Genomic DNA, 72,089 nt, shown 5'->3' on the forward strand with positions numbered 1-72,089 from the left:
GTAGTGTTTCACTCGCACCTTTTCCGAGCAGAGATACGCACCAGGACCCACGACTCGGCAGCCTTTCAGTGTGGCCAGACTCCGCTCCCCCAGCTCCCCCGTGGGGGGTGCGTGCTGGGTCCGCGCCGTGCTGGTGGGGGCCGGTCTCCTCGCTCAGCACTTGACTTTTTGGTGGGGAGATGGTGGGGGGGCGGGGGTGGTCACAATGCCGGGCAGTCGGGGTAGCGGACCCACCACAGTGCCAATCGCGATGAACTTTAACAGTGGCCCTGGCGTGGGTGGTACCGGCAGAGTGAGGCGACGGGGCAGATCTATGCTGTTTTGCTCCCCTTTACCAAACAGCGGAGCTGCACCGGAGACACCAGGACCAGGAGAACCCCAGTGGGTCTGGCTGTCTGTGAAAATGGAGGGGAGGCCTGTTTTATCAGCTCCCCCCCCCCCAGTCCCACCCTCGCAAGCCAGCCGCACACATTCGCACAGCAGAGGCGATGACTTAACTCTCGCTGTAGGTGTCTTCATCCGTCACCTGACTGCTAAGTACTGCACCACCTGCAGTACTTTTCCCCTCAGATTTAAATATGTTCTTCGCCCGGGTTGACAGCTGTGCTTCTCAATTGAATTTAAACTATAAGTAAGAATTTTACGCTGGCTTTTTCATAATCGTATTAATGTAGGCAGTCGCGGGCGTGACGGAATTGCAGAGGATGTGTTTCGAGATGTCGGGCGCTTCGCGTGTGCAACATTACGACAAACGCATACATCATACATAACAGCGGTGTTATTAGTGTTCCCGCAATGCTGACACCCAAAGTCAGAGATATTCATTTAGAGAGTGTGGCTTTGCAGAGCTCGTAATAGCCTGAAAATGAAGCCTTATTTATACAACGGTCACAACTTTCGTGGCCCGAAACACATGAGGTGTATTGCAGACCCTCACCTGGCCCTCGATTATGGGGCAGGCCCTTGGTTACAGAGCAGGCTCTTAGCTACAGGGCAGGCCCTTGGTTACAGTGGAGGCCCTTGGTTACGGCACAGGCCCTAGGTTGCAGTGCAGGCCCTTGGTTACAATGCAGGCCCTCGGTTACGGTGCAGGCCCTTGGTTACAGTGCAGGCCATCAGTTACGGCGCAGGCCCTTGGTTACAGTGCAGGCCCTTGGCTACGCCACAGGCCCTAGGTTACAGTGCAGGCCCTAGGTTACAGTGCAGGCCCTTGGTTACAGTGCAGGCCATCAGTTACGACGCAGGCCCTTGGTTACAGTGCAGGGCCTTGGCTACGGCACAGACCCTAGGTTACAGTGCAGGCCCTTGGTTACAGTGCAGGCCCTTGGTTACAGCGCAGGCCCTTGGTTACAGCGCAGGCCCTCGGTTACAGTGCAGGCCCTTGGTTACAGTGCAGGCCCTCAGTTACAACGCAGGCCATTGGTAACAGTGCAGGCCCTTGGCTACGGCGCAGGCCCTAGGTTACAGTGCAGGCCCTTGGTTACAGTGCAGGCCCTCAGTTAGAGCGCAGGCCCTTGGTAACAGTGCAGGCCCTTGGCTACGGCGCAGGCCCTAGGTTACAGTGCAGGCCCTTGGTTACAGTGCAGGCCCTCAGTTACAGCACAGGCCCTTGGTAACAGTGCAGGCCCTCGGTTACAGTGCAGGCCCTTGGTTACAGTGCAGACCCTCAGTTACAGCGCAGGCCCTTGGTAACAGTGCAGGCCCTCGGTTACGGTGCAGGCCCTTGGTTACAGCGTAGGCCCTTGGTAACAGTGCAGGCCCTTGGCTACGGTGCAGGCCCTAGGTTACAGTGCAGGCCCTCAGTTACAGAGCAGGCCCTTGGTAACAGTGCAGGCCCTAGGTTACAGTGCAGGCCCTCAGTTACAGAGCAGGCCCTTGGTAACAGTGCAGGCCCTTGGTTACAGTGCAGGCCCTTGGTTACAGTGCAGGCCCTCAGTTACAGCGCAGGGTTTTGGTTACAGTGCGGTGCTGCATTCGGTTATGGCGCTGCCTTCAGTTACGGTGCTGCCTTCGGTTACAGCGCTCAGCTCGGTTACGGTACTGCCTTCGGTTATGGCTTAGTCCTTGGTTAGGGCATAGCCCTGTAGTTACAGTGCAGCCTTCGGTGACAGCATGGCCCCTGGTTACAGTCTGGCTCCTTATTAATCTCACAGCAGCCTCCGTCTCTGATAGCTGCCCGCTCATCCCCCATGTTCTGCCGCATGCTGCCCCACTCGTGTTGCAGAAGCGGGGGCTGCATTTCCAGCAGATCGCTGCCCCCTGAAGTCGGCTGGACGGCATGCAGGTCATTAGGAAGAATCATGCTGCCATCTTTTACATAAGATCACAGATCCGACCCTGACAGCAGACAGAAGCGGTTCCACATGCAAGGTCCTCTACACTTGCTGAACCATCACCCTCTGGACCAAGGGGCTTCTGGAAGTGAAAGACGGAGACAGCAGGTGGCAGCTCCATCACAACTGCGGGTAACCCTTAGTGACATTGACAGCCTTTTATTCACTGCTGCATTAACAGTACTGTGTAGCATATATGGCCCTGGACGTCTGCCCGGGAAGTCCCCTCTGATCCCGAAAGAGCCCCCCCCCCCCCCAGCTATTCTCCCCTGCAACCCTCATTAAATTATGGAGGTGCCACCCTGTCCAGGAGTCACTGATCTGGCCACTGTGCTCAGGCAGCAATTTGCGCTTGAATCATAAGGTTGACTCTTTTAGATATAAAGCTTGCCATAGACCACAAGCGGTCTTCCTGTGATACTAATGAGATCTGAGCAAAGTGGGAGCCCAGTGCAGCCCTAGAGATCTTTCAGTGGTCAACAAAACACCAACCAGATGCGGCTATTCAGTCACGTTGACAAAGGAACACAGCTGGAGGGCGACTGCTGTACCATCCAGCCTCTCCACGCAAGAATGCAATCTCCGTGCGGGCTCTCCAAGCAGCAACTTAAGGGTCGTATTCATTGAACACTGAAGAAAGATCATGGCATGTAGACCTAGTAGTGACTGCTCATTGTTGCTGGTGATCTGGCACGTTCAGACATTCCAGCATTCATCCATCTCCCAGTACAGGATGAGGTCGCTGGCACCCATCCCAGGCAGGGCACACACACACACACACACACACACACACGCACATGTAGGGTAAACATATCCTTATGGGGACCGCTCATTCATTTCAATGGGAAAAAAGCTAACGCTAACTATGACAACCTTAACCCCCACCGTGCCCTAACCATAACCATAAGTAACCAAACAAAATACAAGAGTTTTTGCATTTTTAGTTTTTTCATAGCAGTCACCGATTTTTATAAAATAGAGTTTTCCCTTATGGGGACCAGGAAACCGGTCCCCATAAGGGAAAAAAAACGGATATTTATCACATTATGGGGACATTGTGTTCCCATAAGGATAGGTAAACCCGCTCGCGCACACACACACACACACACACACACACACACACACATATACACACACACAATGGGCAATTTAGAGATGCCAATTCACCGTGGGAGGAAACTCCTCACAGAGAGATTCAACTGCTGCATTAACAGCAGATTCAAACCCCCAGCCATGCAGCCACACCTCCACCCACCAAAGCACAGCGCCACCTGCTGACGGGAGGCAGTAATGTTTTTCCATTGGTGCCGTATTAATGCGCAGTATATCTTATAGGGTAACACTAGGTGCAGCAGAAAGCAGTGCTGTCGCAGCGTTGTATAAAGTATCATTATCCCGGCAGATGCGAGCATTTTCTGAGTGTCAGGAGGTAGCTGTGTGCTGAGGGAGTGCGAATTATACGCCCGTTTTCCCTCTGCGCCTCATAAGGCTGCTTCGCGCCGTGAGCAAGGTGCCAAGGATCACTCCCTGGGGACTGAATTAAGCAGCGACCTTGACGTAACAATTTATTATCCTTTAAGTGCAATGCAGCCCATTGCGGTATAATTGACTTGACCTATAAATGTCAAATTAAAGCCACTTTCAGAAGCAGTAGGATCCGCTGGGTTTTTCCCGCGGCACGCGGGTCAGCCGTGCGCCGCTCCGGACGCTGACGGGGACATCTGCGTGTCATACGACGGCGCTTGTGCGGGGCGAGGCCGAAGAGGAGCCCCCACCGCTGGCGACGAATTACCGCGCGACTTCCAGCGTTCGCCCGTCAGCGGGCGGACGGCCTGCTGTGCGGAGCCAGGTGCCGCAGGAAGACGGCGACACGAGCGGGACGAGCAGACAGAGAGAGAGAAAGGCGGCCTCAATAGGCAGCTGATTTAAGATGAGCCGTCCTCTCGAAAGGCGCGGAGAGTCTGGCACCGGCCGAGAGTCACCTGCTCACAGCTCAAATTGGCCCTTGTGGTGCCTATTCACTACCTCCCACCCCCCCTCCCCCCAGCCCCGCATTCGGGGGGCTGAATACGGCACTTAGAGGGGCACTTTAGCCTGGTTTCCGTGCAGCTTTGATTATTCACCTCATTAAGTCCCAGAGATGTGTGGACTTTGAGAGGTTTGTGTTAAACCCCCCCCCCCCCCCCAATATAAGCAACATTCTCTCCAGCAAGGCTGCTCCTTTTCAGCTGTTTTCTGTGGAGATGTTCCTCAGTGTTTCTCCTCCTCACGCTAAAACTGCACATCTCCTGAACAGCGGCCTCTGTTATTGCTGGTCTGCATGGCCTGTTTGTCATTAACTACACACGGCTGGCTTAGTGACACAGGTGCCTGTCACACTCTCTCTTCTCCAACCTGGAAAACTCTGCCATTACTTTATTCGAAAGTGGCCTAGATATGGTTTCTATTCCAGTTTCTATTAGCAAACCTCCCATATATCTTTGATACTTCCACTACGCCGCATAACCGTGCACTAAACTGAGCACGAAATATACCTCGATCCATGGCAAAACTCAGAATGATATTTCAAAATAGCCAGAAATAGATAAAAACCTGATCATTTTCAATACAGTACTCCATGCTACGCTACTAGATTCTCAGGGTAATGAATATGGGTTACCGTGTTTAGTTAACGTGGAGTTTCTGCTCCTGCATGCGCTGAGCACATCCTAAGCATACTTTAAATCACGCTCAGATTGCTTCCCCGACCTGCAAGCACTGTGTTTGCCACCAAACGGCGATTCAAACTTATTCTCCTTCAGTTTTCAACCTCACCAATGTTGCAGTCGCCTTACCAAGATGATAGAATTCTTATAAGGTGACAAAACTAAGAAATTAAGAGGTAGGGAGATATCTATTTGCCATGTGAAGTCGAATCAGATCCAGATACATTTCAACATCAATCACTGCCACCCTGAACTATTTAGTCAACAATCTCAAAAGCATTTGAATGACGGATTAGTTTGACCAACAAAGCCACTGTTATTTTTACAATTCCTGAAACTGGGATAGTGCAATAGGAAAAGAGTGGGAATTCACTTGTCACACCACATATGTGACAGAGACGAAGGGAAATGCTTCTGTAGTAGCGCTGCAGATTGTGCTGAGGAACCGTTCCTCTGCAGAACGTTCCGCTCCGGGGGCAACAGCTTTCATCTGGACCAGGACAACTTATCGTACTTCATCTGATCTACTTCACCGGGCTGGGATACCTGTATCATTTTCGCAGGTCAGAGAGCAGGAGGTCGCTCTGCGGGGATTTCATCCTACAGACTGCCGCCGCTAAGCCCCGTACCAGAAACGTGCGGCAGCAAAACAAGCTGCGGCATGCGAACAGCCGTCACCTGTGGTCCCCCCCCCCGTGGTCCCCCCCCCCCCTACCCCCAAACGCTATTTAAGCCATTCGAGAGAGACGCTGGGGGAGGAAAAGGCCAGGTGTGTATGCACTAATGCTCTTGGGTTTGTCTTCTCAAAGTTGCGAGCTTGTGAGTCGGCCACGCCCCAGACGCGGATCTTGTGCGTGCTGTGGACAGCCGCTTGTTTTCCCCACTTTGGGACTGGCAGACGAGCGATCCTGACCCCTCCCGGCTCGCCGGTGGACTGGGTCCTTCGGTCAGACCCCTTGCTGAAAGCTCACCTTATTTCTACACTGTAAAATACCAGCTCAAATGCATTTCTGTTTCATTTTTACTACAACCCATGTGCCCACACAGAAACAATAACATGAATAATAAAGATGTTTAATATCATAAATATATATCTAAAAGGTTGTTTATTAGTTTATTACAGTTTTAAAAAAAGACTAGTTATGGCCTCCCAGCAGGGTCCAGATCAGGTTTGGATTGTCCAGTGTACAGTCTGGCATTTATCTTTTCTTTGTCTTAGAATAAAAGAGCCGGTCATTTTCATCACAACGCAGGCATTTTAGGGTCCAGATATGATGTCATCGCCTGGACCCCTAGAAGGCCATGCACAAGCTGTACCCCGAATTCCCCCAAAAGCCCCCATGTGACAGCTAAGCCTGATTAGCAATCCAGAAGAATTTAAAAAAGGCATTATTACGAGGAGTAAATAGTGTCTGAAATGGCCACTGGGAACCAAGCTGATATCTAAAATCACAGATTATCCCTCCTTTTGCGAAAACGTGCCTGCAGGTGGCTTTACTGTGCACGCATTCTAGGAGTTCCTGTCATGCATCCGCAAATTACATGGTACACCCTACCGGCCAAACAAAGGGGCTGTAGACACAAGAGACATTTCGCACGAATCGAATTTGCTGCAGCTATTGAGAAAACCATGAAGATCACGTGCAATTATCAGTGACTGGACTGTATGGAGACGACCGGACGCCCTGCAGAAGAGGCCCTACAAGCCTTCTTTGTCCCAGAAGACAGTGATGAATGAGATCCCACTTAATATAAAGGCTCACGTCACAGAAAGTAATTTCCCACTTCTGTCGTTATAATTTAGTTCCAGAAAAATTGGTCTTTAACAGTAACCGGAGTACATAGAGGCAAAGGTATATTTGTATTTAATTTTCAAAACTACATCAACAAGACATTGCTGTTTATTTAACATCTTAAATGCATAGAACAAGAGCGTTACATTATAGAATATGAAAGCTTACCAATTCTGTTGTAAGTAAAGTGCAACAGAGAAGCAGGCACAAATCACTAAAGACATCATGCAGACTCAACTGACATTTTACTCAGTTAATCAGCAGCTTTTAATAGTTTAAGTTTACCAATATCAATCTGCGACTGCTACCATGATGCTTAGCTTACACCCCAAGGGATTTTTACAGACATAAAACTATGTAATGAATTAATTAACCATTATAAAAACATTTTGATTGTCTCTGGGAAATATTCTGTAGAACGTTTTGTATAAAAGCTCTTGAAATTGGCCCAGAATAGTCACTAAAGAAAAAACGCCTCACTATGCCTGTGTACAGTAAAAGGAAATACACAGTATTGATGTTGCAGTGCTTGAAAGAATTATGGCAATATAAATAAATATAAATAAATACACTATATCAACAAAAGTTTTGAGACATCTGGCCATTACACCTACAGGAACTTATATATGGAGTTGGTCCCCTCATTGCAGCTGTAACAGCCGCTGCTCTTCTGGGGAGGCTTCCCACAAGCTTTTGGAGTGTGTCTGTGGGAATTTTTGCCCATTCATCCAGAAGAGCATTAGTGAGGTCAGGCACTGATGTTGGACATGAAGGCCTGGCTCACAGTCTCAATTCTAGTTCATCCCGAAGGTGTTCAGCAAGGTTGAGGTCAGGGATCTGTGTTAGCCAATCAAGTTCTTCCCCACCAAACCCACCCAACCATGTCTGGGCCTTCCCTGTTACCACAAAGTTGGAAGCATAAAAATGTCTTGCTATGCTGATGCATTAAGAGATCCATTCACTGGAACTAAGGCGCCTAGCCCAACCCCTGAAAAACAACCCCATACCATTATCCCTCCTCCACCAAACGTTACAGTTGGCACAATGCAGTCAGGCAGGTAACGTTCTCCGGGCATCTGCCAAACCCAGACTCATCTATCAGATTGCCAAACAAAGAAGCATGATTTATCTCTACACAGAACATGTTTCCACTGCTCCAGAGTCCAGTGGCAGCGTGCTTTACACCACTCCATCCAACGCTTGGCATTGCGCTTGCCGATGTGAGGCTTGCATGCAGCTGCTTGGCCATGGAAGCCCATTCCATGAAGCTCCCGGTGCACAGATTTAGTGCTGGGATTAATGCCAGAGGAAGTTTGGAACTCTGCATTTACTCAACAGAGCTTTGGCAACTTTTACGCACTATGCACCTCAGCACTCGGCGACCCCGCTCTGTTAGTTTACATGGTCAGTGAGCCTAACCCTAACCCAAACCCTAACCCTGAGTTTCTGTTGTTCCTAAACACTTCCACTTTGCAGTAATATCACTTACAGTTTACCATGGAATATCTAGTAGGGAAGAAATTTCACAAACTGACTTATTGCAAAGGCAGCATCCTATGACAGTACCATGCTTGAATTCATTGACCCGTTCTTTCATAAATGCATGACTGCATGTCTAGGTGCTTGATTCTGGTACCTCCAGCTTGATTGATATTACCTGTGGCAATAGGTCTGAATGAAGTACATGAATTCAGTGGTTAAGAGGTGAGTCCCAGTGCTTTTCTCCATATAGTGCAAGTGAATTTAGGTGAAGTGTCACACGCCTTCTTGAGTTTGAGCATAAAATAATAAATTGCAGATTGCAAAATGAATATTAAGATGGACACCGAAACAAATTGCCAAGGTTCTTCAAGGATCAAGGATTTTCCAAATGGAGCACACAGATACAACAAAACTTAGCAGCTGCTTCTGTAATGACATAAGTACCATAAATAACAAGCATATACTGTATATGTACAGTACAGTACAAACAATCAACTTAGTATTAAATACATACTATACATAAGACATAGGAATAAATCAGTGGTCTACATTCCTTTGCAATGCTGTTAAACATGTTGGATGCAGTTCTTAAATCATCACATCACTTTGGCAGTGCTTTGTGTACTGACTTCTTACTGACTCTGTGCCATAGCGTGCTGTCAAACAGCACTGATGTTACAAGCTGCCGTACAGCTATCATTTTAATTAGCTTCTGTTCACCATTTGCAAAAGCAATTAGTGGTGCTGTTTGTTTGCCTGAGGTACTTGTATAGGCACTTATACTCACCAACTGGGTTTCCCTGGGCCTAACATCTGGGTCTGGGATTCTTTCTGTGCCCACCCCCCTGTTCCTGACAGCTCCACCCCCCCAGTCCCTGTCAACCCCACCCGCAATCCCTGTCAGGCCCACCTCCAACTCCAGCGAGCTTCACCCCCATCTTTGTCAGTCTCACCTCTTGTTCTTGTCAGCCCCGCCCCCCGGTCCCTGTCAGCCCCGCCCCTTGGTCCCTTGGTCCCTGTCAGCTCCACCGCCCCAGTCCCTGTCAACCCCACCCCCAACCCCTGTCAGCCCCACCCCCCGGTCCCTGTCAGCCCCGCCCCTTGGTCCCTGTCAGCTCCACCCCCCTAGTCCCTGTCAACCCCACCCCCCGGTCCCTGTCAGCCCCGCCCCTTGGTCCCTGTCAGCTCCACCTACCCCAGTCCCTGTCAGCTCCACCCCCCAGTCCCTGTCAGCTCCACCCCCCAGTCCCTGTCAGCTCCACCCTCTACCTCATTCCTGCTATTTATAGCTTCTTTGCTTCTCTTCATCCATCAGTCTTTTTGACATGAAACCTGTTTAATAGTAGGAAAAAATATCAGGGAATCCAAGTACAAGGTGAATTAAACACATTATACATTAGCAGCTGTGCTTATGGAGAATAAGCTTGTCTTATCTGAAAGAATTTAAATATTCTCATTTATGTTATGAATATTAAAAACATTGACATTTGCATAACTATACAATTCTAGATGCTTCAAATTACAGGCAGATACGGCACTATAAATAGATTTTTGATCTTCCTGACCTAAAATTTTACAATAAATGCTGTCCAATAATTATCTTCAAACAAATACACTTTTGCTTTAATCCCTATGCTATGGTATACAGTACATATCACAAGAATGTATATTGATATTACACACCATACTTACATATAGGTGTTATGTCATATCTATTTTTCATGATGACATATTATTATTTGATATAGTATCCTTGAATGCATATGCATTACACAGTAATGCAAAATTTACAGTACTGACCCCAGTTAATGTTTCAAGAGGAATGTGTTGAATTTGTGGAGTAGCAAGAGATTACTTAGAATAGCCTCCAAGGATAGCCTGATATGGCTTCCAATGATAGCCTGAGATAGCCTACTGGGATAGCATGAGATAGGGATAGCCTGTGATAGCCTACTGGGATAGCATGAGATAGGGATAGCCTGTGATAGCCTAATGGGATAGCATGAGATAGGGATAGCCTGTGATAGCCTCCAGTGATAGCCTGAGATAGCCTCCAACGATAGCCTGAGATAGCCTCCAATAAGAGCCTGAGATAGCCTCCAAGTACAGCCTAATCTAAAGATGCATGAACATGCAATTCACCCCTAATAAAATCAACGTGTGGCCTAAATGACCGTCACTCCATAAAACAGCCGCCACTTCCTGGTTTTACACGGATCGTGAGCACAATGGACCTTGTATCGTTTTTATGTGAAAGAACAGTACATCGATTATACTGGGATTGCATACAAACAGACAGACAATGTGGGAGGGGTTGTGTTTCCTCTGATCGATTCTAGACCCCTGTGGGTTAGGGACACGTTCCATGTCTGAGCTATTAGTCACTGAGGGAATAGAAGAGACTGATCTAGGTAATATTTCTCTAAAGGTATGCTAAAAATAAAAGGCCACGTAATGAATGATTGTTTTACTTAATGCTTTAAAAGCATAGCATGTACCCCAAGAATCACTAACAGGTCCTTGAGCCGGTGATTTTTTTATAGCTGTTTAAGAAGCTCAGAAGCTGTTTTTCAACAGTGTGAATGCTTTTTTTGTTATTTATGTTATTGTTATTTACTGTTATTTATTGTTTTATTGTTAATTGTCTTATTTAAACAGGCTACCATGTTCCCCAAAACCTAAGCTGTTACTGCCACTGATCAACTTCACAGACACTGCGCTTCCTATATGCAGTGCTACCGTCAAACATACTCACACAATCCCTCCAGTGACTCCAAAACAAATAGAAATACTCCTGTATGTATATGACACCCATATAAATATTCAGGAAGAAATGAAACACAAACCTGCACAGTTTACTGCACATAACTGCTGGGTAGCCCCCACCTCAGTTTAACAAACACCCGGAAATCCACCACTGCCTTGTGACTTGCTTAACTAAACTACATCCATCCATTTTCAGTAACCACCTGTCCTATTCAGGGCCGCAGGGGGTTCTGCAGCTTATCCCAGAGGCTACGGGTGCAAGAGCAACTTAGGATGTGGCACCAAGCCATCACAGGGCACACTCACACACCATTCACTCACACCTACAGGCGATTTGGCAATGCCAATTAATTTTGGCATGTTTATTGACTGTGGGGGGAATCCGGAGTACCCAGAGGAAACCCCACGATGACATAGGAAGAACTTAATATTTATATCTTCAAAATGTGTAACTTTCTATAACCTAGTGGTTACAGTCGATGGTATATAACACACTTGGTTGTATAACAGTTTCACAAAGGATGCAATGCTTAGATAGGTTGGAAATATCACCAGGATCACTCATTATGATATGCTAGTTGAGTTTAGCACTTTAGCACTGCATGGTGAACTGCATCAGAGTGTTAGCATGTTGATGTGACTTTGCGTCTGTATATCAATATAACAATATCATTTTTAAGTATACTGCAGTTGTGTCGTGAAGTAAGAACAGTAGTTGGAGTATGGAATAGTCTTCCTGTTAGCGTAGCGCAAGCTAAAAACCTGGGTTCCTTTAAATCAGAGCTAGATAAGATTTTAACAACTCTGAGCTATTAGTGAAGTTCTCCCCAAACGAGCTTGATGGGCCGAATGGCCTCCTCTTGTTTGTAAATTTCTTTTGTTCTTATGTTCTAACAGTAAGGCGTGTCTTGAGACATTCAGTGTGGTCTGTGATACCAGGCAATTCAACCTTCTTTCATTATACTGCAGGCCTGCTGGTTTTACTTGACCTACTGTCAAAGGATCAATTGTGTTGCATAATTAAATCAAGTATTTTTGGAATACATCATATATTGTGAAAAATAATAATATGATTATATATTATATATAGTTTATAGAACATATCTATAAAAAGGATATCAGTGAAATAGGTACATATTGAAATAATGTGATATCAATGTGATGTGTGTTTTGTAATCTAAGTACTTCAATATGATGGATACTGCATAGGTATTAAATATAAATGATTATATTAAGAAATGTAGATGCATTGTGGACATCGATTGCTTTTATGGAAAAAGAATGGAGATTTGCGTATGTGTGTGGGTTACCTGTGATTACACGCACACACGCTGCATGACGTCACCCCTCGGCACGGTGCATGACGTCACCCCTCGGCACGCTGCATGACGTCACCCCTCGGCACGGTGCATGACGTCACCCCTCGGCTCATAGAGGACTCAGCGGCGCCTCTCTTCTTTTTGACAGTAGCGCCTGCGAGTAAGCAGTGGAGTACAAAGGCTGCTGCCTCTTTCAGACTCAGCTCAGTCCAGGCGATCGCGCCCATAGCAGGACGTTCAATAAGCTGAAATATGTGCTGTCAATCTCCGCACTGCTGGATCACCCCAACTCCAGTTGACTGACTGTGTTCTACTGATGCTTTACTGGATGTGTTGACGTGTTGGGTGCATTGTTGTCTCTGGGAGAGAGAGAACAAGAGACACCCCCATAATCCTTGCCGGTAAGGCTTTAACCCATATTCCAATTCCGGGGCTAGAACATCTGCCGTTCAAACAGGCTATACGTGACAAATACAGCTACTTTCTCAAAGGAAAATAATTCACAGTCTATGTGAATAACAACCCCCAAAAGGCCAAAGCTGTACTCATATAGGCAGACTTACCAGTGTTTGTTTGGGAACATGGGCTGTAGGAAGGTGGCACGATGTCGTGGGTCATTCGCGGTCACCTGGGAGATGGAGAAAGCAAAGGAAGCATTTAAGGTGCAGAAAATGCTGAAATGGTGGGACAAGCATAAGATATTGGACGGTGTGCCCAATACAAGTGCTTACGCACCCGCCGACTGGGAAAATACGCCGTCATTATATTGTCGCTGCTTCAAAAAGGTTTGCAGGGACTACCCGATCAGGCAGTGCACCAGGGACAGCGTGGAACTTCATCCTTGGCAAGACAGATTCTTTTAAGTTGACATGGCGTTTGATAGTAAAGAGGGTCTTCAGACTGGCAAGCGCTGTGTTGCAAGCAAAACTCCCGAACCTGAAGTTCAAGTCCGTTGAGAATATTAGGACTATGAGGATTAGTGTGTATGGATTTGTAGTCGGTGGAATATATGAAAGGAAGGGCATGGATATCTCCGTAATCACAGACTATATCACCAAGATGACGCATGCTTTCCTGTGCCGCAGTCAATCAGCAATGCAGGTTGACCACTGACATAAACATAGGTATTTTTGCATCAACAGCTTCCCCAAGAAGATTTACTCGGATCAGGGCGCCAGTTTCAAGAGTCAGTCCTCGAGGACCTCTGCACACCATACTTTGGGCAACGACACTGCCAAATGCTTCAGTGGAACAGTGGGAGGTATGGCAGATGCTCTACTACCAGGAGTACTACAGAAGTGACCTCATGTGTCACAGATTTTGCATGTAATATGAGTTAACAGGTTACGCTGCAACAAGTCTAATGTACAGGAGAGCTCCTCACCTCCCAGATGATATGATGTTTCGCAAAGTAGGAAGGGACAGTAATACTGGTGACTATGATAAAATGCACATGACAGCTGAGGGACGATCTAAGTGAGGCGTAGTGTCAGCTCAACTCAATGGCATCTCCGGCTAACAATGTTAGCCTGAATTTCATAACAAGAGGTCCAAGGGATGCAAAATTATGGAAGGAGACCAGGTTTTACTGGATAATAAGGGTGAATGATGATGTGGGAAGGTGGCAGGCAAGTGGGAGTCTGTTCCGAATGTGGTGGCTGCAGGAGACTTGAAATGTCACAATTACCACTCCATAAACACCAGTGATGGACGTGAGAGACTTGTGCAGCATAACCTCCCTTTTGCTGGCTGACTGCAGATTCTGAAGTGTCCTTTGATGAATCACCAGAACTATGACCTGAGCTGATCGACATATCAGAAGGAGGGGTTGAGGATGTTGAGACGGACATGGTAGGTCACACAGACTAATTGGGCATTAAGTACTTCTGTACCTTGTGAACCTTCAGAATGTCACATGGCTGAGGTCTTGGTATGTGAGAATACAGAAGGAGATGAAAATTTTGGTGACAGAAGACCTGAAGTGCATGAAGAACAGGTTGACAGCAGGGTTGGGGCCATTCTGGAATGTATTCATCAATTCCAGTCCAAATCAAGAAATTGAACAGGAGCGCTATGGGGAGCAGAACTGGAATTGAATTTTAATTTCAGGGAGATTTAAATTCCAACTCCAGTTCCATTTCCTGATTTGGATTGGAATTGATGAATGCATTCCGGAATGGCCCCAAATCTGGTTGAGTCCAAGATCAATAGACCTGACAGATGGGTTAGGTAACCCATGCATTGCAGTTAGTTCATGCAAGAACAGCAAAAATGACCCAGATTTGGGCTAGAACAGGTAGGTAAGTTAAACCTCGGAATAGATTAATCCATAAAATGACACAACTGACCACATAATCCTAAAAGCCATCAATTATTGATTTTGCAAAATCATTACATTTGTAATACTGATGTCTTGAGTTAAATATGAATAATAGTTGAGTTACAGTTGTGGTATTAACGTAAAATGAATAGATGGATCCCGATGTCCCATTTGCTCTCTTTGAATTAACTTTAAACGGATTCACGTGCCATTGATTTTGGGCACCCTGTTGGCAAGCAGACTCTAGGAAGGATGTACGAGATTCTTAGTCACTTTCTGACTGTGTTGGGTAATGGCTAATTGCATAGGTGCAAGCGTGGGAGAATCATTCACTTGGGATTCAGGGAGTGTGTAGTCAGGGGTATTGGGGCATGGTTATTGTATGTAAGCATTTTGTGTTGCTATTTTATTTATGTAATCTTCCGCAAAATGAATACCATTTCTGTGTGTATAGTTGGCTTATGACATACACTATATGGATAGAAATACTGGGACACCTGGCCATTACACCCATAGGGACTTTTATGACGCTCCATTCCAAATCCATAGGCATCATTATTGAGTTGGTTCCCCCCTTTGCAGTTGTAACAGTTACAACTCTTCTGGGAAGGCTTTCCACAAGACTTTGCAATTCAAGACATTTTGGATAATTCTAAGCTTCCAACTTTGTGGGAAGAGTTTGGGAAAGGCCCTTTTCTGTTGCAGAATGACTGTGCCCCAGTGCATAGAGCAAAGTCCATAAAGACATGGTCGGGTGAGTTTGGTGTGGAAGATCTTGATTGGCCTGCAAAGGGCCCTGACCTCAACCGGACTGAACACCTTTGGGACGAACTAGAATGGAGATTGCGAGCCAGGCCTTCAAGTCCGACCTCAGTGCCTGACCTCACAAATGCTCTTCTGGATGAATGGGCAAAAATTCCCAAAGACACACTCTGAAATCCTGTGGAAAGCCTTCCCAGAAGAGCAGCGGCTGTTATAGCTGCAAAGAGGGGGGCAGCTCCATATTGATGCATATGGATTTAGAATGGGATGTCATGCAAGTTCCAGTAGGTGTGATGGCCAGGAGTCCCAGTACGTTTATCCATATACTGAATCTGTATTTTTGTTGCATCGCGGGTCCTCGTTTTGCATCCGAGGTTCCAGGTGGCATCACATTCTCATCAGCTCTTCGATGCATTGTGGACACTAATGGAACACTGATTTAATAATGCAGTGTGTTACAATATTCGGTTTCTGATGATGATTGCTCGTTATGATATGTTAGAGTCCCTTAGCACTGCATGGCAAACCAGGCCAGTACTACATTCTCATCAGAGCGCTAGCATGCTAATGTGGCTTTGTGTCCCGAAATGGCAATATAATTTTTAAGGACACTGCATTTGTGTGTCGAAGTAAGAATGGCTGAAATGTTAATCCGTGATGCATTGTACTTACTGGCATGTTACAAGACCATGTGGTCTGTGATACAAGGCATTTCATCCATTTTGTTAGATCCTTTTTATAACCTTTTTTCGTGATACTATAGGCCTTATTTGGTGTATGGTCAAAGGATCAATTGTATTGCATAATTTAATAAAGTATTATTGGAATACATCATATATTATGAAAAAGAAGAATAATGTGATTACATATTATGTATAGATTACAGAACATATCTATAAAAAGTTTAGCAGTGAAATAGTCACATTGTAAATGATGTGATATCACTGTGATACATGGTTTGTAATGTAAGAACTCATATATGCTGGATACTGCGTGACTATTAAATATAGATGATTATAAAGAACTTGAGATGCATTGTGGGAGTTGATGGGGCAGGGGGGGAGATATTCAGGGGTGTTTCTGTGACGCCCATATGTTCTGTTATGTGGGGGGGGGGACCAAAAGCCCCCACCCTGCCCCCCTTTGTCGTCACTGACACAGCGTGGAGGATGACCACTAGGGGCTGCATGCCACGTTACGTCATGTCTGCAGATGCCTGCCAATGGCGGTCACTGCTGTAGCATATACGGTGACTATATCTGTGCATTTGTGAAACCAAAACATCAAGAAATTGGCAGAGTATGTGCTTTAAATGATTAGGGTCCTAGTTTTAGCCCACAACTTACTTTGTGCATCTCAGGCTGACCTGTTTAACTCATGTAACACAACTCATTAAACATAATTTTACATACAAACTCAACGTTACGTGATTTACGCAAATCATGTAACTTACATCATTTGCATAATTTCCCTAAGTATCATTACATAATTTGCATAACTTATGCAATTAGTGTAATGCGGTTATTTATGCTATCAGATTTAATTTATACTGTCAGACAAGAATGAGTGACATTATATTGAATTAACACAGAAAACCCAGAGTCACTTAACTTTCTGTGTGATCCCCCCCCCCCCCCCCCAAACACACATACCCAATGGGCTGTTAGACTGAAAATAGGCCAGGAAACTGTATAATACAACTAAAAATATATCTACAGAAATATATTAATATGAATACAGAGCACAGTCTGTTGGATATGCTGAACAATTATGCAAAGAAGTTAAATGAAAGACATTCTGCATTGCATATCAGTTAGTGTGCGTTTCTTTAACTCTGAACTTGCCTACACTGGAGGGTGCATGAAACTGAGAGCATACAGAAGGGGAGCTGTTGACCAGACCCCTGATAGATAGTGCAGAGCACTTGGCACATCGCCAGGGCCAGACCTCCGAGCATCACATGATTATTTTTTATTATTAGTATTACGTCGCACACATTTAAATTGAATGAAGCTACATTGCATGTAGAAAAAAAATCGAACACAGGACACTGTGAAGGCGAGTTTCACCAGGATATATAAACAAACTATATAAAAAGAACAGCCGATTCCCAAACTGCCAAATATGTCTAGCTATCCAACACGCTATAAACAAGAAATCGGTAACTCTTTGACGAACAGAAAAATTCTTGTTACTTTTTATTGTGCTGCTGTTAATTTGGATAAATATTAATGTTAAATTGTATTTTTTTCTAAGCAAATACAATCTACTACCCAGACAAACAGCATTTTCTTTGACGGCCTGGGACTTTTGCACAGTATTGTGCATTTTTCTACATGATTTAGTGTTTGTCTGTTTCATGCATTACGTCCATGTGATCGTTACATCTGCACATGTGGGGTCCCAGGACTCACACCCACACTGGGTTCATTCTGTTTTATTGTCGGTGGCAACCAGCCTGAACAATAAACATAAGAATTCCAAACTGCATAAATCATATTCAGCTGAAAATGAGCTGATTCACTGTGACGTTATTCATTGTCCTATGGAAAACAATCGCCATTATCAGCAGATTCTTAATCGTTCTTTATCCAGCCTAAACAGCAAAGGTATTGTGTTTGTAAAAGTCAATTGATTTGAGGATTAATTAGAGCAACCAGGTACTAGAGACATTTGTTTTGAATCCGTTACTCACCTCAGAGCTGTAGTGGGTGTAATGAGTAGAGTAAATAAAAAGAATTTTTTTTTTTAAAAGAATATATTACACGAATATTGCACCCAGCTTTACAAACAAATTTACGAACTAAAGTCTGGTATAATACTAACTGCTCAACAGACTTTTCAACTCACTTTAAATACTAAGGGCAATCCTGGGATTTAGACTAATTTAGAATAAAGTTTAGCAGAACAATAAATAACATCAGACATTTTCAGCAAAACTTCATTAGTCTAATGAGAATTTTAATAAGTTGCTAGGATGTCATAAATGTTTATATGTCTAGATGCATGCTTTAATATTTTTTTAAATGAGTAAAAAGTCATGTACCAGGCCTTGGCACAGAATCCCAGATGAGAAATTAGTTTAGCTTAGCTTGCTGGACACAGTATTTACCGGAAAAGATAGATTGTGATGCTATAATATCACATTCCACACAATGCAGTGTAAAGAAACAGTCAGACACAAGGCAGAAGGCAGTCACATTACAATATTCTTCATTCTAGCCTTTTAGCTTTCAATATACAACCTTTCAAAGGTGAAAGTGCTCTAATGGGTGCATATCTTTTCTGTACACAATCAATTAAGTGCTAAACGTCTAAGGAGGTTTACGATTAAATACTTGCTCTCCATTTGGATGTTAGACAACACAGTATAGCAATTGTTTACCAGGGTAAAGTGAAAAACATGGAAATAAATTGAAGCTTTCGATTACACGTCTTTATACGTTTTGTCCTGTAGAATAATGGGCAACCCTTCAGTTAAGGGGGCACAAATAATGAAGTAGTACACCCTTACTTAATGTATTAATTAACCCAGAGTCAAAGTGTTAGTTACATGCTAATCCCATGATTGTTTATCATTTATCAATCATAACAGTTTATGTACTTAATGCTGTCACTGTACTTGTTCATGATTTGTACTTGAATTGTAACTGAGTTACTAAGTTACACGTGCACCTTCGAGTAAAGTGTTACCGAAAAATGAATGCGGACGACATGGTGCCGAGCTGCCTCTGACATACACGCTCTGACACCCTTCAGCAGCACAATGAGAAATGCATAAGTTTTAACAGTCTCATCTTATCGATTATCACCCCAGGATATTGTGAAATGGAGGACAGACACATCTCTTATGTTATATTCTCCTCTCATGCACTGCTTCACGAAAATATTACTAATTTCTCATGATACAGAGTGAGAGGCTACAGGGCAATATTTATTGTATCATAAACACTTAACCGAATAAGGGAATTCCTATTATAATAGAAAACAGCAACAGCAGGGTTTTGCGAGTAGAATCAGCAGCGGCGAGGTGGGAATGTGCAAAGCCAGCCCGACCACCCCCCCCCCCCCACCGGGCATGAGTGGACAGCACTGTTTAGGGAGGTCGAACGATCGCCGGTGACCTGCTAAGTAAGGAAATTAGCCTAGACAGATTTATGTTTAACTAAGTCTGAATTAAAGGTCCTTATCATTGTTACATGCACGGAGAAGCAGTAGGTGATATTTAGCGTTTATTCCGGTCATGGTCTCAGTAGGGCGTGTGTGCTGTGCTGTGCTGTGTGTGTGTGTGTGTGTGTGTGTGGGGGGGGGCGGTCAGGCTGTATAGGGCACAAGGTAAAGGTACACCCTGGGCAGGATGCCAGTCCATCGCGCAGATAATCAATATTTGCAAACATATCTTAGGATAGTGATTGTGCTCTTTTTGTAGCTGATTTGAAATCTTGACTTAATGCCACATTCCTTTTTCCATAATCATAAGAAACACGCAGAAACTAAAACGAGTAAATGAAACGAGTAAATAAGAGCGAAAATGTCAAGCAAAAAAAGAGCCCGACCTCTTCTAACACGGCTGATTAATTAGGAGGGAGAATAGAAAGAGAGCTGCTTCTATACAGCAGATCATGCAGCGTTTGGAGGCTGGAAATGAGGCCTGCAGCAGCTGCCGGAGGGATAAACCCACACGCTGGAAGGGGAGGCTTTTCAGCTTGATTTTCTCTGCATTAGTTGCTGACTTTTGCCGCCTGGCTTCTGCAAGCTTTATTCTTCCTCCTTGGTTAGTCACATGCTCGCTCTGCGACTGACAGCTAGATATAACGCAGCACTGACCAGAGGATGCAGCGTAGCAGTGACTGGTGGATGCAGCACAGAACTGACTGGGGAATGCAGTGCCGCACTCACAGGAGGATGCAGCATGGCACTGACTGGGGAATGCAGTGCTGTACTGACCAGAGGACTCTGCGTAGCACTGACTGGTGAATGCAGCGCGGCACTGAACGGAAGATGCAGCACAGCACTGACTGGAGAATGCAATGCAGAACTGACTTGAGAATGCGATGCTACACTGACCAGAGGATGCAACATAGCACCAACTAGAGGATGTGGCACAGCACTCATTTAAGCCATGACCTGATTGTATGAATCAGCGCATAGGGCTCTGTGACTTACAGACAGGAACCATGTTGAATCTCATGACCTGAATCCTCAGTAAGTGTTTGCTTCTAACAACTGAAATGCCTTTTTCATCACAAAGGCTCCTTCTCTGTCTGTTGCCCAAACTCCAAAACAAAGGGCCCTTCCCAGCTTCCCCAGTGGCCCCACCCAGCTGCAGCACTGCTTTCGTGCGAGGCAGTGCGAGCCAGTGGATTTATTTTTCCCATTTAAGCAACAATGTGGTTGTGAGAGAACTGAAGAGATACAAACTGAAGGGTGAAATATTAATAAGGATTAACTGTGCGGTAATGTGAGTATGAAACACAGCGGAGAACAGCACGAACCTCTGGGACATTTTAATGCAGAGAATATAGTTTTGTGCATCTACTTGCTGCTTTCTTGCCCAGTGGTTCGACACCTTGTCCCCTTGAATGTTTGGACCCATAAATCCAGCTCCAGTGTTACCCTGGAGAACCTGGACCACATTCCTGTAATCATGTCCCTTCCCCTCAGTGGGGACCAACCCTCCTCTCTTTTCCTTTCCAAGAAGGAATTATCCATAAGCATGCGAGTCGCTGTGGACGGCAAACCGTCAGCCATATGCAGCGATCGCTGAGGGAACGTATCGCCAGGTGGCTTCATCTCCAGTCCACTTACTTCAGGGGGATGAGCTACTCTTTTAGAAACGCCTTTGTCAGCTCCCATCTTTCCACACAGATGAAAACCAGATGCTTCCACAAGTAATTATTTCCTGTGCTGAAACTCCACGCTGACGAGCCGAATGTGTGTCAGTCTAGATTGTATCTCCTCCAACCCCTGGCCCGGCCCAGACGGAACAGTGCGCTGAGGTGTGGTTGTGGGTCTGACTGGGTAACAAGCTAAGCTGGACATGGGCTGGGGGCCCCTTTTCCAGGTCCGAATCGGCCACATAGCCTCTTTTACTGTCTATGGAGGGTGGACTTGCCAGTCCACCATGTTTCAATGTCTAGGGAATCAACTGACTAATATATTGGCGTTTTCATGGTAACGTATAAAAGCTAATTACCTTGACCAATATGATTATATAATGAACAATCATACGAGAAAGATCTGTACTGTCACATATAAAAAAAAAGAAAAAAAACTTGTGAAAATATAAATTGCTGAAATGGTCAAATATGTTGCAGATTCGGCCTCATTAAATATGACTTCTAATCAGTAAACAAAACAATGTTTCAGCTGAAATAGCAGCGATAGGCATCGAGACACCTTGCTGTTAATTAAAAGTGCAGGTTTTGAAACGCAGAACGTCTGTTCATCACAGCAAATAATCAACGTCAAGTTCGTTAATATACAATTTCTTTATGGTAGCCATATCTATACATACAGTTGATGGCTCTGAAGAAGAGGGCTCTTGAGAGCAGAAATAGCTGATTTAACAAATGGTGCCTAGCTCAGGTCCTGTCTATTACCCGGAAACTTCCTTCACTCCCTGTCCAGGAAAAACTGTCCACTAACCCTGACAATGTCTTGCCAAAATCACAGTATGTTGTGCTGATCCTGCTGCTTGAGGGTCCAGTAGCGTCTAGAGTGGTATCTAGAGACAGAAAATATGACAAACCACAGAAGAGCTTTGAAAATTAGAGCTGAGTTAGGAAATCACCTCATTCGCATTTAGAGTTTCACGAGATTTTGCAGATACATATTTAAATTCATTGACTAGTGAAAACACACCAAAATTACTAGCGAGAGAGAGACACTGTAATTTTTGAATCAGTGGCCATTTTATTAAGTACATCTACACAGAAACAGACAGAAGCCTCCAGAAGTTCAAGGTTAGATGAGCTGCGTGATCAGTCTCCTGGCTGCACACACTGTTGTACTGAGCTGTTATTTTTGCACTTGTGACCTTCCGGTTAGCTTTAACGAGTCTGACCATTCTCCTCTGACCTCTCTCGCTAACAAGGTATTTTCACCAATAGAACTACCACTGACTGAGTGTTTTTTGTTCATCACACCATTCTCTGTAAACTCTAGACACTGTAGCGTGTGAAAATCCCAGGGGGGTGGCTGTTTCTGAAAAGCCTGAACCAGCAAGTGTGGCACCAACAATCACACCACAATAAAAAAAAATCACTTACATCAGGTGTCACAGCTAAAGCTATGCGGCTGTGTGACTGTGTAGCCTATAGGCCTATCAGAGTAATCTGTTTAGAGGATCAGGCGGTTTGCAATGAGCAGGTGTAAAAAATAAACTTGCCACTGAGTTATAATTGAATTTATAATTAAAATAGGTCCAGGCAAGTTTAATTTTGCAAGAAAAATTAATACCTGCTGGTTCGGTAATGGGTAGTGAAGGTTAATTCAAATCATGTTTACCGGGAAGAGTTTAGGCTCTCTACGTAAATTTGCTCAGGCTCGTTATATGCATTTATTGTTTGTAAAATCTGACTAATGTATTCTAATTATGGAATTCAATCATTTGTTTTAACAGTAGCAGAACGGTGAGTGTAACTTCATGAATTACCTGAGACTCTTTAGGATATAGCTGGGAACTAACGCTGCTCTTTAATCGGTAACCGGCGATCGGTGCTTATAATTATTGCGGGGCCGGTCGGCGAGATTCACATGTTCAATCGCTGCTTATTAAAAGGCCGATTGAGCTACTAAACAGAGATACGCTAGAGCCGAAATTAACCTGTGAAACAGAAATAAATATGGAAGCGGGTCCAACGGAAGTAGAAAAATGGTGAAATCTAAGAAACATTTAAGGAAGATGCATAAAATATCGTAGAAATCCTGAGCGCCGGTGTTTCTACGTAAGACGGACACCTAGATGTCCACTCGGTGGGTCCTTCATATTATTTACATCTCGTTTTATTACAAAAAAAAAAGATTAAAAAACACAGAGTATAGCTACCCACAGATGTGGCCGCTTTAGATGCTGTCGGGTTTCAGACCCGGCAGCGTTCATGTCTCACGCAAAATGCGTTATTGTGCTCGATATAATTTGAATTGCTTTAAATCATGCCAGGAAAAATGTTTAACTTTAAATTTCTATCTGATGAATGAAAGCATACGTTTTGTACTTCGTTCGCCAGCGTGTAAAATCCTTGTGAATGGCAATCGTGGAAGTGTGACCAGATATACACCAGATGTTACGGAAAAGGCAAGCCGCCTCTCTTTATAATATAATATAATATAAACGCACAGTTCTGGGACCAGGGGTGGAGTCTGCCATAGTTCCATGTGTGTGGAACTTTCTTGCAGTCTCCCAGCTTCTCCTGCTGGAAATGAACCTTTCATTACCTCCCCCTTTTCTTCCTGGAATCGTCCATGTTAATTAACCTAATGAAGCTCTCTCTCCTGCATCCAGTCTCTGGGCTCCGGTATCCGAGGACATAAACAGCGGCAACTCGGCAGGTACTGCACCAATTTTAAGTTAACCTCATTCCCTACCACAAACAAATTGCTGATTTCAGATATGTTTATAATTTATATTTCGCTTATAATTCAAGTTCGTGTATAATTTATTTTTACACAAAGGTACAAAACGTTAAAGCATAAGTGAGATCGGGATGTTGAGGTAGTGGAAGCTCAATTTTCAAAAAACATAGACTCCTTTTTATGCCGTTGCCTGCGCACGCAAAGTGCTTCGAAGTAACAACAAAGTATCGTTTGTTTTGGTAATGGAAGCGTAACCTAATTAACTGCGACATAATAAGTGCAGAAATGAGAATTCACTGGGGCTAGAAACTAGACTCCAATAAGTGAAAAGTTGCGTTATATCAGCCTGCAAATTTGCTTAGGCTGACAGCCCTGACGTGCGGATCGCAATGTGTAAACGTGTTACTTAGAGAGAGTAAGTAATGAGGATCTAATGACTCCCTGTCATGGAGCTCAGCAAGTGGAAAATAACGGCACAGAAGCAACCGTTGTCACGAGCGCGGCGAGGGGACGTGCGTGTCGCTGGGCTTTTTTAAAATTAGAGGTGACACCCTGGTCGGACGTCATTGCTGTGGGCTTTTAGGGAACACGGAGGCCCCTGACCCGGAGTCCCCCTCTTAATTTAACACTGTCTCCATGGCAACCGAAAGGTTATTCTTTGATACCTAACATGTAGCAAACAGAGGAGTTTGTGGTGATCATCACAAGGTAGCTCGCTAATAGTGCTATAAAATCTGTCTTGGCCTGAGTACGCGCAGGCGCACCGGACTTAACGCTTATAATTCTCCGAAACCCAAAGGAAATCAAGGGAAACATACTCTGTTCCAGCTGAGTCATGATCCTCTTTCCCCATTATCAAAATTCACACTGCAGTCCTCATTTCTGTTGCTTTAATTGCTTTCACTCACTTACCATCATGTTTTGCAATGACATTCAGCTGGGATGTACCGTCTGCAAGATGCATCCCCACACTTTCTAAATTTAACTAGGTTGTCGCTCTTTGCGCACAGAAAACACCACACACCACTACAAGCATAGGATTATCTGCACCTGGGATTACTTATGAAGTAGCCTAAGTCACTGTTTTATTGTTAGTAACACTGATGAAACGGTTATGAATGCGAATCGTCAAATGGCATAACAAACAGAAGGAGCCACCACGTGAGGTGGCAGAACATTAATCTCACAGCCATGGTGTAATTGTCAGCCGTGCAGCCATCATCACTGAGGTATTCATCATCTGTCGTAACCATTAGGATTGCAAAACATGTCACGCAATAACAGTTTCTGTGGTAAATTTAGCAACAATAAATCTTACTTCACACCCGGACGTACGGCTTTTATAAATTCCGTTTAAAACAGATCACATGATGATTTGATTTCTAATCACAGTCCCTTATAACCTCATCTGACAGTCATTAGAACTATTTGAATCTTGATCTGTAATTATTCAAACCATCTAAGGATTCCTGCTGCTCAAAGCTTCTTTGTAATGGCCACAGGAATCACAGAAGTGATTTTTCGTGTTTTAAATCGGCTTGTGACCCTGTTCCACTTGAGCGTGCGCTGGAGGTCTTGTGCCACGAGCCTTTTTTACATGACTCCTGTTAGGTCATAGCTGGCAGGATGGAGGATCACCCATTGATTCATCTTGAGCTGGGGACAGTTTCCACTGAAGCAAATCACTTCCGAGCATCATGGGTTCCAGGATCGCGGCAGGGAAATGCTCTTGGGAAAAGGAGACTCATTCTTAATTTAAAGCTTTGTTTCTAAGCTAATTTTGGGTTGGTGAGCGTGTGTCTCTCTGTGTAAGTACAGTGACATTGAGGTACTGGGGCCTCCGGCACGAGTTTTGGGGAGGGAAAAAAGATTACATCTGCATTTCAGTACAAAAATACTTTATACAGCCCTATTATTATTATTAGGTGCTGTCTAGTTGACATAGACTCTTGGCAGAATGTCCTGCCTCTTCTCTGGACGTCAGGCTTACCCATGGCATAGTTTAGGGGTCATGGAGATAGTGGCACTAACAGCACACAAGCCTCTGTGTTGCACTTGTAATCAACAACATCTCAGTGCACGTTTGCAGCCTTGTGCAGTGCAAGAAAGCCAAGTTCACGCGACAGTGAAGCTTCCGGCAAAGCTGGCGGCCGCAGTGCTGAGGACATGCTCCATTGCCAAGCAGGTGCTAATTCAACACTCTTCAAGGCTATTGCTCCCAACAACAGACAGACCGTTCTACTGTAGACCTGTAACTCCGGTCAGTCAGCGCAGTCGTATAACATGCAAGCCCACGTAAGGACCCTTTTCTGCTAGCATTAGCACGTTATCTTGCAATCAGCATTCTGCTTCAGAGTCCTTTTCACAAAGACAAACCAAAAGTACACAGAGCTTTTTTTTGTGTAGCCAAAGACCTCAGCAGTAGCTGACGCAGTTCGGGGGGGGGGGGGGGGGGGGCAGCGCTCCTGCTGACCTTCCCCGAGTGAGCCCCGCCGAAGTCATCATTAAGGCCTACCGTGCGCTCCTTTGCGCGTAGGGTGTGCACACGCTGGAGTCGGGGGGGGGGGGGGACAACAGGAGACATCATCAGTGCGTAACAAATGAGTTCTAATCCTATTTCAGCATGATAGAAGGAAAAATAAAACAGTCAAAGTGGACATGATAGGAGAAGGGTGTTTAACAAGAGGTGATTATAGTGATTAAACTGAAGGATGGTAAACTGCAGCCAACAGGGGCCCAACGCCACTAAGACCAATTAGCTCACACCAGTTACCCCAATATCACTAAATGCGCAACTAAAGTAAACAGACATGGATTTTAATACTCATGCCAATTTAAAAAGTAATGTAGGCCTAATGCTGCTTTTTATATCTTAGTTTTATCATGACATTCATTACATATCCAATGTACTGTTGAATGTATTAAATGTAGAGATAAACATTTTAAAATTATTTTATGTGACTGAGTCATTTCCCCCAGTACTACAAATTGAACAGGCAATAGTAAACTAAACGGTAACTCCGGAAAGACTCGTCATTGGCTGGAAGGAAGGTTAGGAACTTTTTCCAAGTGAGCTTTAGCGCCATCTACTGGGAAGGCTGTGCATAAAGATCGGCGAATGTGTGATGTAAAAAAAATCATTAAAATGGTCTTACACTTTGGATGAGGTTAATAAAATAAGCTTATAAATATGAACTTGTTACATGTCCAAACCTGGAAGTGGTACTAAGACCATTCGAGCAAATACGGGTGTATTATAAATGTATAAACGTCCTTTTTTCACCAATGTAATTGACGTGTGACATTTACAGTACCGCAAGTATCAGCAGATCCATAGACTAACGCAGCACTGAATAAGTAACAAACACAGGACCGTGAATGAGAATATGCAAATAAGCATTTTACAAACGATACCTGATTCAGTCTGTTACTGTATGAAAATTAGTTTGATAGCAAAATAAATCTTCTATAAATGATGGCCATTAACTCTATTAAAATATTCAATTAAGTAACTGGTACCTTTCCCTGGTATTCCCATAATCCAGTGCAGTCTTTCATTTTTTTTATAATGGAGTATCAATTACCACAAGTGAAAATACTGAAATACAAGGTGATGCGCATAACAGGAGCAATATTGCACTGCAATAAATGAAAGTAATGCACACTGACAATCAAACATGATTTAATCCTTACAATATCGTAATATAGCAGAGAAGTAATCTATAGGGATAATACAGTATTTTAAAAAAGAGAAGCTATTTACAGCACAACAAAAAACTTTATGGAGTAATCACTTTAATATTTCATTTTAAAATAATTTACGATTACATTAGTCACTGCCTTTCCCCCACTGTAAGTGCAATGTCACTGGAGACAGAGCAGTTACTGGAATCCATAAAAAAAAAAGCAAAGTGTCTGAACACCACACACACACACACACAACACTAGCAGTCATGATCCTTTCAAAAGGGCGCCCAAGAACACAGGTACTGTTTGCCATCGAGGCCCCGGTACAAAACTAACTAACAAAGTGGTCACATGGGCATACAAACAGGAAGTACATTTAGATAAGGAGGAATGAATGACAAAACTGTAGCATGTAGTGCGACGTGGCATGAGGAAATAAAGGAGATTTAAGGGGACTGGCTCCCTCAACATTCACGGCGAGACGCAATGACATTCAACGGTTCCCTAAATGATGAACAAATATGGAACTTCTGCCTATTTCTTAAAAACAAAACAGTAGCAGGTGGCTGAATTAGTGCATGTGCAGTTAAACCACAACGGAGATGTTATGATAAAAATGAGGAATATAAAAGGAGGGGGGAAAAAAACGTTATTGCATCCTGTGATCTTTAGCTACTTTGCAGTGAATTCTGGCAGCATCTCAGAGAGACGGCTCTGCTCTGCCTACACGGTAATGGCAGCCAAATGGAAGCACGAAATACAGTTACTGTGTCTCCCTGTAAAGCCAGAGATGTGACGGTTATGGAAACTTGCAAACGCCTCTGTACCTGGGGCAGGCGACCCTGATCCCAGAGTGCCGGTGCAGGTTTTCCATCCTACCTGGTCTCTGATGACCCACAGCTGACCTAGTAACTCATCAGGTAGGATAGAAAACCTGCTGGATGCCGGCCTTCCAGGATCAGGGTTGCCTACCCCTGCTCTATACTGTCTTTATTGACTGGATCTCCGTCTTCCAGATGCTACTTATTACAATCGTTCCACTTCATCCAGGTCTCCACAGGTGGAGGCGGGTACTTTGGAGGCTGAAGGCTCCGAGTCAAAATGAGGCTGGAAAAAAAGGCTACAGTCTTTGGTCGCTAAATTCTTTGATTGCTATTTCAAGTAAAATGCCAATATTTAAGTAAACGACAGATGGAGCCAGGCTCTTCAATGAAAGTGTCCCATGGCTTCTGCGGCCTTAGCCCGTACCAGAGGTTCAGGATCCTGGAGCAGCAGGACCAGACCTGGCAGGCAAGGTCACAGGTCAAAAGGGCAAAGGTCACCCACTTGCAGTCTCTCTCTTACTCACTCACACACACACACACACAATCATAATTATATCTTTGTGGGGACTCTGTATTCATTTCTATGGGTAAAACTCTAATCCCAACATGATGACCTTAACCCCTACCCAGCCCTAACCTTAACCATAAGTAGCCAAACAAAATACATTTTTGGTTTTTTGATTGTATTCACAGATCGTTGTGGGGACTTGAAAAAATGGTCCCCACAACGTCAAAATAACAGGTTATCACATTGTCGGGGACATTTGGTTCCCACAATGTGATACAACTTAATCCACACACACACACACACACACACACACACACACACACACACACACACACACACACACACACACACACACACACACACATTCCCTGGGCACTAGACTTATGAGCAGTTTAACTGAGCCCAGTGTTTCAGTTACTGCTTCAGCTTAAAGTAGGCTTAAGATATTTTACATTATTATTATTATTATTACTGTTAGAGTCATACATAAGTCAGAAAATAAAACAGACTACAGCAAAGCTGAAAAACATACCATTTGTTATACTCCCCATGTTCATGTAAGAGAAATACTCTTCTGGGAGATTCCCCAATAAAAACCCTAGTAATGAAGGGAGAAATAAACATGTTCAGGTTACTTTTTAATCAGCATCACAAGGTCCTACTGGTTACTATAGGCTAATGAAATATATGGGAAAAGTTGCAAAATACTGCCCATGTTATATATGATTGCTGGTATGGGCTATTGCCCCTGAAGAACTAACTAACACACTCAGGACAATGAAGAGTTGGGAGATTAAACTTTGTTTTTACCGATGAACATGGCTGCTCCAGCTCGCACTTCAGCCCAGTTGCTCTTGAAGAATTGGATGACGGTGATGTGGTAGAAGTTCAGCATTCCAGGGAAGTCTTGGATCTGTAGTAGAAAACAGCATCAGCTACAGGGATTAGATCACGTGCTCTTCAGAGTGTCCACCCCCCCCCCCCCCACTGGATAGTATGGCTCCCCCCCCACCCCCACCCCTGACTCACAATGTACTTGGTGAGGTCGTTGATGAACTCGCCGTAGTGCAGACCCTTGTCCTCGTGCAGGTGGTTCTGGAACATGGCCATAATCTGCTCGGACCCTACCACTGGAGCGAACATGCGCATGGCGTACTTGGAGGCCTGTGGGAACGTAGGCGGTTCTACGTGGACAAGTACGGAACGTTTCTAAGATGGGCGGGTCTTAGCGACGGAGGCCAGGCTTACCTTGACCACCTGAGGACTGGGGTCGTTGAGATGCAGCAGCAAGCTGACCAGCACGTTGTGGATCTGGTCCTTGAAGATGGCTTCACCAGAGCCGAACTTGGACAAGTTCCCCAGCAGCATGATGGAGGTGGAGCGAATCTCGTCATTCTCCTGCAAGAGTGAGATGATACAGGCCGTAATGGGAATGGAGAGCTCAGCATCCCATACCACTAATGAATTTCAGATCTGTGAAATATCTCACGCTCTCCAGGAAGGGCTTAATCTTCATGAAGATGTAGACCACCAGCAACTGGACGTTCTTCTTATCCAGGTAGAGCAGGACTTTGGACAGGCCAGTCATGGCCTCCAGGGTGATGCGTTTACCTGGATCGTCCTTCTCCTCCATTCCTGAGCTCATAGCGGCCAGCAGTTCCTTTGCGTATTTGTTCACCTGAGAGACGAAGCGCTCGGCTGCTCGTCAATGTCAAAAAACCGGCAGGGAGTGACATTCACGGCCGAGACTCGGCATGAAGCCGGCCGGCAGGACCGACGCAGGCCCCTGCATACCTTCTCAGGAGACCCCACGGCCATGTTGCCCAGGCCCCTGATGGACAGCATGCGCACGGTGGCGCTGGTGTCCGAGATGCGTTCCATCATGCTGTTCATCAGCACGTCCATCATCATGAGCTCCGTCACCACGTGGTGGTTCAGCAGCTACGGGGACGGGGAGCGCAGCAAGTGCGGAGTCAGGAATCGCAGAGAACTGGGACTCTCTTTATAGACTCTGCATATTAAATCACTAGATAAAAGCAGCCATAAAGTCAGACGGAAACGTGTAACTTCATTGTCAAACTTCAGGTTTTACGGTCAAACGTATCCTAGCAACGCAGTGGAATTTTTGAGCCACATTTGTATGGGTGCGGTAAGACCAGGAGCAGTGCAGTGCAGCACATGACAGTGTAACATGAGAATAAGCAGAAGTAATGATCAGGAAGGAGAAATGGGGATGAGGTAGCTGAGCGGGATGGAACGGCAAACGGACCATAATACAGTATATCGGGGTAGGCAATCCTCACCAATTATATGACTGATTGGCTGAAGAATCCTCACACCTGAGTCTGAATAGCTGACCTACAGGTTATCCCTAAAACCTGCATACACACTGGTCCTTTGCAGATAAGATTGGCCACCTCTGCAGTACAGGGTGTTGAGCAATACAAGAGGTTCCTTAAACCCCCCCACTGTTTGCTCACTGCATGCGTTGCTTGTTTTTCCCCTGTCGCTCTGACGACCCTAGGGATCCCATAATTATTATAATAAACGTTTTGTTTTCCCACCATAATTGCCATTCTTGGATCCCGTTCGCTTGCCAATCACAGGTACAGGTCACTGATTATTTAATGAACTGATGGCCTAAGGGAAGAGACCGTCTCTGCATGTGGAGACAAGCAGTAACACAGACAAAGCAGCAGGGGGAGCCGCTGTCCAGGGTTTAAAAATGCACTGGGGCAAAAACACACAAAAAAAAAACTTGCAGTTTGCTCTGGGCGTTGGACAGCCCCCCGTGGACACTGTCACCTTGAACGGGACTCTCACCTCCGAGAAGAATGCGGTGACAGTGACCCTTTGGCACTCGTAGATGTTGTTCAGACAGGGACACAGGTTTTCCACGATGGCTGGGAGACGGGGGCCGGCATGCTTCGCCATGGCTCTGGGGTTGGGGGGGGTCATCAGCAAAAAAAAAAAAAAAAAAACATAAATATCACGGCAGTCAAGTTGCACACTTGGTTATACCTACATGTGGCCTGAAGAGGGCGCAACCTGGCCAGCATCGTGACTCCGTCCACGTGGCGCTGCTGGTCCTGCATCTTCTCCCATGCCCCCTGAGCATCCAGCGGCTTCACCACCTCGTCCAGCTGCGCCCGGGCCAGCAGGATCCGCAGGGCCTCCACGGCCACCCTGTCACCATGGCGACACGGACACATGAGCTCGGGCAGGAGGCGCCAGTGCGCGGCCGGCGCTGCCCGTGGCGTCGGGGGCGCCGCCTCACCCGCACACGTCGAAGAACGCCGGCGCCTTGCTGCTCGTCTTCCTCTCGGGCCCCAGGCTGTTGCTGTTGATGTCCTTGGGTAGCTGGACCCCGACGCTGGAGCCCAGGCGGACCAGCAGCGCGCCGAAGAGCCTGGGGAGCAGTGAGACCACGGCGTCCGCCGTCTGCCCATTCAGCATCATCTCACGCAGGGCACACGTCATCTGCGGGAGCGAAGCCGAAGAGATGGAAGCTTCTAGCAGCCGGGTTTGAATTCTCAATCTCATGGGGCAACTATGTGATGGACGGGCTTACATTCCATTCCCAAACCCTTTCACCGTTCCTAGGGGCAGCAGTGAAAGTTCTCAGTAAGACACGCCAGAGCACGACTACTCACGGCCAGCGGCACACTGGTGGCTACTTTGCTCACGCCAGGCCTCAGCATGGACTCCTTCTTGTCCACATAGGGAGCGACCACACTCAGCTTCTCCATCATCATGTCCATGATCTGCGAGGCTAAGGTGCTGTCCGAGCCGAGGGCGATCCACATCTCACAGATCCAGCTGCAGGCGGGACGGCGGCGTCCTTCTCAGTATAATTTTATTAGGCAGCAAACCTGCCGTTAGCTTCACCTAAATTACTCCAGTAGGACACCCAGCTGCACAGTTAGCCGCTTTAGATAAGTGTCGTCTAAGCAACTAACAAGAAACAGGAGGCTCACCATCTTTCAGCAGACTATGTAAGCGGAAATGTCAGAAGTGGGCTTCAGACAGGAAAGGCTCTTGGTCCGGATTCACGGTCTTACTTGTCGAAAGGCAGAGGGTAGGCGATGAGGGTGTTGATGACCGTCTGCAGGTGCTGCGTGGCCAGGATGAGGATAGACTGGGCCACCGCCACCTTCACCTGCTCCTCGGAGATGGCCTGCAGCCGGATGTAGAGCACCTCCAGGATCTCCGGCACCTGGGACACCGAGATGCGCCAGTCAGGCTCAGAGGTAGAACCAACAGTGCCCAGGTCACAGTGAGACTCCAAGTGTCATGGAGATAAGGGGCAACGTACGCCTGCTCTATACTGCCCCCTGGTGGCTCAAAATTTCAGCCAAAATCAGTTCAACTGGAGCAGCTTCTTATTCACTAATCCTATCAGGTATTAAATTTAACAGGACGATGCAGGTGGTGCTGTGCTTGGCAGCAGGTGCTGCCAGACCTTACCAGATCCTGCAAGCCAGCCCCCCTGTTCTTCAGCAGCGTGTTGAGGACCACGCTGGACGCCCGTGAGCAGTTGGCCTGGGGGTCCACCAGACCCTCGAACAGCATGAAGATCAGCGTGTTCAGCTGCTGCTGGGGCAGACGCTTGCTGATGATCTGCCGGGGTGGGGGGGGGGGGAGGGGGATACACTGAGACCACATGCACTCTGTTTTCCAAGCTGGCCCAACACGTCAGAACTGGACAAAGGTCTCTGATCAAGTCACAAACAGCACCATATTTTTCTTCCATTTTATTCATACTTATTTATTAACTTATTTTTGATGTACTTTTCTATGTTTTTATATCTTAGTTTTTATGTAACAACTGATGACTGTACATTACTGATTTGACAACCTGCTGATTAACAACAGCATAGGCTTCTTAGAACAGATATCCCCCTGCATCGGAGAACTGAGCAACACCGGAAATCACCGGAAACCACAGGCCAGGCCCACCTTGGTGAGCTCGGAGCAGGTTCTGTACAGGACGGTGTGATCCGGGTTGTTCAGCTTCTCCCGCAGGGTGATCAGGCTTTCCACGGACTCGTCTTTATAGTCCAGGGCAAACCCTGGCCGATCGGGAAGGCAAACAGCGGGCCTTAGTGAGGCACCACAGACATGGATACGGGAGCCACCGTACGGCAAGCGTCACCCTCTCACCGTCGTATCGCAGCTGGATGTACAGCAGGGTGTAGATGCAGTCCATGGCCGCCCTGCGCACCAGGGGGCTGGGGTCGGTGCAGCGGGGGGCCAGGCGGCCCAGGAGGGCACCAAGGTTATGGAAGGTCACCATGTTCTGGGGACAAAAGCAGAAGCGGTGATTCAGCGACACGTCGAGGGAGATGCAGGGCCACAGAAAACACCATTCAGAGCCAGAACGAGGCCAGAGGTTCACTCAGGTCCACAGCTTCACTGGCTCAGCAAGTCAGCACTGCGTCTTACCGCACTAGTGTTAGTCACGACCAGGGGGGAAGAGCCAGCCTGGCAGAAAGCCTGACTACTTCCTGTTTGTTTATGACGTACTAGATACCCCATAGCAGAGAACTGCTCCCCCTGGCCCCCGGGGCAGCATGGTGGGGGAGAATCAGATGTCGAGAGAGGAAAGCATTGCAGGTAGGGAGCCTGATCCATGGAGGGCCGGTATGGGTGCGGGGTTTTGGGATCAGACAATAACAGTGGATCCCCAGGACTGAAGATGAAGGTTATTCCAAAAACCCGGACCGGCCCTCCATGGATCAGGTGCCCCAATCCTGCTCTAAACATACTTCAGCATTTTCCTGTGTCAACCGTGACGAGTTCCTAAACCTAACCCTAAACCTAACCGTCCCACGTGACGGCCGTGCTCCGCTGACCTTGACGGTGAGGCTCGCCAGGTAGAACTCCAGCAGATCCGCTGTGGTGTTCACTGCCCTCTCCCGCTCGTGATCCAGCTTGGAGCTCAGGTAGACCTCGATGTGCTGGGGCAAGGAGACAACAGTGGGCCTCACAGAAGGGCCAACGCCGGACTGGACCAGACCAACACCTGCCCGGGGCCAGGATCCGGCACAGACCCTCACCTTGAAGACGCTCTGCAGTCCATCTGGGGTCAGATCTCTGGCCAGAACGTTCCTCAGCAAATCATGCAGTGCCCCGAACATGTCCGTGTACAAGGCCTGCAGAAGACACTTCCGTTCAGAGGCAGCCTTGTTATCCCATGGGAATCTCGGCGGGAGAGAGAGACCCTCACCTCTCTCTCCTGCAGGCTCAGCAGCTCGTCCTCCTTGCCGCCGTCTGGGGAGTCCGCGGGGGGCAGCCTGTACACGCTGGCCAGGCAGGAGCTCAGCATGTCGAAGTTCTCGTTCTCCGTCAGCACCGGGTCCAGGTTTCTGGGCCTCTGAGTCAAAGGGCAACACGGACGTGCGGGCGCTCTATCGCGGGACACATCTGGAATGACGTGGGGGGGGGAAGAACCGGAAGCAGCTCTGGAAGATCTAGAACGCCGGCTGAAAATGCCTGACTCTCAGACACTGTGTACCACTAAATGGAAAATGAGGGGGGGGGGTGTAATCCTGTAATGAGTAACAGAATAGACAGGCTGCCAGTGACAAACAAGGGCGCGATGCCACACGGGGACTGGAAGGATACACCAGGACGGCACACGTCTCCAGGGCGAGATGGCGAATGGGTGTCCTTATTGTATCTGCCGGTTCAGCTTTAATAAAATCCTGCAAAACGACGCAGACTCTCAAAACGCTTGCGGCTCAGAATATTTCCTACCACCATTATTCTTGCAGGGCAGACATCAAGCTGTCATCTTAACAGCACTCATTAAGTGAGCGAGGATCTTTGTTGATACGGACAACGGCCATCTTGCTTAAAGTAGCGTCTACGGACCATGATGACGGCCAGGAGCTCGTGCTTCTTGCTGAAGACGTAGGCCTGTCTCTGCACGCAGGCGGCCACGGCCCGGGCGACGAGGCCCACGCTCTGGATCAGGCTCAGCTTCATGGTCAGGTCCTGCCAGGGGTCGGGGACACACACACACACACACATGTGATGCATGACGAAACAGCCCCACGCCAGTCTTTCTTGCAGCAGCAGGTCAGCTAGGGACAACACGAGTAGGAAGCATTACCCAGAAGCCTTTGCAGGCAGACCACACCATACTGCTGGGCTCTGGAATCATTTAGGAGGGAAACTTAATGGACAAATAAAGCAGGACATATGACATAAAGCACTGTATACATACAGCTGGAGCACCTAGACAGCACACAGCCAGAGAATGTAATATATAAGACTAGCATTATACCTGTTAGATTTTAAAGCAACTCTAATTTTGTATCAGAATTTATGCATACAAGTCATATTTCTTTCTGCAACGGAACGCAGTTTGTTATAAATTGCGTTAATATTAGCCACAGCGTAAGAATGAGTATGGCATTATAGTTATAATTATTAAAATTTAAAACCTTTGTGCTGCTTATTAAGTCTTAAGTGAAAAGCATAATATAGAGGCATGAAGAGGCATAAAGCAGAAGACAGTTTAATCAGAAAAGCCTTCAAGTAGAGCCAAGAGAAAGGAATCGGCAGATTATTCAGCTGCTCATTGTAAAATCACCAGTATTAAAAGATAAAAAGCATTTGTTGTTAGAATAGCGCTGGGAGGCACAAGGCGACAACTGCAATGTAACAGGTTAGTAAGAAAACCCTTGGAAGAGAAAAACCCTCTGAACTTCGCAGACGGATGGAGATGCTTGATGGCCGGGTGCCGAGCGGCTAGGGAGTGACCGATAAGCCCTGGTGTCTGAGGGGACCGAGGCTGCGCTCGGAGCTCCAACCTAAGGGAGCACATTCACCGCCACCCCACAAAGAAATGGAAACCCCCTCCCTTTCATCTCAGAGTACAAGTCTTCTTATGTCCAAATAAAATAAAAGATCCACATATTTCTTCTCTGAACTGAAATGTGCTGGACTTTTATATTTTCCTTCCAGGGATCTGAACCCAAACTAAACAGTGTTTTGGCCCAGCAAATTTTTAAAGGAAGTTCAGAAAGTTTTTCTTTTCCCCTAAACGCCGCTGCCAAGAATTGTCACATCAAGAGAGCAGATCTGGTTGTTCAGGTTTCAGCTAAAGGGCGACGGAGGCGGATCCTCGCACTGGTATCCCATCACGGTACCTTGGTCTCTACTTTTATTCCCAGAACCTGCACAACATAAAAGCAATGAGGTGTTTACAATCCATGCTTTGCCGCTGCAGCAAGAGAAACAAAAAAAATTAAAAAATGTAAACTGTTAAGAAGACCTTGTGTTACACATGTACCATATTATGAGAAACTGGGAATTAGACCAAAGGAATGACCCTTTTAATATGCTCAGTTATGCACAGATGGCATTGTGTATATGTTCTGCTCTGAGGTGCTAACAGAGTGTAAACACAATACAATGCAAGTGAGATGGACTGTTGCATAAAGCTGATATTAACCGTTGAGCCTTCAGATACTCCACTCGGCGTGTTTTAATGCATAATGAAGTTTATTTAAGTAACGACTCGGTCGATAAGCTGTCAGAGATCAAACGCAGGCTCCTTGCACCTGCTTGCTGCTCTCTCAGACCACGCTGGAGTGCCAGTCGCATTAATCTGCATAATCAGATGCTTCCGTTGGGTGCATGACCTGCCTGGCACACGGATACACAAATTTCCCACAATGCCGTTCTGCTCTCCCGCAATGACTGAGCCGCCTACCTTGGTGTTGAAGTGTTTGTTGATGCCCTTCAGAATGTTGGAGTCCATCTTGGACAGAAGCTGGTCTGGGGGGGAGTGGAGGGCCACGTAGCCGTAGCAGAGGATGAGGGTGCTCTTCACCTTCTCGATGTCCACCTCGTTCTTGTCCTGAGGGCCATGGTCAACAATGGTAAGGATCATTGCACCAGCAAGCATGAAGTCATTTCAGGAAATGCTCATCATCAAAATGACTGATACTGCAAGGGGATGAGCTTTGGTGGTCTCAGAAAGTGCCGGTGAACCCCCCCCCCCACAGGATACTTACTTTAAGCAGACCGAATATTCCCGATGCTTTCTTAAGGGCATCCGATTTGCTGAAGTCCTCCAGTTTGGCCAGCGTGTCCCCGAAGTGCCGGGCGGCACAGAGACCGACCCCGATGGCCACACCCTGCAGGAGGGACAGCACTCAGAGTAAAGCATGAACGGCAAGGGACAGACAGGGGCGAAGGTCAGTCAGTCCTGACCCAGTGCAGCCCTGCACACTTTAGTAAAGCTTTTAGAGGAAACAGATTCAGAACAAATGCAATAAGTGCCAACTGCTAAATACATAAATAATAATAAACATAACAATAATAGTCAAAATAAAAATAACAATAATAATCATCAATAATGTAATAAATCAACATATTATAATTATTAATGACATTATTAATAATAATAATATTATAAACTGCATGAGACTGTGTTGCGATGCATGACCAAACAGCAACCTCACAAATCACATGCAGAGCCGCAAAGCAGGCACACGTCACTGCATCACATGCGATCTCTGCAGGACAGTCTCACACGCGTGGGACATAGGCGGCCGCATGCGCCATACCGTCCTCTCCATGGCGTCGGCATGCCGCGCTGACACCAGAACCTCCTGCAGCTGCTTCCTGACAGCATCCCGGCTGCTGCACAGCTGCAGGGTCACGCCAATGCATTTGTAGAGGAAACTCTGAGGGGAGGGAGGGAACGGCATGCAGAAGGTTTAAAACGAGAAAGAAAAACATGAGGGTAACCTAGCACAAGGAGTTTAATCAGGTGTGTTAAATGAAGGTGAACCAAAAACTGTGTAGGGCTCCGGCCCTCCTGGACTGGAGTTTGAGACCCCTGCCTAAGGCTAACCCCGCCCCTCTCACCAAAGGCTAACCCCGCCCCTCTCACCAAAGGCTAACCCGCCCCTCTCACCTTCTCCTCCAGGGAGCTGTTGTAGGTGGGCAGGTAGTGTGTGGCCTCAGCAGACAGCTGGCAGCTCCACCTGTCATCTGAGACGGCCATCAGGGTTTTGGACAGGAGCTGCATGCAAACAGAGATGGAAGGGGGGGCCGTGTGAGGGAGGGGACCAACCTGCCCCCCCCCCCCCACCTGACCCTAACCCACAGCGCACCAGCCTGTGCCCCCTAAGCACCAGACCCCCTCTGAGGAGGACACTAATCCTGCCTTTTCCATTAACAGATTGGAAGCCAACCTCGAGCAAACTGTCCTCCCAGCTCTTCGTGTTCAGCGATTCCACCGTAGATTCTGTTCGGGAGAGAAGATGAAGCATGGAGGTCCGGGTTAGATGACAGGGAAGACGACACAGACAGACAGTAAGACAGACAGACAGACAGACAGACAGACAGACAGACAGACAGACAGACAGACACACACACACACACACACACACACACACACACACACACACACACACACACACAACGCTGCCATTGATCCAACAGAACCGAATTTAGGTCCTCTGGAAATGCTTGGGGTCTGCTTCAGTTCACAGAGCATATTTTCATAATAAAACCTTCTGAGGCAATTTTAGCTGTAAAATGTAGGAATCCATAACTCTCGGCACAGTTATTTATTGGTCTGTCGAGTAGCCGACGTTTTCCAAAGCGCTCACGTCTGCTACGCCGTCCATACAGATGGACGGCGGACGGCACCGCTTATGATGTGAGAAGAACAGAACCCGTCCTGGGACCATAAACCTTGATTCAAGCGAAATCCCTGTATCTACCGTTTGATCAGCGTTTCAGCTCAGCACCTCAAGCTACCAGGACGCATTTTACAGCTTCGGATGTGACGTCATAATCAACTTACATCATCTGACATAGGGACAGAAAGACTGAAGCAGTAGGTCTGCACCAGTGAGCGGCGTCTGCACCGAAGGGAGTGAATGTTACCTTCCAGGGAGCTCAGGAGTGGAGGGATCTCTGTCTCCCACACCTTCTGTGTGTTGGGGTGGATGCTGGGACTCAGGACACACAGCAGCCGCAGGGAGGGGGCCCCGCGGCCCCGCCCCCTGAAGGGGAACGCAGCGTTTACCTGGTAGAGAATGTACTGCGATCAGGGCTCTGTAACACCCACAGAAAACACCCCCTACAGACAATGCAGAAAAGTTTGACGGACTCACCAAAAGCCTGATCATGAGCACATAAGGCGAAGGGAGGCTGGCTGAAAACACAGACGACAGGATGTTACAATCAGCTCTGTGATGCTACACTATATGGCCAAATGTATGCAGACACCAGTAGAGATCTGCATTCCCGTGGGACCTGCGGCAAGAGTGCAGCACGGGACAAGTTCTCATTTTTGAATGTGGGAGCGAGTCGGAAGGGGATAGAAAAGACTCCCAGGATAGAAAAGACTCCCGGGATGGAAATGACTCCTGGGATGGAAATGACTCCTGGGATACCCGCAGAAAGAATTAAAATATATAAGCATTGCTCAAATGTCCCCCCCCCAACAGAAAGTTACATTAGAAATTTCACTGAATAAAAGAAAAATAGGCTACTATGCCTAATTTGGGTTTTTCACAGACAGCCTATCCCAGAACCTTTGGGAGGACGTTAGCATTTTGAAAGTCTCTCATCACACTCGTGACCACCTGACTAAAGATGGCAGAGCTAGCACGATGTAAGTGCCTGCTTAAGGAAACGTGAATATTAAACTGTAAAACTAAGTAAAGAAAATCAAATATCTGGCAGTCCTTTTCTTTTGTAAGCGACAGTAATGGGAGCCACTTGCCTTTTTCCCGCTGTGACAAATGCAACGAAGTGCTACCGTACATCAGGCTGAAGTCCGGAGCTCAGGGCTAAAACGCCACGTTTGTTCAGTTTCAAAGGGTCAGACTACATTGACACTCACTACAAGTACAAAACAAATCACAACTAGCCTACTATTGTATGAAAAAGGTAGCCTGTTTGAACTGTTAAACGCCGAATATAGCACTGCAAGTTTGTCTTTATTATTTAGCGGAAAAGAAGCACAGTGAAATAAAACATTTTTCCTTTGCGGGGGGGAGGGGGGGGGGGTAAATTATGACAAGCTTCCTTGGGAGTGGGCAGGAGTGTCACAGAACCTTGCAGGAGCATAAGGGAGTGTGACAGAACCTTGCAGGACCGGGAAAGAATCTTGCAGGAGTGGGACAGAATCATGCGGGAGCTGGCAGGAACGGGACAGAATCATGCGGGAGCTGGCAGGAGCGGGACAGAATCCTGCAGGAACAGGCAGGAGCGGGACAGAATCCTGTGGGAGCGGGCAGGAGCGGGACAGAATCCTGCGGGAGCGGGCAGGAACGGGACAGAATCCTGCGGGAGTGGACAGGATGAGATTTTAAATTCCATCTGGTAGACACCAGCTTGTCCAACATTTCATTCGATATTAATATGAAGCTGGTCGGCCCACTGTTGCTATAACCTCTCCCTCTACTCTTCTGGAAAGGCTTTCCATTAGATACTGGAACATCGCTGGTGGAATTTGCTGCCATTCAGATGGGGTATTGATATTGGGTAATCAGGTCCCTTTTCTGCGAGTTTATAGGATCTACCACTTAACAACTGAACTTGCTTCCAGATGTTTTGACCTTCACAATCACTTTACTTGCAGTTGACCAGCGCAGCTCTAGCACACAGAAATGTGGCGAATTGACTCCTTGGCAAGATGGTGTCCTCTGTAGGTACCAAGTCGCTAACCTGACTGAACAACCACCCATTCTGCTGCCAGTGTTAGTTGCAGGAGATCATATGACTGTGTGCTTCATTGAACACCTGTTTCATCAATGGGTGTTGCTTAATTAGCCAATTCCTTTAATTAATAGGGGTGTCCAGATACTTTTGGCCATATAGCGTACTTCTTCAGTGCAAAAACACCCCAGTTCTGCATAATGCATTTCAGATTTATGACAGTAAGTTCCAGAAACCTTGCTCGCTGAAGCTGATGATGTAGTTGGGCTCCTGGGAAGCCTTCTTCTTGTTGCCGAGGAGAATGAGGCTCTTGCACAAGGGTGTAGTCGCACTGCTGTACTGCGCCGGGGTCAGGTAGCAGAGTAGGGACGGCCACAGCACCTGCAAAGGGCCACATCTGTCTCCCATGGCAACGGAGTACTGACAGCAACACACACACACGTCTCAAACTCCAGTCCGAGAGGGCCGGAGCCCTACACAGTTTTTGGTTCACCCTCATTTAACACACCTGATTCAACTCTTTGTGCTAATTACCTCTTGATCTGAATCTGAATTTTGGTGGAAGGGGGAAAGAACTAAGCTACACAGGGCTGCGGCCCCCAGGACTGGAGTTTGAGACCCCTGCTGGAGAGGATGTGCCCCTTAATGTCACATCTGAAGCCCCAGTTTCCTAATAGATGCCCACATGACAATTCTAGCTTGAGTATGTTAAAGAGGCCCCTTAGAAGTGCAAAGACTAAACAGGACAATAAAAGCTATTCAGTCTGCTTCCAATTATGTATAAGTGGATTTACTCGTAAAGCATAAACATTACAGCTACGTTTCAGCCATTGAAGGGAACACTGATCTCATAAACACAAGCGGGAGAACAGGCTGGCCACAGAGCAGACACGGAACATTCCGGACTGCCCCCCCCTCCCTCTGCCGCGGACTTACATCAGTCAGACGGCCCACGGTGGTGGTGAAGAGGTGCAGCGTGTTTTCACAGATGCTCCGCAGAGCCTCATTGGTCACATCCTCAGGGTCCAAGGGGTGCCGCCCACACTGCGACAGGCAAAAGCAAACGTTCCCCCGGTATGACGTAAGCCCAAACTAATCCTGTCTATTCATTTTCACCATCAGTTTACGCTAACATGTCCACGCATCCGCTTCTTCAGTACGGGAGGCTGGACCCCAGCCCAGGGAACACAGGATGCCAAGCAGAGGACACCAAGGACAGGGTGCTGGTCCGTCACACACTCACACAAACACTGACTCACACAGCCCACAGTGGTGACTGAACCCGCCACTCTGGAGCTATGAGAACACAGCGCCCCCAACTGGGCTGACTTAAAACTGCCCAATTATACACAACTGAAAAAAAACATTTAAGTCACCATACTTTCAAGCATGAAGTATCTCACGTCTTACTTCCAGAGGTTAGGTATTTAAATACTCAGTGCTGAGTGTTCAAGTGACCGCACAGTAGAGTCAACGTACATTAAGGGTATCTGGCAGGGCACAATGGTGCACGATAAACTTAACCAGGAGCTCTCCTCCCTCCAGCTCTAGGTACCCATGGTGGGCCATAGCACTGATCACCTGGACCACCATCTTCTTGACCTGAGAGAGTGAGACAGAGGACGAGTCACACAAAACCCAACCATCACTGAACAACGCATTATAACAGAGTATTATCTATGCAGGCAGCGTTCATATGAGAATAGTAATACAACACATAAAATCTCGAAGGAGGACACTGCATCTCTGAGTGACATCCCCACCCCCACCTCCACCCCCATACCTTATTGCTCTGGTCAGACAGCGGCTGCCTGAGGCTCGTAAGGATAACGAGCTTCTTGGTCTCCATCAGGGAAGCTGAATCACAACCAAGACAACCTACGTCAGAACTAAACATTCTTACAAAGCAGCTGCGCATTTCACAGAAATACAAATGTGTGCTCAGCACTACTGAGAAGAATATAGAATAAAACAAATCTTTTATAATCATTTTGCAAATAACAAGCACAACGAAATTCAGTCTTCACATTTCCCAGCTTGCTCTCTAGCCATATATAGATGAGAGTGGAGCTTAGGATCTGAGTGGAGGGTTAACCATTTATCATGCTCCCCAGGAGCCGTTTTGGACGTTAAGGGCCTTGCTCAAGGGCCCAAGTACTACTACTTCACTCTGCCGGCCACAGGATCGAATTAAATACATGAAACCGTACAGTTTCCTTCTCAACCTTAGTTATTCCAAACCGGCCCTTGGGGACCCCCAACTAGTCCATGTTTTTGCTCCCTCCCAAGCTGCCCGGTAGGAGCAAAAACGTGGACTGTCTGCAGGTCCCCGAGGACCTGGACGGGCAGCACTGCCTTAAAGAGATGTTTCTGCAACTGATATTTTCGCTGCTGCTAGATGCACGTTTACACGGCACACCCAATGCGGCTGGGAATGCCGTCAGACCGGTTCGCGCCTTACTGGAGGAGTTGATCAGGTGCCGGAGCACGGCCAGGGACCCCATGCGGTTACGTTCGTTATTGTTCTCCAGCTTTTGAAGGACAAACACTATCAGGCGGTCAGGAAACGTGTTGGCTGGAGGGGACACAAGAGAAGAGACACAAGCCACTGGCTGTTAGACATCCTGACCACAGTGGAGAGCGGTAACAGCCAGTGAGGCTGAGTGATGACAGAATGTAAACACCACTCATCATTTAGCAGTTACACACATTCACCAGAACTGAATATCAGTGCAGGAAATCAGAAATACAGCGGCTGTCGATCTGCCTGATTCGACTCACCCCTCCTCAGCATCCCCCCCCCCCCGCCCCCTAGTAAGATGAGCATGGAAACCTAGTTGAGAATCCTGAGATGTACCTAAAATGCTGAAGCACCTCAGAACCTCGTTGTGGTTCTTCACAGTGGGGGGGTTGCTGTAATCCACTGGGGCACATACCTGGGGAGGGGGGGGGGTGGCAGGGTTAAAGAATGCCTTATTTGCACAGGTACCAAAAAACAGAAAAATACATCATTATGATGTACATTCAAATAATACTCATATCAATATGCAACTACAGTCTGAAGGCTTCCTCCAAAGAGACCCAGTTTCCCGCCTGGACTTTTAAAAGCTACACGTCAAATGACTGAACAATTATCGTGGCCAAAACAATTCACAACGATATTATCGCGATGATCTACAGACAATTTGAACAAAATAACAATACTATTGGTCAAAGTAATCTTCAAATTTGTTTATTACGAGTTTTGTCTCTTTTAGCAAATGAATTACACTCAAAATACGAATGTAATGAGGTGGAGTGTCTGTAACCCTAACCGTACAACAGGGTATGTAAAGCACAATTACACTGCTTAATGGATGGTGAAAAGACAGCCAGGGCTAGTGCTGTGCTCCATTTACCCCGGAACTCGGAGCCGGGAATGACGTCATGCCCGAGTTAACCATGTTCCAATACAACAAGCCAGAATACAAACAACTGCAGCTGCGGCCTGTATCACGAGTCAGGATTTCTTGCTTAGCCGGATAACTTGTCAGATTTAAGGTAGTCTGGGATAAATGTAAGGGAACGAAGATAAAGCCCATTTAAACTGGGGTACCTTAAATCCAACAAGTTATCCAGCTAAGAAAGAAATCCTGCTTCTGGATACAGGTTTGGCAAACCATTACCAGTGTCTTATGTGAATCTACCCAAAATATATCCCATTTTAGCTGATCTCACCATATTTTTTTAAAAAAGAAATTCCACTTTGTTTTTTTCCTTTTTCTTATTTCTTAGAGTGAGGGAATAGGGTTTGTTTTGTTGTTACCCACTGTTCCCTACCAGCTGGAGTCAGGTTACCCGTTGTTACAATACCAGTTGATAACAACAATTATGCAGTATTTTGTGTATACAAACACTGTAGCAACATGCCCACAGACAGCGGCTGGACAGTACTGTGTGTACGGCTGATTTAATGAGACATAAATAAGACAGAAGTGCAATATGAACATTTAATTACTACAGCTTTTTACTGCTGAAGCTCAGAGCAGCCGTCATGAATTCTGAAGTCAGGGTTGTTGAGGTTCCTCCGACATTCCTAGGAACTCGGAACTCGGAAATTCCGACTTCAGTTCAGGCTGAGCCAAAACTATGAATACCGCAAAAAAGCATGTCGCTAGATAGCAGAAATTTGATGGATATATGAGCAAATTTCAGACATCAGTCAGCGGAATGATTATCACCAGTCCTTGCTAAACAATAAAGTGACTGCTGTAGCTTGATGTAAATGTAGACGATATGGTTTACCATAAACCAGCAGGATGAACAAATCAGGCAGTGCAATAGAATGAAATGTGTTGTACGCATGCTTAAAATGCTGCGCATACGCAGATGTGTGGGGTACAAACTGCATCTTTTTCTTATGTTTTATGGAGGGTGGCAACCAGCATTAAGGAGCAATACCGCCACCTACTGTGCTGGAGTGTGAACTAGATGGTTATTGGCGCTGGATTATTCATGGTATTATCATCTGTGTTTTATTAACATTATATCAATATTTCATTGCTGACCTATCACAGTTACCGTAAACACCAGTATATCCTGACACCCCCATTTCAGCACTTTACCAAAAATCATAGAAAAAAACGTTAATCAGGAGCTCCAAAGAGGTGTGACGCCCCCCCCCCCAGCTCCCCTCACCTCCTGATGCAAAGTCAGCAGCAGACTATCGATCTGGGTCTCCAACACTCGGCTGCCCATGTTCACAGAAGCTTCCAGAATTTGACACAGGCTCTATTGGGTGTGGGGGGGCAGTGAGAAAGGCACAGAGGTATAACAAACAGCAAAGATGACAACTAAAGGAAAATCAGGATAAGAGGCAACAGAAGGGCAAGAACACACGTGCTCGGGAAACGGTGACATCACAGAACACGTGTAGCTCTCAATCCACAAAGAGAGCGCAAGCGCAGGAGGCCCACCTTGCTGATGATGTAATGCTCGCTGTTCTTCTTGTAGAGCGAGACGACAGTGGGAATCAGCTTGGGAAGCTGCTCCTCCAGCTTGTCATGGGCCATCAAGTGACTCATGGAGCCCAGGGCCTCCGCCACCGTCAGCCGGAGCTGGAGAGGAACCGCAGGGAGGCCGGATCAGCAGGCTGACGGGGGTCAGAAGCAAGCGAGCTCAGCAGAAAGCAGCAGGAGAGGCAAGCGGGGAGGGAGTGACGCATGCAGGCCCAATCAGCACGCCGACGGGGTCAGAAGCGACCGCGCTCAGCAGGAAACGGCCCTCTGAGACGGCAAAGGCAAGCAGGCCGGCACGCCAATTAAATAGCTTTTATTTGAATTAGTTTCCCTTCAGAACCTTTTTGTGAAGGCATCCTGCATACGCAGTTCTGCGCGCTGGAGTGCTGCCAAAATAACTATAGATTCTTATCTTCTTGAAACAGATAAAATGTCAATATTGTTTTGAAAAGATTGCACACGTTCACAGTTCCGCCCAACGCTGATTAGTGCCGTGTTGCTGGAGAACGGATGACTAATTCTGCACTCTGTCGCAAAGCTGGAGAATTTCCCCGCTGTCCCCAGAGACCCAGGCGTCCAAATCAGGCCCTGATCCCACTTTGGGCCTTAACAAGTGTCAAAAAAAATGAAAAATCCATCACAACGAAGAAGCCAACTGGAGGTGAACCTCGCATACCTTGGGGTCCCTGCTCTGAAGCCAGTTAGAGAAGAGGATGTCGTACGAGGCATAGATCTCACTGGAGAAGGTGTCCTTCCGCACGGTTGGGTCTGGGGCCTTATCCAGGTTGGCGAGGTACTCCAAAATGCTCTCGCTGAAACGGGACAGAGCTAAAGGGGAAAACAGCAGCGGGATCAAACGCTGCACACGAACGCTTCCTGCTGCTGTGCTAATGTCGCTAATATCAGAAAAATCGGTAAAGTCGCAAATATCGCAAAAGTTGCTAATGCTGCTAAAGTCGCCACAGTCCTCACCAGAGGCGAAGATGCACTTCATGGTGTCCTGCTTGGTCATACTCAGCATCGGCAGCATGGTCCCCAGGATGGCGTTGAGGAAAGGCACCATGCCGTACACTGAGAACGAAACCCGGCTTTCAGCTTATAGAAACACTCACAGCCATCCGACAGATGTGGGCTGTATTACATATATCATACAAAAACTCCTTACATTACACAATATCTCAATCTACATCACGATACAGTACATTAAAGGACACTTTCACAGGACAATTTGCAACATTTAGAGAAAAAAATCTGATGTTTTTAAGTTATTGGTGATTTGTGTTTGTACCATTAGACTCGGAGAGACTCGCTAGGGTTTGGACGACAAATAAATGAGGAAGGACCCCAGGCTGGAACTTGCTGAGGATCTCCTCCATGATGTCATTTATGTATCTCTTGCCCACGGCCACCAAAATACTGCTGGCTGCCTGCTGCCAATCTGCTACAACTTCCTGCAGAAACAGGAAGTGACATTTCACATGACACACAAAAGGCCTGACGATTCAAAATATGGAGATCAGCACATATTCTTATTATATTCATTTAAAGCTTGTTTTATTCCTCATAAAGAATGTACTTCTGGATTGTTTTTGTAGCTTTGTGAAGATACACTTGTGAAAAATATTTGAACGTATCCTAAAATATTAAGCCTCTCCTGTGGATTATTCATCACATAATTATTTTACGTCTTATTCTCACTCTAATCCCCCTGTTTCGGACCAATCATCTCCTGAAAGTTTGTCTTCAGGAGTGCTGAAGAACAGGATATATTAATCACTACTGATAGTTTCTTTGGGAAGGAGCTCATAAAGGACTTATCACAAAGATAAGGAAAATTAAGAGGAGACGAAAACAGATAAGATAAGATAAACTGCTTTGTGCCTGTATTAAAATCTCTGAGCATCTGCGTAAAACTTTCAATGACTGCCTGCTCCCCAGGACCAATACAATGGGCAACTGGTTGGCTTTGATACAGCAGGACTGATGTCCGCAAAACTTGCCCCCTGACAGAGGCCAGGAAAGAAAGCAAAGGCATGCAGAGGGTTAGGAGACGGGCAAACCAAGGGCTGTGATTAACAGCACGGAACATTCACAGATACCATTAAATGCACCAGTGATAAATCCGCACACCTCTCTCATAACCACATAGTACAATAACGACTAAAGTAAATTAAACAGCTTGCTGACGTTACCCACTCCCAGTGTCATTCGCTTTAAAAGTCCCTAATAAGATCTGAAGTGCTCCTTCCAGTCAGGGAAAAGTATCCCTTTCCATTAAATTACAATTCCTTTCTTGAATTTATGCTTTTTTGACTTTAGTCATTTTAAATACACATTCAAGCCCTGTAGTGCAAAGCATACAATAATGGGGTATTAAGAGGCTCCGACTGTATGTGCAAGGACAATCTTAAGGTACACAACAGGCAGTCAGACACGTTAAAAAGTTAAGCGTAAGTAAACCCACTGAAAGACAGACCGCCTTTATAACAAACCTGAACACTCCCTCCTCCTACTGTGTAACAAACCCGAACACTCTCCCCTCTCTGTGTCTAACAAACCCAAACTCTGCCTCCTCCTACTGTGTAACAAACCTGAACACTCTACCTCCTACTGTGTAACAAACCTGAACACTCCCTCCTCCTACTATGTAACAAACCCGAACACTCTCCCCTCTCGCAGTGTCTAACAAACCCAAACTCTGCCTCCTCCTACTGTGTAACATACCTGAACACTTCATTCTCCTACTGTGTAACAAACCTGAACACTCCCTCCTCCTACTATGTAACAAACCTGAACACTCTCCCCTCTCGCAGTGTCTAACAAACCCAAACTCTGCCTCCTCCTACTGTGTAACATACCTGAACACTTCATTCTCCTACTGTGTAACATACCTGAACACTTCATTCTCCTACTGTGTAACATACCTGAACACTTCATTCTCCTACTGCTTCCTCCCACTTCAGGGTTTTATGTGTCTTTTTAGATATAAAGTTATTTAACTTACTAACATGCTGTCTTAATTTATTACTGAGCTGCGTGAAAATGCAATACAGTAGATAGGACCTAATGGTCCTAAGAAAAAATAATCCAGAAAATAAAATCAGCCAGCAGGTTACAGGCACAGCACCTGTTCTGAAATACAGAGGGGCCCAAACCACCAAGCTGCACAGCTTAACACACCTGCGGGGCACTTTTATGAGTACTGGAACATGTTCCTACTTAGAAAGAAACCTACCTTTGACCTGGTCATTTCATCCGAAGCAAGAGAAATTATGCTCTTAATTTTCTTGTAGCTAATTTCATCTATCTTGAACTGCACAATCAGTTCAAGAGTTTGCAGAATAATCACTCGGTGGCCGGTCGCCAGCTGCAGATGGGGGGAAAAAAGACGTATTTTAATGGGAAGACATGTCTGCATGTAACTATTCAGCAACAAGATGTCACAACATGTTGCCAAACTAAACCAAGCTATCTGCAGGCAGAGACGGCAGGTGATCAGCAGGCTGTAAATGGGAAAAAAAATCTACATTTATAAACTATAAGTAGGATAAGAGAAGAGCACAGAAGAGAAACAGAATACTGCATTTTAAAAAAAGCAAAAATGGTGACCATAAGTGGAGCTCTGTCACATCCCAACCTTATCACTTCCTGTTCCTGTTCCAGCACGAGGCATATGACTGCAACGTGACCCAACACTGATGTGTAGAGTGCCAAAAGAATGTGGCGTAGGGGTGTTTCTCAAGCTACGGTTGCATAATACACAACAGACCATGTGGTTCATGGTGCCAGCATAGTGACATGGGGGGGAGGGGGGGAGACTTAATGTCAATGACTCTCCATTTTGATCTTAGTATCTTACTACTAAAGGGGCCAGTTGTTACACTCTTACACCAGAATACAGGTAATTAACCCTCCATGAGGGAATCCATGCCTGAAATAACGCCTGATAATCTTTAACAAACAACAATCCCTCCCTCCCTTCCTTTCTGGAAATTCAGTTAATATTTATACGGAAAATGTCTTTCAGCCAAAGAATATAGTGAAAAATTAAACAAGCAGTAATTCATAAAGATCATGGTTTTAGTGAAAGTTTTTAATAGCACAATAGTCTCCAACCAAAGAATATCGCATGGAATAAATCTTAAAAGCACCCCCTTGCACTGATGAAACTCACGTCACATGAAGGAACAGTAGATCATACAAAATACATCTAAAGCTGCCATTTAAATATTTCCCATTCAAAATACTGGAAACAGGTTTTCATTTACCGGTTTCATTTACCATTCATTCTTTCATTTACCGGTGGTTTTTCCCGGAAGAAATCAATAGCGCAAACTACCAGGCTGTAATGTGCTGTTGGGTTTATGATGTATAAACGCATCTTTCGCCTGACCTTGAGGTGTTTCACCAGGTAGTCCTGACACATGCCGAGGATTTTGTCCGGCTGCTGTTTTCCGAGGGTGAGGATGGACTTCCTAACCTGCTCCTGCACCACAGGGTCTCGGTCATTGGCTGCATCAAGCAGCGACAGGGACACCTCTGAAGAACAAATACAGAGAGGACATATTTCAAACATGCATGGTTTTCTCTGAGTACAAAGAACCATGACAGGTTACTTACGCTCTACGTCAGATTCCTCCATTGTGCCTCTTGTATGGCCGGCAGTTGGTATTTAAGAAGTCATCTGTTAATCCCACAAATTTCTACCTGCCTTCTGCAATTTGGAAAAGCAGAAATCATTAACACTTCGTCACCAGTTGTGCGTGTATTTTAATACTGAAAACCGTATAACCAATGTTCTGGGTCAGCAAACCCAACCGTGAAATTTCACAAAAAAATAAATATTAAAAGAAACTACCGTGAACAGACAGACCGAATATTGTTATTTTAAATCATTTTGATCCGTACCTCAAATGTGTAGTAAGGGTGGCATTAACTTATCTAATATTTTGATCTATTTTTGTAGTATTTTTATTTATTTATATAGCTTTTCTGTTGGTCAAGCGACGCCAGTGGGAGTAACATAAACTCGCTTCTGGTCGAAAGCCTGACGTTCGCTAGCTACGTGAAAGGTAAACAGGTAGACGGGTAGCCAAATAATAATGAAGCAATCCTAACGGTAAATAATTCTGCCTTACCTGCAGTATGTTTCAAAGCCCCCGTACTATCAACCAAAAGTGCAAAACGCCATTAATCATGCTTGCACATAGGAGCTGAGCAGTAGGTGACACACCTTCCGGAAAGGTGTCCAGCCAGAGCCTGTGTGATGTTACACGCCTGACAGCCACAAGACCATTTTCCCAGGAGAAGGTGACACACCTTCCGGAAAGGTGTCCAGCCAGCGCCTGTGCACTGGGCTGCAGGAAACTCACTCTGCTGAATTGCGGAGGGCTGATTCATTTGGTGTCTGTGTGGCAAAGGACTCTTAATTAGGCGCTACCTACCGTTTCGAAATAGCTAGCTTGCTGACTAGCTAGCTACAGATAAAAACAGTTCCTCCTCCGGTTAGTATACAAAAATCCAGCCCTTTATGATGGCTTCCCGACTATAATGCTAAAATGGAAATAAAGCCTTGACGTGCATTAAACCCGTATTTCCAAAGGTCCTTTGGATCAGACTTCATTTGACTTGCGTGCCATGTTTTCCTGCATGACACTGCAGGTAAACACGGCTGATCATGCGCTCGGAATCATAGGGGTTCGGCCAAGGGGGCGTGTCCAAGCCGGTCCTCCAAGCGCGTCACGGCACCATCGAAAGCGGACGATTCGACGCTCCCTACCGCGTAAATGAACCATAGAAACCATAGTACTTATTTAATGTCTGAGTACTGTGCTTTTTTGCACTGGAGAGCATTACAGCACTAAAATTATAAGTATTTATATTGCACATTAAGCCTCTAATAGCCTGTTTGTAAGGAAATGAAAGGAGAATGAAAGGAATATGCAAAGAGTTAATTATAATATTGTGAAAAGAATAACAAAATAAGTAATTCTGAAAATACTTAATGAACAGAATTAATCATCAAAGTCATGTCTCATGTAAGGAAACTTTCACAGTAAATTTAGAACAAACTCCCACTTATCAATACCACTAGGAAAAAAGGGTTTGTTTGGATGTGTATTAGCTCTGTTTCAAGGTCACGGCATTGGTAGGATTTATTTTTAGTGCACACTTCACAATCCTGTTGCTTGAGAGAAACGACCCCATTTTTCCTGGAAACCACTTAACACTGTGATGTTTTCGTGTTCTTGCGTTGCCCATTAAAAACGCATCATAACAGAGCTGAGCCGATCACCCCATATGGGGACATAGACAGACATCTGGGAGGTGCTGACGTAGCCAGGCAATTTATCTGGACGCAGCGCTACTACATGTGTTCACACCCTCTGCGGTGCCACACCGAAAAGCTTTGTGATGAAACCATTTGAGGAGTGGGGGTGTTGTATGGCGTGTAGCTCAGCAGGTTATGCTACTATACCTGCGCTAAGAAAAATGGTGTCACAACTGGGCCCCTGGGCAAGGCCGTTAACCCCAAGCTCTTGACCTTCTCTGACAGTTTTTTCCCTCAAAAAATATTTGTTGCTTTTCATATCTAAATAAACAAAATGTAAATATTCTCCCATTGGGGTATCAAAGAAATAATACATTATGTATTTAAGATTAACGCTAATGCATTGATTTGTTAACTTGGACAGCCAGTGTCACACCCCTCATTCCTGCCCCCTTGTTCTCTCCCTAGTGTGGCTCTAATGAGCCACACCTGTTAATCATCTGTCTTGCCTCTCATTTTAGGCCCTGTGTGGATCACTCCAGCTGCCTCTCATCTGCTCCCTCGTTATTCGCGTCTAAGAGTGCCTCCCAGTCCTGTGCTCCCCAGTTCGGTCACGGATGTCACTCTAGTGTGTACTCTATAGCCTTCCCCTTTTTCTAGCTCTACCTTTTGCTTGACCCCAGGAGGTCTGTTTGTGCTTCTGTTTCTGTTCAATAAATCGCATCGTAGTTTGCCTGCCCCTGTCTCCTCTGTGCTCGGTCGTGACACCTAGCTAGTTAATTCATTTGTTCTTACAGTCCGACATCTTTCTTTGGTTGTGTGAAAGATGTATTTATTTGTGCATTTTCTTCAAAGCATCTGTTATTAAAGATTGTGGGATAGGGGGTGCCGCATAGACTTTGACAGGCCCTGTAACAGAACCATAGTAACGAAAACTGTTCAGTCCCTTTGTGTTTGTATTAGTGTATGGATTTATGTATAGGCAAAAGAAACAGCACAGCAGACCCAGTTTGACAGGCACTGGGGACCCAGGGTGGAGCCAGGGTGGATTGTGTGCCTCTGCGCTCCAATCATCACCTCCTTCTCCAATGAGAAGCAGGCTGCTTCGTGGAGTGAAGAGCCTGCATTACGCTCTCCAGACGTGGGCTTGAAGAGAAGCATTGTTGCTTTAGAAAAGCAATACCAGAGGTGGCTGAGCCAACGCAAAAATGGAAAGTAAACAGATACATCGACCTGTCAAAAACCTGGCTTTTTATGAACTGGGAGACCATGAGGGGCACTGGCCAGGTTTTTCCAGGATGCTTTACGTGCAACAGAAAGTGTGAGATGAGATGCTATTTGTATGTATGTGTCTTTGTATGTATCAGTGTTGGGTATCAGACATTTTTGGTACGCTTTAATTAACCCACATAACCCACATTTAACATGAATTTACGTTTTCTTTAAAGCGTCTTCATCTCGATCGTTTTAATCAGGTTTCTAGGCCGTAACTCTGCTGTCATGATGTTTTGTCTCCCCCATGTGGACAAACCAGACACTCAGGAGAAGAATTTATAGGCCAGAAAAGGACAGGGTTGTTGGAGCTGGGGTGTACAGGGACGTTAGGGGCAAATTGGAGAGAAGTTGTGTCCCCTTAATATCAAACTCTTTCCTTCACCGTTGTGCAAAGTTGGAGTGGAGTTCTCTCCTAAACTGTTGTGCTCAACACATACTCAAATGTTATATTCTCCAAATTTTCTTTACTTCCTTACTTAACTAAATCAGGGCTGCCAACTCTCACGCATCTGTCGTGACACTCACGCTTTCAGACTCTCACGCTCATGGAAGAAATCTTACGGCAAACCTATATTATTCCATTATTACATCAAAAGCGTTGGGGTCATTTGCAAACCCTACAGGTAATTTATAACGTAATAAAACTGTTAGATACGTGTTAATGCATGTGCATGTGTGTGCAGACTAGTCTTGAATTGAAAATCTCACTCCAGCCCGGTGACCAAAGTTGGCAACCCTGCGAAATTTAGGCTAAATTAATAAGATACAGTTTTCGGTAAACCTCCAAGAAGAGAGGTGACGCAGTATAGCCAATGTTTTGGTTTTGTGACCTCGGAGATGAAGTCTTACTGTACACATTGTCCCACTTCTCTGCTCGCTTGCACCAGCTTTGGAAGCAGTGTTGGAAATACAGCCTCTTTGTGGTGAGGATGTCGTTTGTTCATGCAGGAATGGCTGAAAATGTACTTAATCTAGTCTGGTCTTGGCCACATTGCTGGTGCTTAGCAATATATTTATTGGCATTATAATGTAAATTGTCATAAATGTTCTTAATCTTGGCTCAACAGAAATGACCAAACGAAAAGCAGACCTTGATTTAAAGATGGATTACGTGATCTGGTTTTGATTATACAAACAAGAGCTGGATGATTCTAATGTTTATCGTACGGCTGGAGTATTTTAAAGGTCTAATGGTAAATGTCTTGGACTTATTTTTTAATAGATTTGGCATGTATGATGTGCAGGAAATGGGCAGGGCACAAATGACTGAGAGATAAGTTTGAAATACGAATGTGCAGACACACATTTTATATATGTGCCATTTGTAGGGAATGCTGGAGTTCATTAACTTTTAAGGCTGGTAGGTCTTCTTTTGTAAGGTCGTCTTCTTTAGAAACTTTAACATGTTCCATTTAGAGTGCAGAAGAGATCGACTCGCTTGGTGACCACTCTTCCTGCCACAGCACTGGCAATGTTATGTCTAGATCATGACAGATACGCCACTTACTCTCCAGACAAGCACTCTCCAGCACCCACCGACTGGACTGGTATCACTTTCTCAGTCCTTTTTTTTTGTTAAACTGGTGAAACTGACGTACAGAGAGCTTTCAGGATAAAACACCCAGTCCATTGCAATAGTGACAATGTGGTTGGACATCTTGTTGAGTGCTTTCAGTCCTGCAAACATTTTCCAGCTTTTCCTTACACTATTCCGTCATTGAGCTCAGTGAAGACCAGGCATCAATCACCACTGATGTACTAATGCGTTTCAGACTTGAAATACTACGTTGTTAGTAGTTTCGGTATTATAGCCTGCTAACGTGCAGGTATACTTTATGGGGGCTCCGTAAGTAAATGAAACATAAACTTCATGTACACTTACAAATACTCAAAAGGTCATTAGGGATCCCAGCCGTCCTAACAACAGCCTCTTCTCTGCACTGAGGTTACACCAACACTACATCTGGGAAAGACTGAGGAAGAGTTTCTCTCCACAGGCAATTCGGATCTTAACTATGTGTCTGGTGTTTGGGACCCACACAAATAACATTCTCAGTCTGCCTGCTCAGCCCATTCATGTCCATACGCAAATGTATATATTCATTCCTGGACTTTTTCCACTACTTCCACTGACTTCCAATTTTGCACGATATGGATACTTATGATTATTATTATTTAATGTTTAATGCTTTTTAACATGTTATATCTTGCTTCATAAATATACGTCTTCTTTTGAATACGTCTGTGTGCAGGCAACTGTGCATTTCAGTGAACATTGTATCCAGTATATGTGACAAATAAAACTTTGAAATTTGAAAGAATTAGGGAAAATAGACAAACATAGAACAGACGTGATAAAATAGTTAATTTTATTTTCCTGTGATTTAATATTCAATCCCTGTATCAAAACTGAGAAGTGAAATTTTATGACAACATTCAGTTGCTGAAGAATGAACCTTTTGCGGTAAGTAAACAGATCTTTAGGCAGAAATTGGGCGTCCGTCCTGTGAAAATCAGCCTCATATGGGGCAGCGTGTGACTCTGCTGGCTAGGAATCCCAGAGCAGCAGAGTAATCATATCACCACTGGATTCCTCAACACGACCCTTAACCCTAAAAACCACTACAAAAGCAACAGATAAGGCAAGCTTTGCTCTCATATGTGTGTTTGTGTGTGTGTGTGTGTGTGTGTGTGTGTGTGAGACATAAGAACGCAGGATACAATATGTGAAAACGTAAGAATTTCTAGTGCTTAATCAGACTGGAAAAACTAGGTTTAGTCAATGCTTCTCGATAGAGTAAAAAATAATTCTCAGGGGTTTTGTATGTACATACAAAATTTATTTGTAGAACCTTCTTGTCATTACCCACTAGGTGCCCTACATACAGAAATCAGTGCAGGAACAGGTCATTCAGCAGTAGAGATGCTGTAGTAAGCTGAGAGCCACCGCGGAACGGTGACCCCTGGTGGTCATGCTCAGCGCCAGGCCTGACCCATGGCTTCGCCCCTCATTACACACCTTTTTTACAGCCTTATTGGACCTTCTGTTATTAACAGCAGCACATTAGTTTTGTTTAAACAGCCGTTAACAAGACCTTGCCTTCTCATGAGTACAATGAACGCTGGGGATGCACAGAAAGTGCCCCCCCCCCACCCCCCATTCCACTATCCCCGCCAGTTTGTAAATCAGTAAATTTAATCCTATAAATTTTTATTTGGAGCAGTGAGCCACCCCTGCACTTGTTCTCTCCACCTTAGACCCATGTGAATGGAGCGCATGTGTTTGTCTTGGGCAGAGTCCGTCCTTTCGACATGTATATAGACCCAGTTTGCCAAAATGTTTACATAATGGATCCCATAATTGCTGGTTTAATCTCGAAATACAATAAGTCATATATCTCCTGCTTTTTTTTAAAAAAAAAGCGATTTTATGGCTGTTACTTAAAGTTTAAATCACGCGGGAGCCCAGAAACCTTTGTCTCACGTAAAACGACAGCACAGGGTAATATTTCATTGTTTCATTTTTCCTAACTCTTGCCAGAATCCTGTAATGGGGGCTACAGGGGCGCGAGTTTAGGCAAACAGGCAGAGTGTTTATTTTCCTTGAGTGCTAAAATTTGGAATGTCCTTAAAAATTTGTTGGCTTGTGTCTGGCAAACTCCCGGGACATTAGCATGAAACAAATGTATAGCTATAGGCGGACTGTTCGTTCTACAGCTCTCCACCATTACGATGTCAGTTATGCAGCTGATGCACAGTGACCTCGGACTGCAGACTAAATGGCTTTGGTCTCCAGTGCCTCAACTATGAAAAACTCGAGCAGGATGCCATAGACTCACATATCGTTTTACTCAGACCCCGGACTTCTTTCTAATATTTTTTTTAATTGCTTAAATTTCAGAAATTGAGGTGAATGGAGTTTCTGTTTTAAGGCACGTGTTTAACATTAGTGCAGTTATAGCAATAAACAATTAATAATTACCACTAATATTCACTAAACCAATTATGGGTATCTGAATATTCATTTACTATCACAATAGTATTGTGTAATGCTTATGTCCATCGATGGCCGTAAGGCTATGTGAATATGCAAGAAATGTTATATTCATGAACACATTAAATAATTTGTCTTCCAGGAAATGTTATTTTTTGAAAGGGGTTTTCTAAACAAGAATATCGCAGGAAAAAATTAATGTACTATGACAGTGACACGTGAATAAAAACAGAGATGCAGAAAAGCAGCAGGACAAGCGCTTCACATGTGTAGATAGTTCTCTAACAATGACTTTCGGATCAGCCATATTTCAAGTTCTCTGTCCTCATTATTCTCAGCACATGCTGTCGCCGCTGCATCAGGATTTGTTTCTCATGCGGGCTGACAGTCTGAATGCATCTTTCACACAATGCTGGAAAACCATTCCTCCATTTCTTATACGTTGTCAAAACGTGTGTCCTTTCAGTGGTATTCTGCTTCACGAGGAGCATTCACACTGATAAATGAAGTCATCTGTTCTCATCTATCCTCTTCTTCTCCTTAATTCTTTTGACCATCCCCTGTTTCTCTTGTGCCTGAGGACTACAAAAATACCATAGTACTTCTCGCCTGCTTCAGTGATGAATTGCATACTGAGCTAAAGAATTCAATCTCACGGTATAAAATTTGTAAGTTGCAATTGATAAATTCTTTAACTACAACAACAGCTGAAATGCAGCTTGATAATCTTGATCCAATGATCAAAAAAAATTGAGCCAATCAACCAGAGGGTCTCAAAATACATCTGAACTGAGAGTTTGGCCTGAAGTCATTCTTCTTCATTTGGACTGTGCTGAAAGTTACGTTTATAATATTCAAACACACACATTATAAATTGGGTTTTTCTTTAAAAAGAAGAAAAAGTACATTTATTAATAACCAATCAGATTCCAAGAAAAAATTGGATAAGACATACAGCACTGGAAAAAATTAAGAGACCACTGTATTTTTTTTTTTAATTCTGCATTTTTAAATCCTGGTTTAAGCCTGGTTCTGCTGGCAGAAGTCTACTCTGAGCAGCAGGTTGCTTCCAGGTTCAAAATTTCTAAGTCAGCAGTACAAAGAAAATTGTAACACAGGAGAAACTACAAACGACCAGAAACCAGCCAGGTAAAGGGCGGAAGTGGCTTTCTAATGCCAGAGATGACTGTATCTGACAGTTTCTCATGAATTGGAGGATGACATCAAGTTGGGAAGGAATGGGAAACATTGAGTGCAGGTGTGAAGTGCACTGCTAGGACAATTCATGATAGGCTCCTAGAAGCAGGATTGAAGTCCAACAAAGCAAGGAAGAAGCCCTTGAAAAGCTGCAGTTTGCAAAAAAAGAAATTTATATATATATATATAAATATATAACCCAAAGGTGCACACCCCTAAATAGAGAAATTAGTGAAACAAAAAATCATGGTGTGGTGTCTTAATTTTTTCAGGAGCAGTAAGTCTATCTGTCACTAGTGTAGCATAGGACCCAAAAGTAAACACAAAGAAAAAGTGTAATTTAGAGACACAAATCCGCTTGTAGTGAGGCAATGGAAGGGGCAACCACAGGGCAAGAATTTGACCGATAAATGGTCAGGTTCACAGTCAGCATTATTACACTCTCACCTTCACTGTGCTAATACGCATCTCAAGGCTGCTTATTCTTTATTAATATGCAGACAGTTGCTTCTTGTGCCTGGGGAGACTGAGCATGGGAGCAATCCAGTGCACTAGCTGGCCAATAAAACTGCCAATAAAGCATCTTGAATCACAAAATATTTATGTGAAAGGAAATAAAAAATTTGAGCAGAACTTTGCAGAAGCATTGGAGTCGTCTTGCATTTGAGCTGTTTGTACACTTGGATGTGGCTGCAGAGGGAGGGAGGGCTGCATGGATTCTTGGGGGAGGGGGGATCTTTGGGGTGGGATGGAAGTACAAGGTGATGCTCTGTCAGAGCAGAAGGTGAGCAACAAGCGGACAGAGGGGGGGGAGGGGGGTGAGCGAGCGAGAGAGAAGGAGAGAGTGAGGGAGAGAGAGCGAGACTGAGCGAGAGAGAGAGAGGGAGAGAAGCTGAAGTCATTCTGATGGAAAATGCTGCTTTAATAAGCCTGAATAAGCAGCGTAGAGCAGACTCCGGTTGGGCCCTGTAATTACTGGCTATATGAAAATTAAAAAGCGAGGCTGAAGTTTACATCCTGCAGTAAGGTAATGTGGAACAGATGAGCGGGCCGCCCTCAGCCCTGCTTGCCAAAGACAAAGCTATACAGTAGCGCGATTAATCGCCACAAAACGGAGGAACGGCGTCCAGATTGCACCCAAATCCAAAAAGCATGTCCTCATTGGTTGAGCTACTTAAAATTCGAGTGAGTTATTTTTCATGAAAGGCACAAACAGCTTGAGGGAAGTCATGTTTGACTGAGTGCATGCTGTAAATGTGAACTTCATTTCACTTTAATTAGTTCATTACACTAATGCAAATTACTCCAGCTGAATTATTGTAATCAGCTGAGTTATTAGTCATGAAGACCTAATTATCATGAGACAAAAAAAGCAGCACAATGCACCAGGGTGTTACCATAAGGTGCATTAAACGATGATTCAGCAAACTTTCCTGATTTTTGGTCACTTGCTCAAGGAAAAAAAGGAATTTTGATCTATAACAGCCATCTTTTCCAAACGAGCGCAGTCTCCGTGAGGGAAGCCTTTCTGAAAGCTGCGAGGGCTTTCTGCTCAAAATCGCTCAGGCATGGTGGATATTATTAGAGACTTGGCCAGGATCAGAAATGTCCCATAGAATCAACTTAGGGGTCTCATCCCACTATTAGAAGAGTCGAGTATGGGGCATGTGTGCAGACATTTCCATAGCAATTATGTAATGTGACATAATGTGACAAATGCCCCAGACCCTTAACACTGCTATGGAACCCAAACACTGTCCTGAAACCCAAACACTATCCCAGAACCCTAACAATGCCCCAAACCTCCAACACAGCACCGAACCCCATTCACTGCCATGGACCATAAATACTGCACTGAACCCCAATCACAACAAACAACAACAACAACAAATTTATTTTTGTATAGCGCATTATCACAACATTACATCGTCTCAAAGCGCTTTACAGCATCCCCACCCAAAGCCCCCAGTGAGTAAGCCATAGGCGACAGTGGCGAGGAAAAACTCCCTAGAAGGAAGAAACCTTGGGAGGGACCAGACTCAAAGGGGGAGCCCATCCTCCAGGGGCTGGCAAGGAGAGTCAAATCAGAGAGATGGCTAAGTGCCAAGTCACACTGTCTAATTCATAAGATTTGAGACAAATCACTGCCCTGGACCCTAAACATTGCACTGAGCCCCAGTCACTGCCCTGCACCCTAAACACTGCACTGAACCCCGATCACTGCCCTGGACCCTAAACATTGCACTGAGCCCCAGTCACTGCCCTGCACCCTAAACACTGCACTGAACCCCGATCACTGCCCTGGACCCTAAACATTGCATTGAACCCCAGTCACTGCCATGGACCCTAAACACTGCACTGAATCCCAGTCACTGCCCTGGACCCTTAACATGTTCCAGCCTGCAGGTGGTGAGTCCTCAGTATGGCTCCATAGAGTCATTTCCTGCTGAACCCGGCCTGGTTACGTGGGTGGCCTGGCTGCCAGCCAATTGCTAGTGAGGCCCGGCTCTTGGGGAGGGTCCCATTAACCTTGTCCTAGGCAGGGTACGCCACCTCTGTGTTGGATCGTAGTACCTCAGGTCTCTCTCCACCAACCTGTTCACCAATGGAGGTTCTACCAGGAGATGAAGTTCCTGATGACATAGATCTGTGGATCATTAGAGCATGCAGCCCTACCACCAGACATGGTATGTGGTCTGGAGGCCCAGAGGTGTTGTCCCTGCTGTTTGCAGATGATGTTTCTGGTCTCTATCCATCCATCCATCCATCCATCCATCTATATCTAATCTGCTGCTGTTTTAACCCCTGCAAAGTGTTTCACAAATGTTTAAAAGAAAGGAATTATAAGCATGGAAATGTTTTTAAATAGATTCAGTTTTTATAAATAAACAAACAAACAAATGAATGAACGGGGGGTGGGGGTGGAATGTGTTCTGTTCTGTTCCGTCTTGTTAAAAAAATTCTAATAAAAATTTGGTCACAAAAAAAGACAAATGAATGAACGAACAAACGAATGAACAAACCAATACATAGATAGATAGATAGATAGATAGAGTGGGGGACCGCAATTTCTGGTCCTCATGTAAGGGGATGCAACCCCCTGCCACACTGGGACCCAAACCCAGTGTCCTCTGGCAGACTCGAGGACCCTGAACATGAGCAGAGCTCACAGTTTACCAGTTAACTGGGGTCATAACTGTTTCTCCCAGCTATTCCCCGAAACCAGCTTGAGATACTTGGTAAGGGAGATGTTACCGGTCCTGCTTGGCACACTGCTACAGTGACCCTCAGCAGGAGAAGCAGTGTGAAGCTGATGAAGACAATGCTGGGGTGAAACGGAACAGACACTCAGGGCCAAACGCTTTGTAACAAAGCAACATTGCTGACTAACATGCCGGCTGCTTAGGCCGTGTCTGTCACACGGCATCCTGGGGATTCCCTTCCTCAAATGTCACCAGTCATCAAGGGCAGTACTTACAAAAAATATGAAATATCATTATGCCGGTTAGCTGTTTAGCTAATAGTGTAGCATCAATACGCTAACCCTGTTAGCCATTAGAATGACCAGTCACCTTGTGATTTCTGACAAAGGAAACCCTATATTTATACTTTTATAAAGTCACTTTTATAAAGCCTGTTGTTTTTACCATAAACCATTTCCCCAAACAGCCATAAGGAGCTCTGAGACACTCACTACTTTGTTATATTATGGTATATACATTCCAATATTGCCTGGAAAGTGTTTTTATTTTCTAAATAAACAGACACCATGACACTGATATTTATGTACCCAAAACAGAATAAAGGAAAAATACATCTATGCAGCTTCCATCCACTTACAGGGTAACAGGGACAAGGTAAACTGAATTTTAAATTAGGGGTATTTTTTTCTTAATATAGAATGGTGCTTCTGTTGAAAAAACATACTGTAATTCTGCCTCTCTGTTGTTCCTTTACAAAGTACATAAGCCTACTGCGTATTCTCTCATGTTGTAATACCATCTTTTATTGATTTTATAAGATACACTTAAATATGAGAACAGAAACTTCCGTGTTTGAGGTACTCACTTAACATGCTGCAAAAGGTATCCAGTTTTTCCATCTTATATTGTGGCCATCGTTAGCAGAAACGTAAAGATCGTCTGCTTCATGCTTTTGTTGACTGGAAATCTGAAAGACACAGACGTCGCGGAAAATTACAGTGACTTTGGCCAACATGTATAGTGATGGTGGTACTTTTGGAAGAAGATCCTTCCTTGATTTTTTTGGAGGCGGTGTTCAAATTCTCAGCAGAAAGACTGCAAACAATCCCTGAAGAACAGAAGCAGAAGGAGTGCTGCTATCCAGCAGGTTTTCCATCCTACCTGGTCTCCAATGAACCACACCTGGTCTCAGGCAGACTGTAACTCATCAGGTAGGAGAGTTAACCTGCTGGATGCCGGCCTTCCAGGGTCAGGGCTGCCTACCCCTGGCTTAAAGTCCAACTAAAGAAATAAATATGACTGTGTGATTGCCATCTAACTGCACTGGGCCACAGAGTAAGGAGGCAACTCCTCTGATCAAGTCACATCATCAATAAAACCATCATAGCTGGGCAGGATTCCAGGAATATGCAATTTGATGGTGGTATTTGAAAAATTTTAGTAATATTGTACTCAGTGTATTTAATACTTTATCATTACAGAAGCCAAAAATCTGCTAATGCAAGCTGCTTTAGTAGAAGGTAGAATTGCATAAATAGGTTGGTAGTGGCTTGATGATTTGATTGAATGTTCATGGCCGTCACAGTGCATGACAAAAACTAAATGTGTTTGTCCGTAATTCGTTGGCTTAGCTGTGTACCAGCTTCTTCTGGCCAAACACTGGTACGCTGCACCGTGCAGCTCAGCCATCTAAAGCCAAAGCACTTAGAATCCGAAAAGCCATTTTGCCGTGTTCTCATTTTGATACGGCGAGCCTCTTCCAAGCGTTTCTGGTATTTTTTGAATTCTAGGGATTCAAAGAATTCGATATACTTCCTTAGCATTATATGTCTGAGATCTTTCCAACTGGTTGCAGACCAGAAAAATGCCTAATGACCACTTTTTATCATTCGTGTTGCTTCCAGCTATCCAGCTGGCCTGTAAATGCGCTACTGTACCCCAAACCCAGCTTTTCATTTGAATGGCACAGGTTCCATATATCTTTCCATAAGAAAAAAATAATCCACTAGTATTGCCAGAAACCTGAAGGCCTTTAAAACTTCAGGTCATGCGAGGAGTCAGTGATCTTTCGGAAAAAATGTCTTGATTCGCGACAGCCGAACTTGTGTTCCCCATTAAAGCTTGGAATTGAAGTGAGCTTTGAAGTGAAGAAGGAGCTGACTGGCCGTCGAGCTGAAAAAAATCCTAAATGCAAATCAGGTGTCAAGTGAAGAGCGAAATAAGTAACTCCAAGATGTACATATGAATACCTACTGACAGACGGAGTTATTTTCTCATGTCAAGAATCGGTATTCTGCTGCATGTTGCTGTGAGTGTTCATGTTGTCAATGATTTCACATACTAGCTTGATATATGAAACTAGATCGAGGATAATCTGCTCGCATCTCAGCACCTGCTACAGTTCCTCAAAAAAACCTTTGATCCCTATCTGATTTTGTACCATTTTGCTGTATACAGAAGGAGGGGAAAATGCAGTAATCTTTGGGCTACCTTTCATTTGTTTGCTATGTGACGACAAAACATGCTACGCTATGGTACCTTTGAATATCTTCGTAAACAACAGGGCCTGATTTACACAAGCTCTTCCCAAAATTCTAGCTTAAACTTAGCCCTTACCAACAGTCATACTGTAGTGACCAATGTATGGTCAACAGAGATGTCTGGAAATTGCTGGGAAGAAACGTTTATGCTTATCAGTCTATCAGCCCATTCTGAATCTTCTCCAAACCACAGTCCAAAGCATGCTCTTGTAATGGAGAAAGTTTTGGACGGTGCAGAGTCTTCCTGCCAAAATCCCTCCTAAAGTAAGGAAGCCAGAAACAGCCCCATTAGTAAGGCTGTCATGGTTTGGCAATGTCACGAAGACCGGAGAAACTTGACAGCAAAGGACCCATGAATGAATTCTGATTTGTTCTAGAGAATTCTACAGGAGAACATTAGCCCACAGCTGGAGCATAGCTGTGTCATGCTGGAAGACAATGACCACAAACACACTAGTAAGTCTACATCAGACCGGATGAGGAACAAGAGAGATACTTATGGACTGTTATTGTCAAAATGCTTGAGGTAAGAAGTGAAATCAGCTGTCTGAAATGCTTCCAAGACCACAGCAGAGTGTGTTTGTGATAAACTGGTCAGTTACTGGTTGCTCGGATTTGTATTGAAGGTCAGTTCCTGAGTGTATGTGGGTAGTACTGATCTTTCTTTTTATGTTTCACATGAATTTCTTTGCTAAAAAAACACATTAATTAGCAAAACTTTGTCCATTTTATGCCGCCTATAGTTATGAGTGATAAACTGATGCTATTCAAAAAATGCATATAAAATCTCACACACAGCAACTGCATTTCCATGGTGCTGCACGTCCTCCGAACAGATCAGCCGTTTAGCCATCCATCATACCTGCACCATGCCAGCTAAATAGTGCTTTATTGCATTACCATAAATTAACAAAAACACATGCTTGGCACTTGTGTTATATTCCATTGCTTTACCCTTGAGTTTTAACATTAAGCTTTGGAAAGGGATCATTGAGATTATATACGCATTACATTTATATTATAAACTGGGTCTCACCATTCATAGGAGCTAAACTGTAAATACTAGTTTTCAAAATGGTCAATCTGACCCCGTGACCCTGAGGACAAGCTGTCGGACAACGGACATGTGCTACATGTTGAATATTTTATGTGCAGTGATTTTCTTTTTGACAGAATGCAATTGAAGGGCACATCACTATAGCGAATGTTTCTGTAAAACAGTTCTGGACCGTTTCCATATCTGCAATCCCGCCAGACCAGACGACCAGTGCAGTGCAGCCCCAGTCATGAGGCTGGTCTTGCAGGCTTGCGGTAAAACTTTATGCGTTGTTACAATTAGGCAACAGTCCCTTGATGTGAGCTACCCTGGTGCTGTTGCAGGGCCTCGTGTGGAAGTGGAGAAATGGAAACAGTGAAGTTAAAGCCCCCAGGCATGAAAGCACAATGCAATAGCCGAGTGGTGCTGGTGAGCCCAGAGACCTGGCAGCAGATCTATGACTTAAGGTAACGTGCAGGACACACAGCTCATTTATGCATTTTCCAGAACTGCACCTCTATTACTGAAGCACTGCTTCAGGAAACGAAGTCACACATCTGAACAAAAATATAAAAAAAAAATTAAAAAAAAACTGTTAAGGCCTGGTCCAAAGTGCCCCCCCTCACACGTTGCCACACTCACAGCACGCTGGGTGGGGAGACGCTTGATCAAATGCATGATTTGTATTCGAATGAAAAAGCCTGCGAATTTTCGTTTTAAGCCATGATGACGTGTGGCAGAGCGTGCTCTCACACTGAGCTGCAGACTATCACCCGTCACCCTCCACATGCTGACTGAAAATGACTCAAATCAATCAAGAAAACGACAGTGGGACAAGAATGACCCAAAGCATCTGCTACCAGTTGTCAAGCAGAGCCTGATGTTTGAAGTTGGCTTTTTTAATCACTGACCAACCGCTTATTTCTTGGTTTCATTATTTTACATCTGACTGACATCACATTGTCTAGTCAGAAAAAGAAAGGATGAAAAGATGAATGACAGTACAAAGATAGTACTAATATTGTTTCAAATTAGAAATTTATATTAAAAACCATAGTAATACTTCAGTAGGCTCTGAACCCCACACGACTCAGCATAGGACAAGCGGTTAAAGAAAATTGATGGATGGATGGATGGATGGATGGATTGATGGACACTTTACTTGAGGAGGCACAAATAATGCATTTTTACTTGATGTATTAATTAACCCGAAACTAAATGTTAGTTACCTACCGATTCCATGTTTGTTCATCATCATTTAATCATAACAGCTCATGTAGTTCATGCAGTTACTATATTTGTTCATGATTTGTACTTCAGTAGTAAGTGAGTTACTAAGTTACTTATGCCCACTCAAATGAAGTGTTACCAAAACTATATATTTCAAGAGGAACATGGTACTTGCAAAGCAAATGAACACCAGTGAGTTTCTCTGTGGTGACACTGAGGTTGTTGTTTCTTAACCAGAGTTAAAGTAGTAAGAATCATCCTCCACCCTGAAGATTCAGAGAATCCAGGCAGCAGAAGCATCAGCACGGCGGGGCGGACAGACCGCAGTCAGCGTCAGTCTCAGTTCCCTCCACTGCGTAAAGTCTCTGTCCTTTCGTCATCTAGGCCCTAGGCGTCACACCGCAAACCCAAACAGTCCCTGAAGATCAGAAGCATGCCAAGACTTTATTACGCAGAAACCACTTTGGAACCATGCACTTCATGTTGCTAGATGAACTAAATCATTTGTTTTCAGGCACTATTAAAAATATAACTCAAAAAGTGAACGTAAAAGTGCTTGGGCAGAGCCAGAATGTGACTGATATACGCCTGGTAGATTTTCCAACACCCACTCAGACCCTGCTTCTGAACATAATGACAATCATATGGACACTGGGGCAGGAAAACCTCGCAGAGTGCAGGTCAGCCAGCCAGGATCATGGACCCACTGCACACACACACACACACACGCACACACACACATGCATACACACACACACACGCACACATATGCATACACACATAGCACACACACATATTAGGTATCTATATCTTTGTGGGCATTCTCCTTTCATTTCTATGGACATAACCCTAATCCCAACAATGACAACCTTAACCATAAGTAACAAAAAAAAAAAAAACTTTTGGCATTTTTAATTTTTTGATTGCAGTCACAGATTTTTATAAAATTTAATTTCCCCTTATGTGGATCAAAATCCCCCCCCCCCCCAGCATCAAAATAACAGGTTTTTATCACTTTGTGAGGACATTTGGTCCCAACAACGTAATGTATACCTGGACCACGCAAACAGCTGCCGTCATAACCAAGATATTTTCGGTTTCTCTTTCTCACTAAGAAATTAAGAACAGAATGCTAAGCCTTCACTGAGATCATATTATCAGATAAAAAATGAATATAGATTTTAGAAAATCAGATATAGGGTGATTCTCATTCAAGTCACCCCATTCAGGAAGGACTATACAGGATCATGAAGGCCAAAATCGATCATACAAAAAAACACTCTCCCAAATTCACACAAAGAACATACTTTTAGCAATAAAATTATAAACAACCGTCTACTGCTTCCCCGTCTTCCAGACTGTACTGATCTTTAAATATCCTTTGTTAATTGCTCACAGCTGAGTCTGACTAGACTGGCAACTTTTCACTAAATGGAAATGAAAAATATCACATGCATAAATGGGGGGGGCCTTCTGTCTCACACCTCTGGGACCTGGGTTTGAATCTCTGGCTGGGCTCTGTGTGTGGAGTTTGCATGTTCTCCCCCTGTCGTCAGGGGGTTGCCTCCCAGGTTTTCTCCCCCCCAGCCCAAAAACATGCTGAGGTTAATTGGAGTTACTCAGTCTCCCAGAAGTGCATGACTGTGCCCTGTGGTGGGTTAGCACCCCATCCGGGGCTGTTTCCTACCCCCCCCCCCCCCCCCCCACAACCCTGAATAGGACAACCAGCCTCTGAAAATGGGTGTGAGTTTTCATAAAATATAAATCTGCCTGAGACTTTTAATTGTAGAACAAATTACAGTTTGTTTTTTGCTTAAATGTGTGAAAAAATTGCCAGGGAGACGTGCTGCTGCCATAACAACGGCTTAACCCCACCCCCAGTCTGCCCCAGGGGCTGAAATTCACCCCCCCCCCCCATCAACATTGGTATGTTAGTGAGTCAGAATATAAATTTTCCCAAGATGCATCTGCAGGTACTGGAGCTCCTCTGGATCACGATTCATCTGTAATAGGAGAGAGGAGGATTTCAGAATAAAGGCATGAGGGCTATTATTTCCTCCAGGGATAATAAGGGACAGCTGGAGGTGCTGGGATGCGGCCTCACATCATCGCCATGGCGATTCCGGTAGTGGATAAAAGTTTGCTTTCCTCCGCTGGGAAGGGCCGGAGTCATCTGAAATGGCTTCAGCCGCAGGCGTTCGCAATTACAGATGACTGACAGCTGGTCTCCCATCTACAGCGGAATAATACGACTGTATATAAATCAGTGTGTAAATCTCAGGGCAGCCCCATTCACTGCAGGCTACTTGTTATTTAGTGAATGTCTTTCCTCTCCTGCTCTAAGACAATAGGACCCCTGGTGGATTGTGCCAGGGTGCTCTAATCATACTGTGTTCACCGATAAAACTCTTGTTTGCGCTTGTTTTTATTCATAAAAGCCAAGATTTCACATTTCAGAGATTATTCAGAACGTGTGAGTCTTGCAGCACAAAGAAGGAAACTGGTCAAATGTCAAGTTGTGAGAATTTTAATAAAGTATGTGCTGTTACTAGGAAATGAATCAGGTCTTTTATTTTTACACGAACCATGCATTCCTACATCCATCTTCTATCAAACTACCCATCTAAGTGAGTACCGTTGGAAGACCGGGAGTCTATCCCAGTTCAGCATAGAGGGCACAGCTGGGGTACACCCTAAATTCCAGTCCATTGCAGGGCACATGCAAAGTCATACACCATGGGAAATTCAGAGATGCCAATTAGCTGGCCTAATTACATTCATATAGCAGATGCTTTTACCCAAAGCAATGTACACTTTTTTTGGAGAAAGCAGGACCAGCTAGTTCTTGAGGAAATTTGGGGTTAAAGACCTTGCTCAGAGGTGACATCACTCTGCCAGTCCTGGGATTTGAACCAGTAACCTTCTGACCTCATTGGTCATAACTCGCTGAGCCACATGCCAGCCCCATTGGACCTTTGGAGGAAACAGGAGTTCTCTCAAAGCACTTAAAGTTAAGCAAGACTAACAACATCATATCCAGATATGAGAGCAGATCATTTTACACAGTCAGTCAGCATTAAAAAAAGCAATGTTTGTGAAATATTACTTACAATGTTTCTGAAAAATGTACAATGATGACTGAATATGTTGTTTTTCAGAGGAGTTGTACTTGGTCTATTAACATCCATAGTCAATGGTCTGGATTTTGTTATATTCAATGCATATATTCAAGATAATGGTACTGTGGTTTTATTTAATTTCTAGTTATTAAAAAGCAAAGGCAATTCAAGACAAACATTAATCCACCTGTAATCGCTGTAGCTGATTTCTCTTTGTTGCATGGATTTTGAGGAGTAACTACACCGCAATTAAGTATCAACTTTCTTTGGTAATTTAATTTCACACTCATTACGTATAATGTTCCCAAACTGTCGTTTCATATATTCATGACACAGAGTATGAAATGCCTGCGTCTGGCATCTGGACAGGGAGTGCATATGCTGTTGTAGGATTTTTGAAAACTATAATGAACTTGTCCTAAACCCGTGATCCTCAAACTAACATTTCAGAATGCCTTTTGGGTTATCTGTACATGATTTGGGGGGGGGGGGGGGCTGGGCAGGTATGTTTCTGTGTTTCTGCTATCTAATATTGGAGCTATCACTATTACAGTAACAGAGAGTGTCTGAAGCTGCAGGCTGTCCGATCAGCCACAGAAGCTCATTATGTCCTGACACGCCTTAGTCTCACTCCTGCCTTGAGGTGAGATGACACCCTTCAGGGTTTTCAGTGCCTTTTCCACTCTTGTCCCACTCTTGCCCATTACTGTTTGGACTGCAGATTTAAGGTCACATCACTGTGAAGGTATGAACCCATTTCTGTAACAGTAAACATGCAACATAAACTAATAACAACAACAACAACAAATTTATTTTTGTATAGCGCATTATCACAACATTACATCGTCCCAAAGCACTTTACAGCATCCCCACCCAAAGCCCCCAGTGAGTAAGCCATAGGCGACAGTGGCAAGGAAAAACTCCCCAGAAGGAAGAAACCTTGGGAGGGACCAGACTCAAAGGGGGAGCCCATCCTCCAGGGGCCGGCAGGGAGAAATGAAACCAATTTCTTTGTGTGAATTTGAAAGACACAGCGTCTGTAATGCTGACGGATGGCTGTACCTTTGGTGGGAGGGAGCGAGCCGTCTGTACTGTGGGTACTGTCTGTTCTCAGCTTGTCAGGTGACTGATGTCAGAAATGAGGAACATTAGGTCCTATAAAATGTTACATACTAAGCACACATTATTTTTTAGCACTCAACAGCACTAACTGTTATTTTGTCCAAACTGCATAAGATTAAGGATAAACCTTCAGATAATCATCACCAGTCAGTTTCAACATGCTGCATTAGTGACATGGTTCCTGGTTTCTGTCATGCGATCGTCCCATTAACACTCTGGGGACTCACTCCTCTTCCACTTTCACTCTCCTCTCATTGACAGACTCGCTCCTCTTCCACTTTCACTCTCCTCTCATTGACAGACTCGCTCCTCTTCCACTTTCACTCTCCT

The 72,089-nt window shown here is 45.1% G+C and overlaps 1 protein-coding gene and 1 long non-coding RNA gene across 4 annotated transcripts; one reads left to right on the top strand and one right to left on the bottom strand.

Moving 5' to 3' along the window:
* The first annotated feature begins 23,810 nt into the window (after nucleotides 1-23,810).
* Nucleotides 23,811-40,000, top strand: LOC140592701 (uncharacterized). Its single transcript, XR_011993114.1, has 3 exons — nucleotides 23,811-24,033; nucleotides 39,281-39,414; nucleotides 39,736-40,000. It is a non-coding gene; the product is annotated as an uncharacterized lncRNA (long non-coding RNA).
* mroh1 (maestro heat-like repeat family member 1) lies at nucleotides 27,723-52,480 on the bottom strand. Of its 3 annotated transcripts, none has more exons than XM_023813350.2 (43): nucleotides 52,217-52,480; nucleotides 51,393-51,486; nucleotides 51,166-51,311; nucleotides 50,008-50,139; nucleotides 48,061-48,223; nucleotides 47,745-47,843; nucleotides 47,449-47,600; nucleotides 46,731-46,871; nucleotides 46,453-46,545; nucleotides 44,633-44,711; nucleotides 44,237-44,350; nucleotides 43,559-43,632; nucleotides 43,255-43,377; nucleotides 42,712-42,819; nucleotides 42,012-42,156; nucleotides 40,224-40,264; nucleotides 39,994-40,135; nucleotides 39,294-39,346; nucleotides 39,014-39,121; nucleotides 38,661-38,780; nucleotides 38,106-38,228; nucleotides 37,802-37,948; nucleotides 37,236-37,262; nucleotides 35,953-36,075; nucleotides 35,704-35,783; nucleotides 35,306-35,444; nucleotides 35,136-35,231; nucleotides 34,932-35,036; nucleotides 34,240-34,375; nucleotides 34,036-34,148; nucleotides 33,544-33,696; nucleotides 33,138-33,292; nucleotides 32,730-32,895; nucleotides 32,354-32,556; nucleotides 32,125-32,262; nucleotides 31,900-32,014; nucleotides 30,871-31,017; nucleotides 30,566-30,754; nucleotides 30,325-30,474; nucleotides 30,106-30,240; nucleotides 29,887-29,989; nucleotides 29,609-29,674; nucleotides 27,723-29,027 (listed from the first exon to the last, which is right to left on the bottom strand). In XM_023813350.2, exons 2-43 carry the CDS (start codon nucleotides 51,412-51,414, stop codon nucleotides 28,951-28,953), a joined length of 4,941 nt encoding a protein of 1,646 aa, XP_023669118.2. In that variant the 5' UTR covers nucleotides 51,415-51,486; nucleotides 52,217-52,480; the 3' UTR covers nucleotides 27,723-28,950. The 3 variants fall into 3 exon arrangements, with proteins under 3 accessions (XP_023669118.2, XP_023669128.2, XP_023669137.2); XM_023813360.2 differs by lacking the exon at nucleotides 52,217-52,480 and adding an exon at nucleotides 51,911-52,157; XM_023813369.2 differs by lacking the exon at nucleotides 37,236-37,262.
* Between the last annotated feature and the right edge of the window lie 19,609 nt (nucleotides 52,481-72,089).

This window comes from Paramormyrops kingsleyae, chromosome 9, assembly GCF_048594095.1.
Source record: "Paramormyrops kingsleyae isolate MSU_618 chromosome 9, PKINGS_0.4, whole genome shotgun sequence".
NCBI classification, from domain to species: Eukaryota; Metazoa; Chordata; class Actinopteri; order Osteoglossiformes; family Mormyridae; genus Paramormyrops; species Paramormyrops kingsleyae.

Excerpts from the sequence above, each read along its gene's own strand:
- mroh1 (XM_023813350.2), bottom strand. The coding sequence starts at position 51,414 with ATGGAGGAATCTGACGTAGAGC. Across the intron at positions 48,224-50,007 it reads ATGAAATGACCAGGTCAAAG|GAAGTTGTAGCAGATTGGCA; the intron begins GTAGGTTTCTTT and ends CTGTTTCTGCAG. Across the intron at positions 40,265-42,011 it reads CATCAGCTTCAGCGAGCAAG|CCAGCCTCCCTTCGCCTTAT; the intron begins GTTTCTGGAACT and ends CTGTGTTTTCAG.